Here is a 72,089-nt window from a genome sequence, read left to right as displayed (position 1 = left end):
GAAAACTAACCTATCCTTGAGGAAGTATGAAGAACAGTAAGATAAATGATGTCAAGGAAAGGGGCAGAATCATATGAAGGTATTACAGATATGATGAATGAGTTGAATGTGCTTGAAGAAAAGTGGCTCTCGGGGGTACTTATCATAGTATGGATAGAAAAACATATCCCAGATAAACACAGAACAAGCATTATAGTGTCAGTGTACAAGAACAAAGAGGACATTTGCAACCATGGGCAATACATGAGTAACAAATTCCTTACATAAAAGTGTTAGAAAGGGTGACTGACAAATAAGTAAACAGAGCAGTAGAAAGTTCAGCCTAATCAGTACAATCAACCCTATGTTTGCAGAGAGACAAATAGTGGAGAAGCAGTCAGAAATGAGGAAAGAGTCCAACTGTGCACTTTTAGACTTGGAGAAAATATATAACAAGGTCTCGAGAAAGTGATCTGAGCAACTCTGCAATGGTTCAAAGTCCCAGAAAGATTAGTAGCGTTAGTGCAGGGTTTGTACTTGTATCATTGGGTCCTTGTATGTAGTTGGTTCCAATGGGAGTGGGTGTACAAGATGGGTTCTGCACCAAACCCACTAATGCTCATACTGGTGATAGAATACATTAGTAAATGAGTTGGAAGATGCAAATATATATAAAGCTACTGTGTGCAGACAATGTGGCATTACAAGTAGACTCTGAACAGGAACTTCAGAAAATGATAGGGGACTGGAATGCAAAACTGAAGGCACTTGAGATAAAACTGAGTGCAGACAAAGTTATGTCCATCACAGCAAATTGGAGAGATCAGAAGAAGCTAAAATTTAAGACAGAAAGGAAAATAGTGGAACAAATAAAGAACTTAAAATATCCAGGAGTTAAGCTTGAGGAGAAGGGAAGTCTGAATGAGGATGTCAAAGCATTTAGTGAACAGTATTCTAACATTGCCTAAAATGTATTGATGCAGTTTATCAACATCAAAGAAAGTTAGAGTCGCATTATAAAGATTACAGGAACTGCAATAAATGCACAAAATAGTTGGTATAAATATTCAAAGATTTCATAGATAACATAAATAAACGGAGAGATAATGGCATTTTTGTCTTGTACCATAATCTGTCGTTATCTTTATAAAGATCTTAAGTGAAATTTACTACCAAACAGACAGAGGAAGGAAAGGGTCATCTAAGACACTCAAGTACTTTTTTAATGTCTAAAATAATAAAGCCAAATGTGTTTTAGTTAAATTGGGATTATGACAGAGGATTATGATCAGGTCAACAATCACAACCTAGTTATTATGTGTTCGAGACACAAATGCCCAGAAATTCACCTAGAGACTGAAACACTTAGTGGACATAGTCAGATAGGTAATGTAACTCTGAACATCACATTTACACTTAACCTTTTATCCATTTCAACTGTCCAGATTTTCACAGAATGTCCAGATTATTGCTTGATAAACCACACACATCCAGTTCTTCTAGCAACTTCCTAAGTTCATTAGAGGAACTTAGGGACACGTTACTAGTACAGACAGCAGGCAGAACAAATCTTTTATTTCTATACTGTCATTTGCTGGTGAGTACTGGCAGATTTCACTGGCTGGCTCCAGACCTAACCTGCACAACTTCAGCAGGGGGTGCTTAACATTGGTTAAGGTCTGGTCTTGCACTACTCTAGAACTTAACTGATTTATCTTTTTCTGAATACCAGAGAATAATCACTGCACTCCGTGTACTACAGTAATATTATACGCATTCCTTACATCATCTATAGTTTGCCTCACGGGAGTGAAAGTACATTAAACTTGATAAGTGAAAGTCAACATAATTTTTTAATGGCATTGCCCAAATAGTTGTAAATAGCTTGTGATCAGAGTTCACTAAGGAAATAAGCAAAATAAGGTGATAATTATGAGGGCTAGCATTATGTTTCTTAGGATTCATTATCATACTGATGAAAACATTACTTTCACTTTGTACAAATTTGGGAACCTCAGCTGGCAGCTCATCCAAGCCACAAGCCTTTCCAGGTTTTAAAACTCTGATACCAACATTAATTTCTAACAATGAGAAAGGCTTTAATAACATCATTCATTTATTACTATTGAACTTCTTTAGTAAAAACTCATGTACAAGCTTAGCAGGGTCTTTTCCTGTAGAATTCATATGGCTCTGAATTCATATATTTAAAAAATACAAATATATCAGACATTGTTTTATCATCTGAATAATCATCAATTGGGTAGGAGATGATCCAATAAGTTGATTAATTTTAGTTCTTCTTGCCAATAATTTTTAACATACTAATAGACAATGAAATGTTTATGTTAAATTTAGCCTGATACCCATCATTTATTTGAGATGTGGTTAAAGCATTTGTGTAAAGCCTATGAATTTTATTATTACTATAGTAACAGTGCTCATTAGGCATAACAAGTGAACAATAGCAAGGTATTCAAAATTCCAACCTTTTTTGAAGTCATGTGCCCAAGCATATAACCTAGTATTAAGCATGCACTTAGAAGTGTTCCATAAAGTAGTAAGACAAATATCAGAATTAGAATATGTAGACCAAAAATCTTTATAGGAATGGTTTAATCATTTATAGAAACTCAAGTAATGTAATTAAAAAAAGGCTAATCACCAATGAATCTTTGAACTGGTCAAAGTTTCAGTGTCTAATAACCAATCAAAAATGGTCTAAATAAGGCAAAAGAACAATTCTAAAATCTGAACAGGTGTGAACTTTGTCTTGCTATATTAATTTTATAATTTCTAGTACATATATAATATTTTCTAGAATCACCTTTATATTGGATATTGGATATGGTTTGGAAACTCGTATCATCCTAGATCAACCAAATCAATATTATCAACAACAGGTAAAAGCTTAAAAGATTGTGGTTTATTCCAGTCAAACAAATGGATTAGTGAGTTAAAGTCTCCATCTGATACTAAGTTTCAGTTTGCATTATCTAAAATTATATTATTATATTAAAAGTCTGTTTAAATAGAAAAAGAAACAGTGGAAAGAAGAGAACTAGAAACATGTGAATGTATGCAGTTATTTATAACTAATATTACACCACACAAAGACCCTTCTTTGGATAAAAATGTATACAAAACTGTGAGATAATGTAATGAACTATTTATTACTTTAATTAATTATTGATTAGTATATTGATACCTATCCTAGATATGGAAAAGAAGGAAAATCTCCATTATCATCCTGCCCTGACCCTAACATTTCTTCACTTACTGTCAGTACTGCTCTATATTTTCCATCATTTCTCTTCAGACCTTTTCTTCCATTTTATTCACTTATTCAAAACACTGATAGTATTTTTGACATATTTCATATTACATGCTTGTTGTACTGACTGCCTATTCATAATGTATATATATATATATATATATATATATATATATATATATATATATATATATATATATATTATGTTATTATCCCCTTTATCTGAGTAATGTGAATCATTTCTCCCTGAGACTCCAATGAAAAAGGGCAATTGTCCAGGTGGACTACCCTAGTTAATGAATAAGTGATGAAACAGTGAAACCACCTCCATTTAATTTATAATCCTCTACATTACTTAATTATGGTTCTTGTAAGAGAATAATAGCAGCTTTAACTAATTTAAAATGTTCAAATGATCCATCTCTTTAAACTGGGCTACAGAACTCACAAATATTTCAGATCAAAACATTTAGCTCATAAAGATTAGAAAAATAGAAGAAGAAATGCCTGTATATATGGGCATTGGAAATGCCTATATAAATTACTGAATGAGGGTAGGAAAAAATAGAAAACACAAACTATATATATATATATATATATATATATATATATATATATATATATATATAAACACACAAATAAAAGAAATCCTATGGTACTTGGTCAATGGCCATATAACCTCAAGGGCTACTTGAAAAAGGGAATGGGGAAAGTCAAAAGGCAACTTTCCTAGAGTCAAAAGAAATAGACCTGACCAGCTCCTTCCCAGTTTAAAAAACAGAAAAGCACCAAAAATGCATGAGGAGGACTCCAATTCAAAGTTTTTAGTGTAGTCAAAATGTAATGCATGCTATTCGTCTGACAGACTTCTTCAGAAACTAAACATAAAAACTCTATCTGTTAACATTTAAATAGTGTGAACAATCAACACCAACCAATCACCACATCACATTAATTGAGAATAATTGCATCATACTTAAATGCCAATAAAATACATAAAATGAAATAAAAACAAACGTACCTATAGAAAGTACAAAAAGAAAAACTTTCTTATATAAAACAACAAACTGTTGTTATAAGAAGCAAAGACTAATGTTTGCTGATAGTCACTTTCCTATTATTCAAGAAACACTTTATGTTCACAGCGTCATTTAGACCTGGGAAATATAGGCGGCCAGTCTAAATTGCCACTCAGCCTCCCTCTGGGCAACCAAATATCTAAAATTGCCTCCCCTTATGTCCTGCCTAACCACCTCCAACACAGAAAAAGTGAACTTTTTCCAGTTGACACAAACAGTGGAATGTTTGAACAAAGCATTGTTTTTTTTTCAGGCTGTGGTATTTTAGTTGAGTCTTTTTTTTTCAATTAGTCTATGGCTGGTGGCTGTGGTGTTTTAGTCCTTCCCAGTTTAGTATACCAATTTGCTGAAGTTTTATAAGCACATACACAATTTGAAATTTTAAATAACAAAATTTGAGAAAAAACAGGTTAACATGCTTTTTTCCCAGTACATGACTTCCATGCTGTTAGGGGAAGAGCATAGGAATCATCTCAAGAAAATAAAGCAAATTTATAGGGAGAATAAAAATTAGTCAAGCAGTACACATTTTGAACCTTTCAATTTTATTGACATATAAATAGATTTGAAAGAGAGAGAAAAAGAGATGAGAGGATAGGAGACTAAAAGAAGGGAATGTGGAAGGATTAGAAGAAAAGAGAAAATAAGGAAGCAATTAAACAATAAAATATTTGTCTTTTGGTTTCTTTGATGTTCGTAATAATTAACAACCTATAAGAAATATTGACCCTATAGCTAATTGCTTGAGACCTTCATCTACAATCAGATATTGGAAACTTACAGGTGCCATAGCTGTAGATATTTAAAGAGCCCCTGAATTGATCATCCATATCTTTACTAGAAAACTTAAATGTCATTTTTTGGTGAAGTCTTCCTCTGATTTCCCATCTTTGTCTAAAGTAGATAATTCTCCTTAGTGCTAGCCATAACCATACTCTACCAGGAATCACCACTTCAAGCATCCCACAAGGCTCTTAATCAGTGAGCTGCCCTGGACTTAACATGCATGTTATATGTTAATGACATTGTCAGTAAGCACTCTTCCTGACTTTCAAAACACTAGACAAACAGACTTTGAAAGCTACTGGAACTTCTTACTTTCCAAGACCTTAACATTAAATATACAAAACACCATAATGTCATTTAGCACAATAAACAACTTATTAACATTCAATCACTTAACATAACTAACTCATAAGGTCTCTCTTTACCTGCAAATGTATCACAAATATACTGTACTTAGTGGTAACGCTTTAGCCCACCTTCACTTCCTACATATATCAGGATTATACCACCCCAGAAGGGGCTCAAACCTACAGTTCTTTGTTTAGAAGGCCAATTCCTTATCCAACAGGCCACTGAGGACTTTTCTACCTCATATCAAGGGTCAAATCAATAAAGTCTTCAGCATTTCATGATAGCTTATGAAATATCTTTGCTTCTTACATTAAAAGATAGATGAGTTATTGCCCTAAATGTACTCCTACCTAAATGAGAATATGTCCTTTCTGTCATGTCTGCCATTCCAGTCACAAAATGAACATACTACAAAAAACTGAAAATAAAATCCTCATCTCAGCTCTCACAGTGAAAGTCACTGCATCTCCATTTCAAAATCCAATATGCTCCCAGTTCATGCCAGACTATTTCCTGCTTCGCAAATCATTCACCTTATAAGTTAATCAATAATAACCATTACTCCCCAATAGAAATCAAGCCCCTTTTCAGAAATATACCTGATTTCCTACTCAGCTCTGACATTCTTCTAGTCAAACCCACATTCACTTTGAAAAAAGTTATAAACTCATTCACCAAACTTGTAGCTGCAACCTGTAACTTAATTCCAGAAAACATCAGGGCTGAATCTAATCTTCAGAGCTTTAGGACACGTCAAACAAAGCTCACTGTGAGCCTGCTTTGATGCACCTGGCCAAGCTGCTCAAAATCAAAATGTGGGTCTGACTAGAAGAGTGTCAGAGCTGAGTAGCGTAGTGTAGTGAAGTGCAATCTCAGAGATGATATACTTAAGTAGCAGGGGGTGTGGGGGATGCAGTGGGGGCTTGCCCCCCTGCATATAGTTGAAGAGTAATATGTTTCTGTATGTACTTGTACTGGGATATAATATGTTATCCTGTGTGTTCTCAGGATTTTGAGTTTTCAGTATTTTGAGTTTTCAGGATTTTGAACTTTCAGGATTTTGGGCTTTCAGGATTCTGTAGCACTCCTATATATATATATATATATATATATGTGTGTGTGTGTGTGTGTGTGTGTGTGTGTGTGTGTGTGTGTGTGTGTGTGTGTGTGTGTGTGTGTGTGTGTGTGTGTGTGTCATCAGATGAAGCCCAGTTAAGGGAAAAACACTCATGTCTTTAATGTATTTTATTTTCAGTACAGTTGTACTGATTTCTAATGCAAGCTATAAGTGCTTTATTAGTCTGTGAAGAGTCAAATGATCTTGTCTATATTTCATGGTCCTTCTTTCCTGATTAAGGAGACAGACAGCAACTTCATTGCTCAAGTACCAGTTTTCCCTTGTGGTTGAATGTTTTTCTTTATGGGTGGGAGATGTCTTACATTTTAAGACTGGATATATATTTTGTAGTTGAGTAGAAAACATTTAAGCTGAAATATACTTTCATTATTATTTGATGTTTATATATATCACTATATATGCATATGCTAGCTTTGTTGTCTTGTACAAATTATTTGTTTTGCATTATTTGTATTCATCTTTGCTTAAGGCTTTCTAGACCTATGTCAGGCCTCAAAAGGTTTGTCCAACCAGAATACGTAACCAGAGATATAACATCACATTATTGAAATTTAACAGCTGCTTTTAGGATATCAGTACTCTGCTGTTTAATGTGTGACCATTAAGACAGTTTACAAATAGTACAGACATGTATATAATTTGCATAAAAGTGAAAGGAAGTTACTTAGAGAACTTATGGCCAACAAAGAGGTAAGAGTTATGAAGCCTGACAAGGGGGGGGGGGGGGTCATTATGTCTAAGAAGGATTATTTGGACAGGATGTTTAAATATTTGTTTGATGAGGATTTTTATGAACAAGTATCTTTAAATTTTACTAACATATCCTATAATAGAATTAGGATGTTCCTGAAAGATATGTTTGACCAAGGAGAAATTTATTTTGAATTATATGAATTTTTGCAAGTGAAATTTCCTCATATACCTACCCTGTTTGGCATCCCTAAAATGCATAAATGTTTGACTGACCCCCCCATGCAACCTATTGTGAGTGGCAGTACTTCTATTACACATCCTATGGCCACCATTATTGACCAGAAGGTTAAATCCCTAGTTCAGGCAGAAACTCACATTATTAAGGACTCGTGGGACTTTCTATATAAGTTGAGAAATGTTAGGTATAGTTCGGAATTAGCTTTTGTCACAATTGATGTGGTCAATTTGTTTAATATTATTCCTCAGGATGAAGGGCTGGAGATGTTCCATGAAATTCTATTGGAATCTAAGGCCTTTAGAAATAATGAAATCAGTGTCTTACATACTTGCATGGAAATAGTTCTGAGAAATAATTTTGTGTTTATTGATGGGCAGTTTTGTTCATCAGAAGTAGGGAGTAGCGATGGGGGAAGGTGTGCCCCTGTCTTTGCAAATATAGTACGTCTACAATGGGAGAGGCGTTTTTTGTTGAATCAAAGTAACATACCTAGGTGGTACTTTTACGCCCGCTATTTGGATGATATCTTTATAGCATGGGATTTAAATGACTTTGAGACCAAAACTTTTGTTGATTTTCTGCACTCAACTATATCCTTTTTGAAGTTTACCTACACTTATAGTAGTAGAAGTTAGTTATTTGGATGTGTTGGTCACCAAGGATAATGTTAAAAAGGTTATTCAAAGTAATATATAGAAAAAGTACCTACTCTAACAGCCTTCTACATTATGACAGTTGTCACCCAGCCCATCAGAAAAATGGTATAATAAAGGGACAGTTTATAAGGTTGGCACGTATGATTACAGAGGAAGGAACATTTGAAAAGGAAAGTACTAAATTAACCAACATGTTCCTAGCAAGAAATTACCCTGGTGATATTATTAAATGAATTTAGGGAGAAATTTCAGGAAAAAGACATAGAAATATCATTAAACCTATTATGTACGAAACTGACATTATTAACGCTAAACAAGTTGAACAAAAAAGTGAATCTTAGTCTTGCTCCTTTATTACTACATACACACAAGACTACCCAATGGTTAAACAGATTATTGTTAACAATTGGTCTTTCTTTCAGGGTTGTGAAGGGATGAAAAAAATAATGGGGGAAAGACCTAGGTTTGCAACTAGAAGGGCTAGATGTTTAAAAAACATGTTGGAAGCGGATGACAAGTGTTTAGATTTTTTGAGCCACAAGAAGTGGGGTAATTTTAAATGTGGAAGTTGTTGCCAGTGTGTTTGGTTATTAGAAACTGACACTGTTACTGTTAATAGGTTCAACATTAAAGGTTCCTTTCATTTTACTTGCAAGACAGTGGGCATAGTTTATCTAGCATTGTGTCAAAAATGCCCAAGTTTTTATGTTGGAAAAACTGTCCATCTACTCAGAGAGAGGATTTACGACCACTTAATTGACATAAAAAATAAAAAAGTTAGTAATTCCCTCTATTGTCACTTGAAGAATTTTCCTGACCACAGTTTTTTATTTTTGGGGCTTGATACAGTTTACAAGCAATATTGGGGGGGGGGGGCATTGGGCGATCTTATTGAGTATAAGGAGTTGCTTTCACAACTAAGGTTAAATGCCACAGTTCCCCCTGGCTTGAATGAGTCTATTTTGATAGCTAGTGTGCTTAGACTCAAATCATATTATGTTTAAACGTGACATATATTTTACATATAAAATACTGTTAATGTATTTTAATAGTGTTTATATAAAAAATGTTTAGTATATTAACTTAATATTGTTTTAAGAATTCATTTGTTGTTGGTATGTGGAGCAAACACAATATATGTTATTTAAATGATTTTTTTACTGAGTCTTTAAGGGTTAATTAGGATGGGTGTTTAATTAAATAATTGACTGAATCCTAAGGTATTTAAACTGTTTTTTTTTTTAGATGTAACTTGGATTCTGATGAAGTTGTGTTACAAGCTTATGAAAGCGCTCAGTCCATTTGTTACTGGTGAATAATGTGGAGTTGGTGGACTTTTCCCTCTTTTTGCTGTTTTTTCAGAGGGTTTGTTTTATTTTTTGGTTACTGATTGATGTCTACATCCTTGATTACTGGCCCAGAGTGGGGACATCACAGCTTACTTAAAAGAACCAAGCTGAAGAACTAAGCAATGTGAGGCAGCAGGTCTAATGATATAGGTTTAGGTTTATAGGTGGCTACTACATATATCATCCAGGAGACACAGTCAGTAAACAGAGGCTGAAGGACTCAAGTCCTGCTCTGTAGAAAGCACTACATTAATAGTTTATAGACTTTATAGACTGACACTCATGACCACTGAGAAAAGTATTAAGTATTAAAGGACGAGGATTTGAAGCACAGACAATTCAGGTTTATATCCAAAAGTAGTTTACATATACTACAACTTAGTTGAAACAGCTCACAATGGTAAGGATTTTCATCAAAATCAAATATTTTGCACTAGAAAATGGAAATCAAAATCTAAACTAACTATAATCAAAGTACTGAATATTGTAAAGGAGATAAAAGAACTGGAGGTGGTATCTTTAGAAATGGGAAGGAGCAAATTACATAGAAACAAATGGAATTTGTGGGAACAATGCATGCAGAATAACATTCAGTAGGAATGAGATTTAAGGGAAGCCAGGAAAAGACCAATTTATGTAATCTTGGAGTTTATAACAATTGTTAAAACATATATGTACACTGCATGAAAAGTGTTACCATGGTTTGCTTTTTCCTCTGTCAATGCATGTGTACCTATGTCAATGTCTAAAATGGAAATTTAATAAAGATGTTTCAAATAAAAAAGATGAGAGTCTGGACTATAGCTCCTTTATTCCCAAATTAAACAGTCCCAAAATCTGCTAGGTAATCGAAGGTGGGCACCTGATCAGAAAATACCTGTGATGATGTTTTAAAAAGTTTACCTGGTACTGGGCATCAACATTCATAAACCAGAAAAACAAATTATTCTTCTGGGTATGTGACTGTGTCATGGTTACCAGAAAAGTTAATTTTCAACACATAATCAGGCTATCACTGCTCCAAAAAATGATCCAGATAAGCAGATAAGAAAGACTGCTTGCCTTTCAATTGGAAAAAATAGCATTCGCCTTATAATATGATTTGCAGCTATGCACTTAAATATTCTGTTGTTTTTTAAGCAATGACCAAGCATTTGACTTTAATAGATTAGACAACAAAATCCTGAGATCTGTCCAGTTTTAGGAATGAAGGGTTACATTTTTTCTAAAGTAAAATACAAGGTAGTGTAAATTACTTGTCAGATAGTAATCTGGCTCGCACTCCTGCACTTTCATGATATTGACTTTTTTAATGAAGCAACCATAGATCAAGGCATGTTGTACAGATCATGAGATCTGACATGAGCACAGTTAACAAGATTATTACACAGTGCAAATTTGACATTTATTAACAATTGACTGACAAAGTAGCACATAGTGAGCTGTGCATTGCTATAGCTGCAGATAGGAATATATCAGCATAGCCTTCTACTTCCATCACTAAATATGGATTCATTTACACAATGCCCAGAAGCTATAAATGTGGGCACCTACTGGGCATAACAACAAAGGGAAAAATGTATCTCCATAGAGGTATGAGGTCATAGTACTATTAGAAATAACACAATCACTTAATTACAAGAAAAGATTGTTTAGCACCAGCTAGGATTGCCAACCGTTGTGCTATGTGCTACACCTTATATGAGCATATCATAGGGTAATTTACCCTAATTATCTTTCTCTCTCTCTTCTTCCCCCTCCCAATCTCATGCAACATATCCTTATGTGATTATTTACTAAACTTAAGTAACTAGGAGTGTGTGAGAATATTATGCATGAACAAGAAGAGGGGGAAATGCCAGATGTCCTATTTAAAGCAGACGTGTAACATAATGGGCCAGATTCATAAACTCCTACACTGTGTGCATGATCTGTATTCAAGAACCTCCTTACCGCATTTTTTTTTGTGCTGTCTATCCACTCAGAAAGATTATACTAAGTGTACCCATAGTCTGTACTTTGTGATAACCTTTAGAAATCCCCCTCAAAAGTTAAGGCTACAAGAAAATCAGCAGGAAAACTAAAATTAGGAGGAATAAGGTGTGAGTTATGCCTGTGCTGTCTTTTCACTCAGAATGGTGTACACTTAGTGTAGGCATTCATGGATTTGGCACAATGATGTCGCTGCATTGCTAAGTTTCTGAAACAATTACTACAGTTTTTGAGTCTCTGCCATCATTTGCAAAATATTTGATATTTTCCACAATGGCTTACAATGCTCTATTAATTCTAGACCTTTGAGTATTTCTGAATATTTCAACCTGCCTTTTCATTGATATTTACCAACAGTCCGTAATTTGACAAATATTAATCCTGAAATACAGCCCTCCTTAAATAATTAAAAAAACAATTCTGTCAAACAATATGTATACAACAATTTTCTTATGTTTAAAGTTTAGTGCTATAAATTAAAGATGTGGCTAAAGCCAATGTAACATTACATTATACACACAAATTACTGTCATCTGACCAAGCTGGAGAAATTCCAGTAGAATTTACAGTGAATGAAACACTCAAGTGAATAAAAATGGTAGTTTCTTATATTTTGAAATACAAAATGGTTGGATAGTCTGTAAGGAGATGAGGCAGAGAAGTCTAGGAAAATGAAACCATGTGTAAGAATGATCTCAGGTTAGCGCAGGTGAAATTCACAGCTAGATAGCTGAGTCTAAGAGAGATCTTTAAGATCCGTGTGTCATATAAGGCATAATACGTCAGCCCCAGGTATAAGACATTGCAATCATCTTACCTTAAAGACACCAGTGCATACAGTAATGCATCATGATTAGTAATACTCCTCCTCAAGCTTTCCAAAGTGTTCAGTACTCAGGTATTAGCAACTGGTTTGTTTGTCTTTTCGGCTTTTCCAGGTTAGGGGTCGGCACAGCGGAACTCCGGTCCGCTAATGATTGTCAGTAGATTTTTATGGTGCCGAGTTGCCAGCCCGATGCCCAACCTTCAGCGAAGGCACACCCATTCACACATGTCTTTCGGAGGCCACTCAACCACAGGGAGGACATGCAGACTCCATACAGAAGGCACTCCAGCCGAGAATTGAACAGAAGAACCTCTTGCTGTGAGGCAACAACGCTACCACTGTACCACCTACCCCAATATCACTGTTCAACTCTTTTAAACTTCTATCCATCATCCTGTGATCTACTTATAGTACCCTAAAGTGAAGGAAGAAGTACAACGGCAGGTGATCCCAAAACTTTATTGAGTTAAGCCCTTTCATTCTTCTCTAAAAGCTTCATCAGAACTACTAACATATGAAACAAGACTTCTTAAATATACATTCTAATAATTATTAAACTCAGCCAATTAAAAACAATTAAAAACCACATCTTTAAGGAAGGAGTAATTGATCATGCATCATTGAGCCCAGGCCTATTCAAAGCATATAATCTGAGCTACCATCTAAGTTCACAAATATCCAAATGTGCATCTAAAACTTTTCCTTGAAGATCTTTGTTAACTTGCTCCACCACCATAATACAAAAACTATGGAAACTAAACTTAGCTATATGTTTATATAATGCATTTGTACTCTTTTTATTTTTAATATCAAGAGTTTAGTTCTCATAGTTTTTGTTTTATGGTGGTTGAGCAAGTTAACAAAGTTCTTCAAAGAAAAGTTTTGGATGAACATTTGGATATTTGTGAACTTAGATTAGCTCAGATTAGATGCTTAGTGATGCATGTTCAATTACTCATGTCTTAAAGTTGAAACATTATGGCGTTTTTTAATTGTCTTTAATTGATTAATTGAGTTTAATAATTATTAGAATGTATATTTAAGAGGCGTTGTTTCAAATGTTAGTAGTTCTGATGAAGTTCTTAGTGAAGAACAAAATCGCTTACCTCAATAAAGTTTTTGGATCACCTGCCGTTGTACTTCTTGTTTCACCTTAGGGTACTTTTAGTGTGTTTTTAATTTTTTGGTTTGCTGTGATCTACTTATCTTTGTGTCAGCTAACTTAGACTTAGTAGCTGTTTGTCCTATCTAAATAATATAATAAGTCACATTATTCTCTTTTGAGTTCTTATCTTCCAAGTCAACTACATTGCTGATTCTAGCAATCTTTTTAATACATTACATAATGCCCACGTAATTTAGTACTATATCTGATTCATGGTTTTGGAAAATCCTCTTGGAATATGTTTCCTTTAGGTTACTATACACAGTCAACATCATACCAACCTACTTCAATTATACAGATTCACGTTTTGACAAACAATGTCATAATTATCGTATTTCATTAATTCAGCAACAAATTTATGCTAATAAACAAAAAAAAAATCTTCAGTTTATGCTAATAGGGATATCTAGGTGGGTGGCATAGTTGTACAGCAGTTGGTGTTGCTATCACTAAGTGCATGGTTCACTAGCTTTGTTTTCCACTGATGAACCTTCTGTGAGGAGTTTGCATATCCTGTCTGTGTCCTTGTTAGTTTTAGTTGGATCTTCCAGTTTTCACATCACAAAGGTATGCCAATGGCGAAATAGTAATCTTCCAAACTGCTTGTAGGTCAGTGAAGTTGTGTGTGTGTGTGTGTGTGTGTGTGTGTGTGTGTGTGTGTGTGTGTGTGTGTGTGTGTGTGTGTGTGTGTGTGTGTGTGTGTGTGTCTTGTTCTGCAATGGGATGTTTTTTGTGCCTTCTGTCCACTGAGTCCTGGGGTAAGCTTTATCTCTCCAGTGATCCTGAAATGACATAGATGGTTAATCAAACAAGGAATTAATTAATGCATCTGATATCTATTAATACAAAGAGCAATTCAAGGCCTAAGTTTTCAGTACCCTGCAGAGTTGAACAAAATTGTTACCTTATTATTATATATGGCATCTGTTTTACAGCCTTGCAGTTCTCCTCCTAACCTTACTGCTATACCTCCAGTAAGTATTTGATATAACTAACTTAAAAATCAAGTATTTCACATTCAGGTTCCAGAAGGACTTTTTTTTCTGTATATTTAATTTTAACATGAATGCATTTATTGTACTTTGCATTACCCAGTCATAAAATGCATGCACTGCCAGATTAACATTGCCAAACATATGAATAACAAAATATTGAAAGAACCAAAAAACAGGAAAAAAGAGAAAAAAATAAAACACATAGTAACAATATGTAACCATCAAGTTCAAAAATGAAAAGGAAGTCATTCCTTTACACATCACATCAAATCTGTATTCATAGTAAGTTCTTACAGATTGTATTAATTACACACATGACTATTTGTGCTTGTTAAAAAGAGAAACTTCCTTTTGTCATAAAACATGCTATTGGGTTGTGCCATATCCTGTCTTCAAACAAAATTTTGGCTAATCTCCTTAAGTAGAACTCACATCCTTGTCTAAAATGAATTATTATCTCTTTGTTATGTACAATACTAAACATCTTTTTTAAAAGCCAACCATAGGAGCCTAAAACTAAATTAGTATGTCTATTGCTGCAACTTTTCCTAATCCTGGTACCTTATTAATTTGCCCAGACTCTCACTTGTTATACAATCTTTTTCAAACCTAGGGATATAATTCTGTGTTATTCTGATAAATCAACATCTATTTTGGAAACAAAATAATTGTGTTTATTGCCCACTTTTGATATAATAGAGGGCTAAAACATTTCAGTTGACTTTGAAAGACATCAGACGTCTACTACAACTATTTTATCCCATTTGTCATTTTCATTTAGAATATAATTCTTGCAAAGAAAGTTACTATCTAAAATGTAAAATGATATACAAGCTCACATGAATCCAGGCAAACCTGCTACCTTTATTGAAAGTTTGCAATGAATGAAAACTGTTTTTTTCTGTTACTACAGATTTCATCAGACTAAATACCATAACAGGAACCTAGTCTTCAACTTGACATGAAACAGAATCAGCATCTGACTTGCTCCAAATTCAAATGGGCCAACAGTTTTAAAGTGAATTAACTAGGCTAGTGAATTTATTATACAATAGTCTTAAATTAGTGGGATAAATTCTATAATAGTCAATAAAAGATTGTAATTGCTCTTGCCAATCAAATTCACAAAAAAAAACTGCCATAATAGCTGCATTGGATTTAAATCTAGCTTCATGACTGGTCAATATCCCCTTTATCTACATATTACCAGTGATTCTGTCTCTCTAAATAATTTGATTTGTCCAACTTGTTTTCACCTTATAAGAATGAATTTTTTTGTTAAGAAGCTTAGAGAAATTTGTTTTCCAGTTACTTCGGCACAACTGACACCACCACATTAAAGTTCTAATCAAAATTCACTGTTAAACTCTACATTTCTTGATTATCATTTTGCAGGACAGAATACATTCCAGTGCAATAAGTATTCTGAATTTGTTATTGCTCTTCATGTCATCCTATTACCCAATTCCTTTACTTACAGGTCTGCCACACCCTTCCCTGTGTATTGCTGCTATAATTCAAGCATTCATTTTGAAATAACAATCTCTACCCAAAACATCAAACTTAAAAGTCATTATCAGTGATACTTTTCATAGTTCAACTTTTTCTAACACTTCCCTCAGTTAAATCTCATTTAAATTATCATATCACTTGTTTGCACTCTATTGTTAAGGAAACCCTTACAATCAGTAAAATATACTTTTGTAGCCAGACTAGCCCATCACCTGCACCTAAAAAATGTGTCATCTGTATGAAACTGTTTTTAACAAGTAGTATTTATACAGCAATTTGAAGATGTATATAAGAATTTGAAGTTGGCTTACAATTCTACTTTTGTTATTTTCAATTCTTGACTGAGTTGTCATATCATAATCAGACTGGATATAAGGCCATATAAGTCAAAATTTTTTTTTACTTCTTCACTAGCAATACATTTACAACCTCCAACATTCATTTGCACAAGTACTGTACCAAAATGATGTATATGTAAACAAGGGCTTGTAGTATATCACATGCTTCTAATGTTTTTAAACAACTTAATTATCTGGAATTTACCATAATATTATACAAGATGATTAACTTATTGTCATTCAAGTCTCAAGGAGAGTCTTGGATCAAAATGGCTGAAATGTTGACTTTCCAAGATGGCTGCACATTGATCAACAGCTTAACCTCAGCTCTCCCAGTGCAAAAAAGAAACTTAAAGACAAGGACCAGGAACTCTGTCACTTTTAGTAAATTCAGTTATGGATGCCAGCAAAGAAGTAACTATGACAATCTGAAAGAAAATCAGCTAGAAAATGAAGAGAAAACACTGACTGAGAAGAATCCTGCAGTTGTTCAGTGAAAAGAAGTTCAAGCTCCAGCTTTGGTGCAAGACATGGCTTCTAGTAATCTAAGAAAAAATAAGTTAAATGTGCTCAGAAGCAATTAAAATAAATGAAACACTGAAGGTGTATATCAGCTCAAATAACAAAAGGCTGGAAAAAAGCAAAAGAAGCTTTAAACTGATATTTAGATAAACTGATAAAACTGCAGCAATTGGATGTCGAAATAAAGAAAAGGCTCGCTGAGTATGAGACTACTCAAGAAGAAGTTTTTCAAAAAAATGGTAGAATTAGAGGACAAAAAAGTAGGAAAAAATTGGCATTTTTGGCTGTACCAGAGAAACTAGAAGTAACAGACTGTGTTAATTTTATGAAAGCACAAGTAAGCAACTAGACTGGTATTCCACAGCAGGAGCTGTCAACTGAAAGGGCACATTATGTGCATGCTCCAAACCTGATCATGAGAAAATGGCCAAGACCTGTATTACTAAAGATGCAATCCTACCAGCAGAAAAAGTTGATCCTGTGTCAAAATGTGGGTAAGGACAAAATATTAAAGTTGGAGGCAGTAAGTGTTTTTGAAAAATGATTATTTACCGTATACCAGTTATAACTGAAACAAATTTATTACAGCAAGCAGGGAATATCAAGTTGCTATATCCAGCTGTCTTCAGAATAATTTTTCTGGAGGATCAAAGTTATCTTTTGATGCAGAACAGACAAAAAAATGGGTCATCTAGTAGAAGAGGACTCTGTTTCGCATTATTCTGATAATAAAGCACATGGAGAGACTTTGCTAGTGAAACCTTTTCAAATGTCCCAAAGGAAAATACTTGGGAGACAGGAAAAAGCACAGGAGTTGACGAGAAGAATTTGGAGTACCTTGGAATTGAACCAGAGCCTTGAGTTGCAAGATGAAGGTGAATCAGCAACATGGAAATGTATTTATTTGTTTATTGACATTTGTTAACAGGTTAGTCTAGCTGAGCCAGGGGCCCATTTTCAGTGGAGACCCGAGGAGAAAAGCTCCACAAATAATACAAGTATGATACTTACAAAATATTAAAGTAGAAATATAGTACAAGTCAAAAATTAGTGAATTAATGTGATATTACGGCTATACAAGAAAAAGTGAAAATAATGGACTTTTGCTGACCTTGTTACACTTGTGGGGAGCTGAAAGGAATTTGCCTCAGTTCACATCATTACTGTTTGGAAGGACACTAAGGGGAGGAGAAGAGGAAGGAAAAGGATAACTGTTAGTAAAATAAATAAAATGTAAATTAAAACAATGAACAGTATTTCTATAAAATTGTTCATGATATAAATTGCATGTTATATAGTAAAGTATTTTAGTTATTGTTGTATGTGGAAAGGATACTAAAGTGAACAGGTGCATTTTCTTCTTTTTTCTTTCTTCCCTTTTAGTATTAAAAAGTTAGTCAGTAAAATGCAAAAAGAGAAAAAAAACTGTTTAGACAAAAGCATATTAATATATGTAAAGCCAGTATGTTTTTTCTTACATTTGAATAGCTGAATGACTGGATTAAGACCTTTGCCTTAATCTAACAACATGTTTTTAAATGGAAACAAGTAAGTAATAGAACACTGAATGTAATGAATGAAAGTAATGAAAAGTTTTCCATTACCAATAAATGTTTCAGCATGTCTTTGGAAGCCTGTAGCTGAGGGCTACATTTTCACCTACATTTCTGTGGAGACAAGCTGATTATAGGGAAATAAAAAGCCAAAGCTCTGGTTTCTTCAAAGCTAAAAGTTAAAGTTGCTTTTGCTTTTCACATCTGGGAGAGGAATAACAATAAAAAAGAACAGACACCAATTACTTTAAGTAATAGACCAGGTAGTAAATTGCATCTTAGTATAACCTGCCTGTGTTCACAGTTGTCTATTTTGGGCAACTGTTCCTATTAGGAGGGTTAAACCAATCTAAAGATGTGCATAGTTTTGTGCATTTATAATTAGGTAACAGATTATGGGGGTGTTCTGAGGGTGTGTTTGGCCTTTTTAGTTGAGTATTTGCATTAAAACCAAAATTCTTGTAAAATGTGATATAGGTTCAAATGAAGATATCAAGAAAAAAATGTAAAATGGATCAACCTGCCAAATATTAGTGGGTACATGTATAACAAAAGCTCGAAATAGACATTTAAAAAGCTGTCACGTATAATAGGTGGAAATAATATGTTCTTTTCATAATGACAACACTTTCCATATTATCTTAGAATGTGAATGGTATACAAACGAAAAGGAAAAATAGTTCATTATATTAAGAAATACATAGTACAACACTAATGCTCCACATTTAGAAAGAACTGAGCATTTGAATTTGATAAAGAATGGATTTCAGGATGGATATTCATCAAAAAATCAGGGGCAAAGGAATAGAAGAGTGCTTATATTAATTACTAGAGGAGCTTTAATAGGCTTAGAAGAAGGGGGAAATATCATAATGGTAGATTTGTGGTATTAAGGGGCTATTGGCAAGGGATGAGGCTCATGCTTGCATTTATTTATACTCAACCTAAAACTGCTATTATGAAGCTTTAGAAATTTTGTGAAAAAATAATTAGCTTTAGGCAGGGAATATTACTTATAGGTGGGGACTGAAATTTGATTTGCAACAATAAGGATGTATCTGGGGGGGGGCTAGAAAGAAAAATATAACAAAAAAGGGTAGATTTCTGAAGAAATTTATGAAAATATTTGCTATAGAAGATGTGAATTCAGTAGTAGAAACTTGGAAAGAATTTACATATTATTTCCCAAGGTACAATAACTGGGCTAGACTAGACACAAATTGTATTTTACAGAAACATGTGCATTTAATTGAAAGCTCTGACAGACATCCAATAACTATTTTAGATCATGTGCCAACATTAAATAAGATAAAAATACAAGGTAATGAAGTCAAGTGAGATACTGGCACTTCCCCAAATACCTGTTGAAAAGAGAGGTATTTAAGGAATGGGTAGTGGAAATTATTCAGGAGTTATTAGGGAAGATAGAAACAACTCCAAAAGTTATAGCTAGAGAGTGGGATAAAATGAAAGCGGAGTTTAAAAATAGGGTAGACATAAAAGAAGAAAAGATATATGGTTAAGAAGTAACATGAATTATTTGGAGGGGCTAACAATGATTAAATTATTGTAGAATAAGGGGAATCTCACAGAAAAGAAGAGTTGCAATTCCAGGCACCTAAAGAAAAAATAAGGGAGTACCTGGATGATATGCACAAGTTTAGAAAGATTGTTGTTAAGCAACTGTTTTTTGATAATAATTCCAGAGCACAAAAACTTTTAGCACAATGACTTAGGCAACTGAATGTGGTTATTGCCAAACTTAGAGGGCCTATAACAAGCACAGTAACCAGAGATCCTGTAGAGTTATTGGAGATATTTCAGAAATTCTATGAAAATTTGTATAAAGCAGAGAAATGGGTAAACCAAGAAAAAGCACAAATGGAAATATTTATGAAAGACTTAAATATGTCTAGGTTAGACTAGATGAGGCTCAAAAATTATCAGTTAATATAAAAGGAAATGAGACAACCAATCTTCAGGACAGACTCCAGGTATATATGGTAGTCCAATAGAAGTTTAGAAGCTCAGAGGTCAGAAAATGATAGAAATCTGCAAGGTTTTAATAGCATTTTAAAAGAAGGTTAAATACCAACATCCTGGAAGAAAACTCTGGTGGCTGTAATATATAAAGATGGTACAAACCTATCATATCCAGCTTTATATAGGCCCATCTGAATTTTAAATGATGATTATAAAGTGCTTATATGTATAATGGCTGAAACAATGGGAAATACAATGCCAAAATTGATAGATAAGTGTCAGTGTGGCTTTATGGTGGGGAAGCAAACATTTAACAACATTAATAGAAGAATGATGATCCACAGAGAAGCAGAATATAAGAAAATGTCACTGTTGTTGGTGGGCATTAATGCAGAGAAAACATTTAAATGATTAAGTTGGGATTTTGAGTAGGGAAATGGAAGCATTTGTATTCCCTGATACAATAAGGTTAATTAAGAGGATGTCTCTTCTCTCTAATAAATTGTGTCTGAAGAGAGGAAAAAAGGGAGGAGTGTCCTCTTTCCCATTTGTCATTTATGCTATATTTAGAACCATCGGCAAACAAAATAAGCGACTCAAAAATTCAAGGATATAATTGGTATGGTAATCAAAAAAGGTGGCTTTATTTGCAGACAGTATTATTTTGTACCCAATAAAACCAGAAAAGGACGTCTCACTGTTGTATAACATTCTGAGACAGTTCCAGCATTTTCAGGATATTAAATTAATGAAGATAAAACAAAGGCTATAGCTGCAAACTATGTAACCACACATGAATTTTTCAGCAATACCCTAGTTTATGAGCACATGATAAAATAAAGAATTTAAATGTACAGCTTAAAATGGATTCTGTTATGGGAGCTAAAGATATGTGGAAAGAGACTAAACAAAAGATAATGCAAAAACTAAGAAACTAAAAGTTCTTGCCTATGAATATGAATAGCAAGATGCAAGCAGGAAAAATTGACACTGCTAGGGCATTCCAGTTTTTGGCTACTGAGCAGGAGTAAAGAAGCTGGCCAGGTGGGAGGCTGGGTTTGTGTACCTGCAAGAGCTGTTGACTCTCAGATCTAAGGGGTGGTAGTAGCTAAATATACAACTAAGGGCAGCACAATCTGAAGGTTTAAAGAGCATTTATTGAGCTGTAGTTAGCTGCAAACATGAGAGATAGTGTGGTAGTTGCAGTCACTTAAGGAAGTGTAGAGAGGTACAGTGATGGGTAGAGTATTTAGAATGTGTCACAAATTTGGCAATTTTGTTGTAATATGTCTCAAGCTTAGCTTTTAATGAGGATTGGAGGTTAGAAGGTAGAGGGGCATAGGTGAGTAAGGGTAGTAGGTAAGTGGAAGCAAGGGTTTATTTCATGGAGGAGTTTAGGAAGTGATTATGTCTATAAAGAATCCAGAATTTTTAGTGAGTTTTGCGAATGTCATGTTGTATGTGCAGGTCAAATTTCATGTGTTCATCAGTAGTGACTCCTAGGAATTTTGTGTGGTTAACAACTTCGATTATTGCCTTACTTTGAGAATAGATAGTGAACTGGGTTTTAAGGGAGTTGTTTTCTTAGTGGTGAATAGTATGATTTGGCTTTATTTGGGTTCAGGACTAGATGATTATTGTACATCCTGGATTCAGTGGAAGAGAAGGCCATCTGAGTGGATTATTGTAGGTCAGAAATGGAGTCAGCAAAACAAATAATAGTTGAGTCATCTAAGTATTGAATAACAGATCCTTGAGACAGAGATGAATGGAAATTGTTAATGAAAATGCTAAATAAGAGAGGTCCAAGTATTCAGCCTTGGGAAACCCTGGTAGAGGTGTTAAGAACTAAGGAGATGGAGTTATGCCATTTCACAGCCTGTTGTCTATCTGTTAATTAACTTGAGAACCAGTTGAGTGTGGGGTGGGAAAAGCTGATCTTAAAGAATTGGGTTAAAAGTAAAGGGTGAGAAACAGTGTTGAATGCTTCTGATAGGTCTAGGAAGAGGGTGGAGACAATTTTGCCAGCATCACAGGCTCTATTAACTGTGTCCAAAAAAAGAAATAAGGGCAGTTGTTGTACTATGACCTGGTCTAAATCTCTGTTGTGTGGGTGATAGAATTTGGTTGTGAAGAAGAAAGTGAAGACGTTGAATATGTATGCATTTTTCTAAGATCTTCAAGATAGGAGAGAGCATTGTGATAGGTCGGAAGTTTGTGATGTCAGTAATTTCACCCCCTTTGTGAAGAGGGAGAATAAATGCTTTTCTGCAGGTTTTGGTGATATAGGATTATTGGATGGATCTATTGAGAAGCATATGTATGGGGTAGGCAATTGCATCTGCAGCAATGTTTAGATATTCCGAGGGTATGTCATAAGGAGCATTAGAGCAAGGTTTGAGCTTTAAAAGTAGTATCTTTATTGTGGTAATTGGAATGGGATTTAGAGTGACAGTGGATGCAGAGTGGGTAGTGCGCTTTTAAGTATAATGGGTGGGAGTAGAGAAGGATGAGTAAGAAGATAGTTTTGATGGAGATGTGTCATTTGGTATAGTTTGCTTAGGGAACATTAGCTGTGATATCAGCTATAGTTTTGATAAAGAAAGAATTAAAGAAAGAGGCTATTATTTCTTGAGGTGATTTGTCAGGATGTTGACATGGGTTGCTTTTTCTGCCTGGATTTAGTAGTGATGTAATGGAATTCCAGAATGTTTGGGGTTTCTGCTTGTGGTTAGACTGCAGTTTTAAATAATGTTCTTTTTATCTTTGTTGACTAGTCTTTTTACCTGGTTGCAAAGTTGTTTGAATTTTAACAGGTCTGGAGCATTTTTATTTGCTTGCCATAGCTTCCATATTTTTTTTCTCTGGCATGCATAAAACGTCTAAGCTTGGCTAGGTATGGGGCATGGTTTGTTTTGATAATCTATGCACAGAGGTGCGAGGTTGTTTTCTGTATCCATAAATGTAGTGTTGAAGCAATCAACTGCCTCATCAAGTGGGAGACATTTTAGTACATGCCAATTCATCTTTTTTAGAATACTGATGAGGGTCAGTGTATTAAATTTAGTCACGTTCCTTATTTGTTTATATTGATGTTGATTTTGACAGGAGGGGAGAGAACAGTTTATAAAGGCTGGGAGGTGATCACTGAGGGTGTTTGGGAGAGTACCAGCTGAGGATATTTTGTTAGGGCCAGTGATCAGAATCCAGCCTAAAATAGATCCATTGTCATTGCCTCTGTTCGGTCAGGTTGGGGAATTGAGCTCAGTGAAGTTGAAAAGATTAATATTTGAAGAAGAGTAGTTGGAGCTAATCTCTAGCCAGTTGAGATTTACATCACCTAGGATGATATTTTTATTAGTATCAGAAATTCAGGCTAGGATATCTTCTAACATTATATTGCTGCCAGGGGGTATGTAAAGAGCTGTGATACACAATTTTTTGCAGTTATTCATTTTTAGGAAAGATATGAGAACTTCAGCATTAGAGGACTGTGGAATAGGATTAGTATGTGGAACTATATTGTAGGTGTTAGGCAAGAGAAGAGCCCTACCACCTCCTTTTTATGTGGGGGTTTTCAGATCTTATTGTTTGAAAGCCTGGGGGAGAAATTCAGTGTCTTTAATATAAGGTTTTAGCCAGGTCTTGGCAGTGGTAATAATGTCTGGTTATTGGTGAGCGATCCATGCATGAAAGTCTGAACATTTATTAGAAATACTTTGGAGATCTAGGGTTACCATATATAATGATTTGTGGGAATTGCTGATGGTGTGAGAGGACTGGTTGTAATTGGAGCTGGATTGGGGTGTATGTCTCCAGAGAGTTATAGTTGTGTAACCAAGTATAAAATAAAGTTTGGAGAGCTTGGATATGAGTTTGGTGACTTTGAGAGAGGTTTAAAATTTTGGAATAAGTGGAAGAAATTTATTTGGAAAGTATCCTATATAGGTTGTGTTATTGGTTGGGAGCAATTGCAAGATTGAGAGATGTTGGGTAGTGGGGTTAGGAAGTTGCATGCATTGGATAGGAGAAGGTGTTGTGTAGCTGAGTGTGGTAAGAAGTATGCTGACAAAAGTGTGTAGGGATAGTATCTGTAAGTGTTTGGTACTTACAGGTGGCATTCTTTTGGTAAGGAAGGAGGTGGTTTGGTTAAGTGTATAATGATATGATGTGGTATAGAAGAGATGTTTGGTCTGGTTTAGAGTGGCAGAGGTAGAACGTATAGGAACAGTGAGTTATAGAAAGTGAATAAAGTAATTGAGATGATAATACTGTGGGAGCCAGTAGAGGAAGTTGGGAGGTTAGGTATGTGTAGTGAGAAGGTGTGGAGATTTCAGTGTTTGTTATCTGTTAAAAAGAAGTAGGGTGTGAGGTAGGACGTAGCTGCAGGATAGAATAATGAGGATAAATAAGGAGGACTAGTTAGGTGTTGTATGGTTTGTGGGTGATAGGTGTTGAATGTGTGTGGAGAAAGGTGGGATGTAGTATGATTGGTTGTAAGGGAGAGGGGAGTGGCTCAGTGGATATAAGTTTAGATGTAGTGGGGGTGGGTGGGAAATGGGGGTAGGGAAGTGGAGTGATCCTGAGTTTAGTGAAGGAGAACGGAGCAGGTTGAACCTGGCCAGAGATGACCGTGTCTATAGAAACAATCAGATACCCAGCTAAAATTACTGGAAAAAAACAATATATTATGGACAACAGAGCTGTAAGAAAGATGTCAAAGTAAGCCCTTATATCCTAATGGGAATTGCCTACTAAAGGAAAGGCTATAGATTTTGATGCTACCAAAGATAGAGTAGGAGAGATTTCAGGTAGAGGGGTTAATGACTACCCTTCTTTTATTACCCTAGCTGGAGGGTGAAAAAAGTTAAGTAAAGGCAGCTTCATTTGGTGATAGAGGGGAAGGGGACCCAGGGATACTGTCCCAATGAGGTGTGCATGCAATTTAACACTTACTGTATCACTGATATCTAATGTACTGTGTTATATACCTTTCTGTAAGATGTGAGACACGAGGGTGAGGAAATACTTTCAGCCCAGATGTATTTCCCAAACTTTAGATGTCAATATGAATATTTTTTTCCACATATAAACCTCATCAGCATAGTTTGCACTAGTGTCTGTGTTTTAGTATCTCCTTCATTTTCATCAGATGAAAAACTCTACAGTGTTTGTTTTTTAGCAGGTTTAAGGAGCCATAGTCTCCATCTCAATCACTTCAGTTGACATCTGTTGCAAAAAGTTGGAAAACTAAATTTAATTTAAGCTTTCCCAAACAATGAAACTTTACTAAATTTCACTAATAAACAGATAACACCCTAAATAAATAAATGAAGAACCAAGTTATTTTGTTAAGTGAGTTTAGGTTATACGTGTTTTTTTTATTACAGAGCCAAAAATTCACATTTTTTTTCCCTGGGCATTTACTTTACATCTTTTTTGTAGGGGGAGAGGTCCCATTTCCTGTCAGACTTGCCATCACATTTTGTTTACAATCATTGGATTAGGTTTCCATTAAGGTCTTCTCGGTCTCCAAAAGGTTGGGCCAAAATTTTATGGGGTGTTGACTTCTTCATAACATGCCATTGCATCCACCTAAACCGTCGTACTTAATCTGACTTTTGTTAATTGAAGAAAGCACCTATTACCCCACTTTTCATCATATTGCCTTAAGTTACATATCTGTTTCTTATGTAAGACAGGGTATCAGCTGCAACTGTTTCAGAAGATGACAATTCTGCTGCTTCAGGCAACTACATTTTTGTCTTCACTGTGAAATAAACTGAGGAACATCTTGTGCTTTATCAACTCTTTTACCTCCAACTTACATTCCCGGAAGACTTCCACATTTTCTCAGTGTTTCAGTTTACTCTTATTCAGAGACATATCCTGGTATTTCTGTATATTACATAATACTCATAGTGGTCTCCTGCATCCACCTCGTGGTCTAATTAAAGGTAGAATTAATCCATTACTAGGTTAGTTATGTTCTTACCTTCAACTTGTCATTTTCTTCCAAATGAAACATACAAAACTTCCCATAACTCCATCAGCTCAGCTATTCCTGAGTAGCTGTCTATGACTCAGTATTCCTCTCCATTTCTTATGAATGACCAGATGATTAAATGTGATTCCCTCCGGATATTCTTAGCACCTAAATGCACCCTTCTCTTTCCCTTTTGCATATCTAGCTAACTTTTTCATGTTGAATACTTAATTTCCTATCTTCAGACTACAATTTTAACCTGTCACTGCTAAACTCTATTAACATCTGGTCACTTCACTTTCTCCTGCTCAAAGTGTCATACATGTATTAATTTGCTTGCATCCTCTCTGCACACCTTTCAGTCTTTACAAATCATGGCAGAGGCTTAGAACTAAGAACACTTTGTTATTTTTCATAGTAGAATGTTTGCAAGTACTACAAGGTTCATAGATTCATATGAGGTTACTAGGTTAGCAGCCCTAGAGCCTTTACAAGCCTAGCTGTGTTAATCCCAAGTATCCCCATTTGTTCTTTTTGGGTAGTTCACAGAATTAATTTATTATCAGAGTGGGTCTGTGATCAGCACCAGCTACCCCTGTCTATGAGGGACATGGGTGCCACCCCAGGGGTAAATTTGAAATTTCCCATCCAATTACCTAGGGTGTGTTTGAACAGGGTCAGTGAGGAGCTCTGTTTTACATGAATAGGAAGTCTGTTTCATAGAAGCGTCAGTCTCTGGGACACATATCTATCTCTCCCGCATGTTCTGTTAATGTCACAAGCTAGGTTTAGAGCCTAGAGTGAGTAACTCTTGTGGCATTTGACTTGCAGATGTGAAGCATTTCTATTAGGGCAATGTTGGAAATTGTCCTATAGGCCAGGCACAAGTTATCTCTCAGCAGCCTGTAAGATGCAGAGGATTGTTTCCTGTGCTGACAGGTTTATATAATTATTGCTATTGAATGTCTGTATAGGCCTAGTTCAATTAATAGTAGGTATAGCTATATGAAGAACATCAGTAAATATTGGACAAGTAAGAAGGTTGGTGTTGGCATAATGGTTAAAGTATTTACCTCACAGACACATGGTACAGGGTTTGATTCTCAACATGTGAAGTATGGCTAGTCGTAAAAAAGGGTCATTAGCCTAGCAATCACCTATGAACCTTCCAGCACATGAAACAATCCTTCAACATCACATCAGCAAATAATACCTCAATTGAAACAGTTTCTAACACAAAGCTTCTTGGTGTCATAATTGATAATAACATAAAATATGATCAACACATCACTCAAGCCATCAAGAAAATTCAGCAAACATTGGGCTTCATCTACAAAAACAAACATTTTCCCTCAATCTACTCTAGGAATTCTTTAACAACATCTTATCTTCTCCCTTCACTTCTCTATTCAGCACCCATCCTGATATCTTTCTCTCCACCTTAAAACAATAAACTAGAGATTTGCTGCAGTAAAATAGCTAATCCTGCATCCAGCTTACCAAACCATTCACACCACTGCCTATCACTGAAGCACCTACACTGCCTTGAACTAATTAAGCACCTTACCTACTCCAGCTGCTTATTGCCCAAAAAATAATACACAACACCTGTAAATCACTACAAAACATCCTCAAATACTGTGTCCCTCCTAGGAATTTCCACTCACAGAACAAATATCTCCTGACCAGGCCCATAATAGTGCAGGCGACTCACTTTACTCAACCTATATTGCTAAGTACTGGAAATCCAGCCCATCCACCCAAAAACAAGGCAACATTACCACACATTTCAAACAAAACTTGAAACAACACCTAATTTCCTCATAGCTATGCTCATGCTCCCATCCTGACTAAACCCACCTTTCTGTTTCTCTTCCATTGCTAATCTCTCTCATTCAGTCACCCTGGCACTTTCACTTTTCTTAACCCTGTCTCTTTCTCTTGCAGCCCCTCCAACTAACCTATATCCTTAATCCTGTCCTACTAATAGCCCTCCTTACCCACATCGTTATCTTACCTATCTAGTATTATCTCAAACTGTCCATTATTACAACTTTTTCTTCTTATATTTTTTTGATTTATTTCCTCCTCTACAAACACGCACACACATAATGTGTATGCATACATATATATATATATATATATATATATATATATATATATATATATATACACACACACACACACACACACACACACACACACACACACACACACACACACACACACACATATATACAGTGTTCATTCTCTATTTTATTTATTGCACATTTGTATTCCTTTTACCATTTAATTGTGTTTTGCATCTGCCCGGTATTAATGTTTTGGCTAGTTTCCATGGCAATGGCTTAAAAAGACTTTTTTGGATCTGTTCATTATTTTAGTTAATAAGCATCTCAAATTTAAAAAAAAATCTGCTATTTGTAGTATTACTTAAATGCAAATCAGCAGCTTTCCAGTGCCAAAATTATGGCCTATGCCTTCTTCACTTTCCATATCTTTGGTTGCAAAATGAGTGTTTGAGCAACCACATGGTGATCACAGAAAAGTGAAAAATAAATCACAATATGAACCAATGTTCCAACAAATATTACTGCTAAGTGTGGAAGTACAAAACCTTGACTCTTTGGATTTAATGCTTTCTTCAAGAATAATAAGTAACAGAGATCCACCGTGTGGTTTTATTAAAAAAAATATTGAATCATAGTTCTGAAAATACAGTATGCATAAAGAACAGAAGAGAAGAAAGTCCTTTCAGGAACTAAAATAAATTAATTCAGCGTAATAATCTAAATCAAAACCAATTAAGCAAGCTAATAAAGAAAAAGGACTAAACCAAGAAATAATATATAATCAAATAAAATAATACTAATATTAACTAAAATTAAATTACCCATTCAATATTTTACAAAGCATTAGAAACTAAGTATAATATCATTTGAAATTAAAAAAAATCTTTGCATTTTAAAATGCATTGCTTTCATAGAGTCCTAACCTAGAAATCTTTCATAGTTCGAACTTTAATAAATAAAAATTATCTGCAATAAATAGTTAAGAATGTAATAACATTTTTAATATTTCTATCAGAGTACATACCAAACTATATGTAACATACTGCTGCAAGAAATGTAACATTAAATCACCTGATAATTAATATCACGTCGCCTAGGATTCAGGCTTGATGAAGTGCCTCAGTAGGTGAAGTGCATACTAGGAATAGTTGGAAAGGTTGTGCTAAAGTATAGTTTTATCTATACAGAATGCAGCGCTGACTAATTTAAATGATTATTTATACTAGAAAAAATGTCTGTCATTGCTCCAGAAAAAAATAACAAGCTGTCATTTCCTGCTTTTAATCCCTTGTCCAACAACTGCACACATTTTGATTTTATATATATATATATATATATATATATATATATATATATATATATATATATATACAGATGCCACAGTGGTACGGCGGTAGCGTTGTTACCTCACAGCAAGAGGCTGTCCCGTTCAATTCTCGGCTGGAGTTGGGAGTGCCTTCTGTGTGGAGTCTGCATGTCCTCCCCGTGGTTGGGTAGCGTTCGAAAGACATGCGTGCGTAAATGGGCGTGCCTTTGTTAAAGGTTGACCATCGAACTGGCACCTCGGCGTTTCATAAAAATCTACTGCCAATCATTAACGGACCGGAGTTCCGCTGTGGCGACCCCTTACCGGGAAAAGACAAACAACAACATATATATATATATATATATATATATATATATATATATATATATATATACACACACACATATAGCTTTACATAGTTTATGTCTGACATTCTCTCTTTATCATACTATAGAACATTAGACTAATCTAATGAAATGAAATTACACTGGATGGTATTTTGTGCCTAAAATGACATGGCTATGTCAAAACTAAACCTACATTCTACCTCTGGTACTAAAGGTTTGGATGTACACTTCATATTTTCTGCTAAAGTCTTTGAAATGGTAAAACAACTTCTATATTAGATCGGATGCCATAAGCTTACCTGTAAAACAGAAGTTAACACCGAGTGGATCCAGTCTTACATATCGATTCCTCTACAGATGATCAAGGTAAAATTCCTCGAGCTTCAATTGCCAAAAGCAAAGACACTGAGGAACACAATGTTGATAGCTGTTCCTCATAGGAAATCATTTCCACTGGGATTTCTAATTGTGTACCAGCAGTGATTCCTTCCTTTAGGTAATTTCACCCTTCTTCAAGTTAGTACAACCATAAAGTTGGTGCATTGTGATTTATTTCTCACTTTTCTGAGGTCACCATGAGGTTGATCAAATCAAATACTTCTCTTTGTGCTTTTCCATCAGTTTGCAGTAAGCCCCGCCTCTTATAGACAAATTGCCACTACTGCAGGAGATAATGAAATTAGCATATTAACATGCTTTTCAGCTGCTATATACTGTACATTATGGTATGAGCAATGTATACAACTTCAGATGCTGATTCATTCATTTTTCTGATCCTACTTTATTCAATGGTTGGAGCAGGATCCTGTCTCATCATTCAGTGGGCATAAAACAGAGATTTGGTGACTTGTTGTCATTTTGGAACAATTTATTTACAAATTTTATGTATGCAAGTACATTTGTTTCATCTCTGTGATTCTTTGAACTACAGTTTTCGAGACTGATAGAGTATAGACACTAGCTGTGTGCTCACATGGCTTCAGAAAGGCTTACAGCACAAATGCAATAATTCCTTTACTCATCGTATTTGTGAGGCCATGAACGGTGGGGTGCTGCAGTTCCCCGATTCGGACAGTCATGAAAAGCTGTTTTGTGACCTGTATTTGTATGGCCAGGACCACACAGTTCTATGGTGGTTCTCTCTTCATCTATGCAGATAATCCTATTTGTCACCACTGGGCAAAGCAGCTCTGAGTTCTAAACAATCAGGATAGGATATCACATTATTCTAGCTATGTCTGTTTTTTTTATCATATTTATCAGCTCCCTGCTGTTACAGCTATGGAGCATTAATATTGTTTTCTATGGTGCTGCCATGGTTAACTATTTATCTCGACGTTCCTAAGATGGCATACGGAAAAGGTTACAAAGTCCACAACTTTGACTGCACTGGAAACAGGTTCATCTTAGAGTTAGATTCAGAAAAACAAAGTAATTGCTCATCTTGGATAAAAATAAGTTTGTCATGACAATAACTGATAACAATGTGCAACCCTATAAATATCACTGGATTTACCCCCACTGACTTTTGTCTCACATATACAAAAACTTACACAAAATATCACAGAGTGAGTGATGTTCTATCAAGTGAAGAAAAGAAGGCTCTTGGAAAAGGGGTCTCCTTCATAGACTTGTGGAAAAGGGGGTTCTCCTTCCTAGACTTGTGGAAAAGGGGGTGCTCCTTCCTAGACTTGTGGAAAAGGGGGTGCTCCTTCCTAGACTTGAACATGCTCTTCCCATTATAGTTGCTGATTTCAAATGTAGTTTGAAAAGGCTGCAGATTTACAATCTGTGGATAAAGAAGAATGTATCACTAAACCACTCTTTCAAAAGCAGAGTGGCTCATCCATATGCCTGAGAGATCTGCTTTGCATGGGCATTTCGACCCACAAACTTCTTAATATAGATGGCTGTAAACTTCGTGTGTCATATTCCTATGCTCAAGCTGAACACCAGGACTCTCAGATCAGCTCAAGGAAGAAAAGTTCTTTGTTATACCACATCATTCTCTTTTTTGTTCCTCCAAGGCTTTCTAGCATAAGAAATTCATTAAGGAAGCTACACACCAAATAGCCATTCACCAAGCAGTTAAAGTACCTCAGTAATGACGTTAATGCAAATGCTGTGAGCCAATAATCTCATCTAGTACAGTTGGAAAACCTGGTAACGCACATCCTCAATGGGACTCACAACTGCCTCATTTACAAAGACAAATGCATCATCCTCTTGTATAGAGGAGGCAGGTCTCATGGAATCTGTGCAACATCTACAGATTCACAGTTGAGCCAATTCCAGTTAAATCAAAATCCAGTGAACTCAGAATATATCCCATAAAAGCATTCATTATATAAGCCAAAAGCCAGGTCATTGGTGTATTTAATTTATTTTTGAACTAAACAAAGAAAACTTTCACAATATATTATCTGTCCCTTGGATTTCGATACACATAACCCTGCTTTATATTTTTAATGCTATAATATATAATATTTGGTTCTCCGTGAATTTTATTTTAGGTCAAGACTGTAAAAAGGATCTTAGTTGTTAGGTTCAATCACCTGTGAAATAAATGAGTCTAATTTTCTCTCCTGTTAAATAAATAAATAAATAAATAAATATGCATGGAATGGCCATTGTTTTTCCTAATAAGTTCAGGGTACTAGCAAATGCATGCGTGTACTGACTTACGTATTTAACAGCATTACATTAGTAAATTAATACAGAGTGAAGTCATATGGATTCATAGATTCATTGGTACTTTAGGCTATTGATATTTGAGGATCTTAAGAAGCCTAGCCTTACAATCCTATGGTGATGTTTAGTGCTTAGATTTGCGTGAATAAATAAAGCAGAGGCATGTACAACATGGAAATGTTGGGTCATTTACTCCCTGTCCATGAAAGATATGAGTGCTAAATCAAGGGTGAATTTGCAGTTTCCCTTCCATTCACCAAAACTAGATTAGAATCATCACTTATTTTATTTGTGGACATGCTAGGAGAGCTGCCACCTTTGTACAATGAACAAAAGACCCCATCAACTAATGAAACGGCACAGGATATGTAATTGCCTGGTGATTTGCTCAGAGTTAAAAGAGTAGGCAAACGGGTGTGGAAGGAATTAAACCCTGCACCCTGGGACACTGTTTCATGATTGTTCAAAGTGCATTCTGGGTTAATGCGTGGCCCAGATAATCCTGTGATATATATGGAAGAACTATGGTCTTTCCTACATATTGGCATATTATCACTGCGATGTAGGCTGAGCCTTTGCAAAAAAAGGTAGTGGAACTGTGGCCATATCATTTTTGTATACTACTAAATGTGGGTCTAGTCAGAATGTGTTTAGTTGGAGGTGATGCCTTGTAGATGTATGTAGTGTGTTAACATTTGCAGAGGTACTGCTGAGTTAACCAACTCTCATGTGTCCTGTACCTCTGTGATAGAGATGATGCAGAGCAAGAGGGCTTTCAATGCTTTTCAAACAGAACAGATGCTGTCCACGTCACAGTATGACACCACTGTCTTGGTGGCACAGGGAACGATGAGGATTCTAGAACCACGGTTACATGTTAAGTCCAATAGCAAACTCCTGAAAGCCACTAGACATTTTCCTGCAATAGACAAGCCACCAGAGCAGCAGGACAGAAATAGTAGTATTCTTTGTGCTAGATGGTAGGTGGGTGGTTTGTCTGGCACAGGTTGTGGATTTCAGTCAGAAGAACCAGGAGCTTGCTTCAATATTCAGTGATATCAACTTTGGGGCATGGAGATCAGAACTTGAGAACAGACCATCAAAGAAGGTTACACTTCTCTCATTTTACTGCTGCTTTGCTAACTCTTGCTAGAGTTGTGAGTCCACATCATGGTGCACACATAGCAAGTGACAGTGTCCTCTCCCTGTCCTGTATGTTGTACTGCTGTTTTGCCATATATCCTTTCCAAGCTAAACTATTGGTCCCACCCAGAGTTGGAACACAAGAATAATAAGCAAGGGTGTACACCCCATGCATGGGGAAGTGAAGTGGCTAGTTTGGTTCATCATCACTTGAAGACACCTACCATGGCTCTTGATATATTATCATATGTAATTGCATAACTGTTTTATTTAATATGCATGTTGTGTGGCTGTATTTAATTTGCTTCATAATGTGTATTAAGTTATTCCACTGGTGGCAGTTTTAGGAAATGAGATATTTGACTTTGGCATCACTTTGTGTTGTACTTCCTGCTGGTCACAGTACTGCTGGCACTGTGTATTACCAATGTATTACATATGCTTTATCTTATGAAGTAGATCTGTGATGCACATATGTTAGATGTGTACATCAAATACACAGTGTAAGATGATGCCAGAAAAAATCCTGACCACAACAGCAGTGAAATATTGGAGTCGGTCACCTAAGGTTGCCACCTGTCCTGTTATCAGAGGGACAGTCACGGGCTGAGCCCCGTCATCCCATTGCCCAGTGTGCAAAGTCAAGTCCCATTTTTCGATCGCACTGAATTACCATGGAAAAGCTGCAATTACTTCAGGCTTTTCCACGACAATTCAGTTACATCACCAACCTGGACCTGCAGGCAGAGCTATTCCCTGTTAAGTCTGGGTGTTTTAAATTGTGCAGCAATTAGCTGCAATTCATGAAGAGGGAGGGAATTGGGGCAGGAAGAGCCCTATGAAGATTGCAGTTGTAGAGCGGTTTGTTTTTAGTGCTTCTACAGCCACTAAAGAAAAAGACCAAGCTTTGTTTCTTTTTGTTTTTTTTTTTTTTACTTCCTAACAACCAGCCTGCTGTCCATTCATCCAGCCAGCCATTCATTCATCCATCCAGCTATTCAGCCAGTCATCCAGCCAGCAATCCAGCCATCCATTCATTCATTCATCTAGCCAGCCAGCAATCCATAAAGCCATTAATCCATCCAACTAGCTACTCCCAGCAAGCAGCTAGCCACTCCAGCAGCTAGCCAGCCAGACAGCTAGCCACTCCAGTAGTGAGCCAGCCAGCCATCTAGCCACTCCATCAACCAGCCAGCTAGCCACCCCAACAGCCAGCCAGCCACCTAGCCATTCCAGCAGCTAGCAAGCTGTTGTACCCATAACAGCATCTTCTTCACCACTCCTGCCTTGACATCATGGCATCATGGTAGAGGGTCTGGCCAGTGTCGTATTGGCCACACCTCCACGTCAGACTTTGGCCCACTTAAAGGTGGCAACCCTACAGTCACCCAGCTATCCAGACATAATGCCTTGAAATACATCTTCTGGTCTTAACATAACAAGGCAAGTGAGCAAACCTCTGGGACTGATGCTTCACAATCTCCAGTCATCACCAGCTACCAAAAAACCTTCAAACAATGGTCATATAGAGCAAAGGCAATAGAAAGAATACTCTGATTATGCCAAACCAGTTGAGATTCGAACAAAAACTCAAGCAGACAGTGTTTGCTAAAAAGAAAAAAATACAACAAACAGAAGTACTGCAAACGCGAATAGCTATAAAAGCAGAGAACGTGCAAGGTGCTAAATTGAGCTGAAAATCCCAGATAAATTATCATCAGGGATAACCTAGTCTAAAGCAGCCACAGACTAGCAAGGTTTTACCAATAAGTACCAGCAATATTTTAGTTACAAGTAGCCACCAGTACTAGACTCAAAAACTCAGTCCCACATCAAAACAAATTAAAATTATCACTGTAGCCAAATCAGCAGCAAAACTATCAGCCAGTAAGAATAAATAAAACAGTACTGGAACGCATACCATTCATGGTAGCCAACTAACCACACCTCTCAACTGTCCAGATTTTTGCACAATGTCCATATTTTTGCTGCATATTTTTGGTCTGTTTCTCATAATATTGTGGTTTTCTGGCAAATGACTTGCAAATCATTGAGGACCGAAATCAGAAAATAATGGCAGACATTTGAGTTTCAGACTTCATATCCTTTAGAAAATTCATGCTAATGCAAAACATCTTATTCTATCAATTTTATAAGCTTGTAAGAGCAATATTTAAAAAGTGTCTCTATTTTTGGGCCTTTGCTCCATCATTATTTGTGGCTTTGTCCAGAGTTCTTGATCTAAGAGGTTGAGAGGTATGCAACCAACACTATCTTAAAGGTCTCAATGGCCATTAGATAGCCAAGATATGACAGCTAATACACAATGTAAAGCCATGAGCATATCCAAGATTTTTGGAACTGTACATCAGCTTTGAGAATGTAGCCCTCTAACCCCAAGTGTAACCCTGCTACCAACTCATCAAGGAAAGTAGATGTTTTGGGAATCTGTACATTTACAAAACAGCAAGAAATCTCCTGAAATGACAGCCTTAAGCCAAAATACCACCATGAAAAATAAAAGTTAAAATTGCTCGCTCCCAACTTCTATCCACCCTACTCTATGCATCCCCCAGTCTAACTAATCTCAATAAAACTGACCTTAACAAAATGGAGGCCTGCTACAACAGAATTGCTTGCTTTGCTGCAAATTGCCCATATAGATCCCATCATTGTACTGCCCTGCACCAGCTCCACTGGCTTGAACTGCCCAACATACTAACCTACAATGAGCTCTGCCTCTGTCACTTCATGTACTACTTCCCCAGCAATTGTCTTGCCCTCAAACACCTAGTACAATAGCACTCAGCCACAAGACCTCTTCGATCATCAAACAAACTGTTACTAGAAGTCACCAACAGCAATAACAGCTTTGGAGGCTCACTATATAGTAATACAGTGGCTAGAAAATGGAACATCCTCCCCATTAGCATACAAATCACATCCTCTAAAGCCTTCTTTAAAAACCTTATCAGGCAACATCTGAAGCAAAGCTGGCTGTGCTATGACTGCTCCCCAGACTAGAGCAATCAGACAAGGAACATATACTATGCCCATCTTACTTACTAAATTCTCACTCTCACTCACATACACTGACCCCATCAAGTTAAATATTTACTACTTTTAAGCCAAGACATTAACTAGTACTAGCACTGTTCTATTCACAAATGGTTACCATGAAACTCTGTAATGATTTACTGTACTGATGAAGAGTTATTTTCCTCTATTGAGCTGCCTTCATACTACTGCAAAACTAGTCTTACCTACTCACGTATTTACTGTATTGTGTTCAAACCATAACTGGACACCATGAAATTTATTAATGATTCTTGTTCTATCAAATTGTAGTTTTTACATTCAAGTTTTGTAAATGTTTTCACTTTAAAAATTAATTAGGGAGATTCAATTAGTGCAATTTGATTGTAGAGCGTTATATAAACAGGTTGTTTTGTGGTATGACATTTTTATCTGAAGAAGTCAGTTATTCATACTGACGAAAACATTGTGATTTTACAATATTGACGTTTATATTAAACTATTTCAGTGGTTGCGGTCTCTCCCTTATCTGGTTTTTGGATTTGTGAGTTATTAATGATACTTATTACTAATGAATGTTTTTTATTCCCCTGTATTATGCTGTCTTCATACCACTGTAAACATATGTCTGTTGTAAATATGTATGTATTGTGATGCTGTACAAGTACTCTACCCAAATGTATATGTAATTGTCTTTCTGTGTGGAGCTTTTCTCCCGGGGCATCTGCTGAAAAAGGGCTTTTGGCCCAGTCAGACACTCCAGTCAACAAATGTAAACTAAAAATAAATAAAAAATGCAACAAAATATAAAACCATAAACCATTGCAAATATGCCAGTAAGTAACCATTACATGCCTGTAAGAGAGATGAGGAAAAGTAGGATGAGCGAGACTGAGGAAGATGAAAACCATTAAGAAAATAGGAATCATGTAAAGAAAAACAGAAAGTGTACACTGCTGGGTCATTTGGCCAGGAGAGCACCCAGGTTAAAATTTATGTGATGCCACACTGGCATTTCCTCTGCAAATAAAGGGCTACACATAAGTCTCGGAGAGCTGAGCTAATTTTCAGAAGCTACAGCAGAATGTTGTTTTAAATCACCAGTTCTGATTACTTTGTCAAACAAACACTAAAACTCCTAAATGTTGTACAAATATAAAAACTTCCAAAAAACATGATTATGGAATCATGGCCACTGAAACAACACACTTCTATAATCCTGATTACTTCATTATTTTATTTTTTAAATAATCTCAGGGTCAAATGTTACAGTGCTATGCAAATACGAAAAGATCTGTGCGTTGTTACTGCTTGCTGGAGGTGTCTGTAGTATCACTGCACCAGACAAACTGATTCTTCATCTTTTTTGTGCCAACTTCTGCACATCTACTTAAATATCCCAGCCTTAACTACAGTATATGTGTTCCTTTGCAAAACATCTTGAACTGCATGTTCAAAGCACCAGAGTACTGAGAAGTGGAATGTCTTTATCAGTTATATTTAACTAGAACAGTACCTGGGGTCCGTAAAAGGCTTGATGCAAGACATAAATCAGATTTTCTCAAAACAAGCTTATAGACATTTACCTTCCCAAACTACAGGTTTAAATAACTGTATTCAGTGTGGGTACTCTAATGTTCTTACAAGCCAAAAACATATTGTTTAGAAGGTGGGGGTGCCCTACTACCTAACAACTACATATCCTTTCTTCTATCCCAGTGATACTTGAAATTCAGATAGGGTTTCCGTGCCCCGAGCGCATTTTCAAGTGCACCATGCTTCATCCATTCTCAAGTAGTATAAGATTTATTTGACCCTATACATAAGTTTTAGTTTACAGCTGCATTTATTTTCTGGCTTGCTGATTCTAGCTCATGTCTTCACTGAAATGTGACTGGTGTACTGTACCCCCTTATCTTCCACCCACTCACCAAATCCCCTGACCCCTTCCCCCCAAACCTTTATGGCCTCCAGAACAGGGTAGTGCTCATGCAATCCACCTTGGGACCCCTAAATCTTTGGGACCATTGACGGTAACAGCAGTGCTTATTCTTAAGACTGTTTTCTGCTTATTAGAATTTCGACATTCAGAATCTTTCTTTTTAGAAAAGCAACTATGCCATGCTTCATGCAAACAGTTAAACCTTTCTCTGCTCAGACTCCTAAATTTTGACTCCCTTGCTCAACATGCTTTGTTTATGCTTTTAAACTTGATATAAGCTGTGTCCTTCACAGCTGCAGAACCCCACAGCAGAACAGAGAGGCATTTAATCAACAGCCTAAGATCCTAACAAGGACATACACGTTAGTAAAGGGTTCTGAAATGGATTTTATTTTTAGTCATTCTGAAATCACTTTCACACTATGCCAAAGAGTTGAGCAAATGAAATTACTAGAACAAAATGTGAAATTGTACATCATTATAAACTTCATCTCTACAGCATATGTGTTACATTTCTGAACAATAAATACCTTCTATGTTAGCACTGTTTTGTTTTTCTTGTGCTCCACTAACTGTCTTTAGTAACAAACGACTGGTTACACCAAAGAGATGCTTAACAAATAACAAGGAGGCTATCAAAGGGACAATACAGAGCAGTAAATGTGTAAATATGGGTTGGGCTGTTGCTACAAGCCAAAAGAAGAAAAGTTAAAAGCAATGAGTTAAAGAGTTAAAAGCAATGTGTGGAAAGTACAAAAAATATAAAGCAGTTCAAATGGTAACGTAGCTGACTGTGTACTTAAATAAGGATTTACAGCTGCAAAGTTTTTTGCCAGTGCTTTAGAAATGCAGATCTTTTTTAAAAGAAAAAAAAAGTGCAGAACACAAAGGAAAAAAAAAGCAGAATGGAAAGAAACAGACTGAACGAAAGCACTGAGAAGCAAAAGCAGTTTCACAAGGATATTGCACAACCCAGTATCGGCTGTAGCAGCAGCTCTGTGACTGCTGTTACCTCCCACTGCTTCTCTCTGCATTACACACATTCCAGCGAAACCTCTGAGCACTGCTGGGAAAAAGGGGAACTGAAACAGACAGCACAGATTTTTTTTTTCTACATTGCTTCAGTGTTTTTTTTTTTTGTTAACCCTTTCCAGGGTAACAACATACTGAGGCTGTTCTAAAAAGTAATGATTTGTATGCAGAGACTTGTACTGTGATATTTGTAAGAAGTAACTGCTTGCATATTAAAAAAAAATAGTGGTATTAAAAATATGTTGTACCAGAGAAAAATATTAACATATTTAATGTGTATGAGAATTTTCTTTAATAAATTAAACTAAATGAAGCATTTTCTTTTGTACTTCATAGTAAAATGAATTGACCAAAACTACCCTTACCTAACCAGACATATAAATGATATAAATTATGTGAGGTAAATTAATACAATGCAAAAATGATCTAATTCATGGTAAGAACGAAACTCTTAATACTGCTGCTGCCTGTGAAGGCAACTAATTTATTCAGTTATATAATGTGATTCTTTTCTTACTGCACTGTCTTTAGTTGCTTATTTGAACATTTTTGTTTTTATATTTTGGTTGTTTACTGCATATACTACAGATCTGCGGTGGTGGTGCTGCGGTAGCGTTGTCGCCTCACAGTAAGACGTTGTCCGGTTCGATTCTCAGCTAGAGCGTCTTCTGTGTGGAGACATGCATGAATGGGCGCATACCTTCGTTGAAGGTTGTGCATCAGGGCCAGCAACCCGGCACGTAAAAATCTTCTGCCAATCATTAGCGGACTGGAGTTCCGCTGTGGCGACCCCTAACCGGGAAAAGCCGAAAGACACAACAACAACAACTGCATATACTACAAACTTACAAACTCATTTGCAAAGATTACTTATAAAAGAACTTAAGACAGGGCATTGTAAGTTGAAAATATCTGTTATACAAAACAGTACATTTCTAATGCTGCATTTACTATTTACAGTGAATAAATTAATTGATCTGTGCAGGAGAAATACATAAGTAGGTAGAAAAATAGCACAGGACTTTGTGACAGGGAAAGGTGAGGTGTAAGACAGATAAGCAGAGAATAAGGAATAGCAGGAAGATACAGGCTAGTATATACTGAGGTACATAACACCAGCTTCTGCGGTAATGGGAAGAATAATAAACATTAATGAAGCATGTATTTGTCAGTGCTGAATACTGACATGACCTGGAGGTCGACTACAGCAGTAGTAGTTAAGATATAAAAAAGTGTGTCAGTGATATGTATGAGATAATGAAGAACTGGAAATGAAAACTGTACCTGCAATGATTATTCATTCAATGGTGATCTGTTACATAGTCTGTACAACATGAGGTGTGTGTGTGTGTGTGTGTGTGTGTGTGTGTGTGTGTGTGTGTGTGTGTGTGTGTGTGCACGCGCGCACATATGTTGTATGTTTGTGTGTGTGTGTGTGTGTGTGTGTGTGTGTGCGCGCGTGCATATGTTGTATGTGTGTGTGCGCACGCGCGTTCGTGCATATGTTGTATGTTTGTGAGTGTGTGTGTGTGTGCGCGCGCATATGTTGTATGTTTGTGTGTGTGTGTGTGTGTGTGTGTGTGTGTGTGTGTGTGCACGCGCGCATATGTTGTATGTTTGTGTGTGTGTGTGTGTGTGTGTGTGTGTGCACGCGCGCACATATGTTGTATGTTTGTGTGTGTGTGTGCGCACGCACACGCGTGCGTGCATATGTTGTGTGTGTGTGTGTGTGTGTGTGTGTGCGCATGCGTGCATATGTTGTATGTGTGTGTGTGTGTGTGTGTGTGTGTGTGTGTGTGTGTGTGTTTGTGTGTGTGTGTGTGTGTGTGTGTGTGTGTGTGTGTGTGTGTGTGTTCATGTGTGTGCGCATGTGTTTGGGGAAAGGGGGCATCACTTGGCAGAATACTAAAGGGAACATTTCCCAGCATCTGTAAATGATGAGCGCACTGTGTCAGAGATACAGTGAAGAAAAGCAGAAATATCAAGTTGATTTCCTGTGAAAGGAAGCAGAGGTCTGCAGTTTAGTGCAATGTGTTAAGACTATGAGCTGTTATAGCTTCATCTTGTAGTTTAGTGTTTGATTCCCCATGCCTCCATTTGCCAGCCGTGTATCTCTCAGCAAGTTACTTAAACCAAAGAGTCCTCCCAAGTAGCTCCTGAAAAGAGGTTGCCCAGTGGGTTTACCTAGTTAACAAATGAATAAAAGCAGTACTACTAAAGAAAGAAATACTGAGTTGTGCGTGTTTTCTGCAATTATAATTTGAATTTCCCCCATTATTGTTTCTGGTTGACTCAGCATGACATAAAATATTAAACATTTTATGTGGGGCATGAAAAATGCTAAATTTCCTCCTGACATGCAAATAAAAATGTTTCCTAGCTACACAAATGACAGACATAATTGATTATGCTGCACTGTGACACAATGGTCATACTGTCAGTTTGAGGGAAATTCATTCTAAATTTAAGAAAGTTGTTTGTTTCCACTCCCAAACTATGTCAGTGCAGTTTATGGAGGGTCATAAGAAGAGAGACAGATCATAAGAACATAGGAACAATACTCGGCAAGCGGCTGCAAGGACTCTTAAAATGCCTAGCCTGAGACAGCTTTAAACAGACACCCTTAAAAGTCTGTCCACCTTTTTCAAACACTTAAGAACTTTTACCTTCCAAATCAGTCAGGGCTGTACATGATAACCCTGGTTTAAGTTTGTGTCCAACCATACAATAATTAGGATTAGCCGTAAAGACAATTAAAGTAGGACTTTGTTTGACCTGTAGTGGTAACTTATTCCATACGCTAAAAAACATTGAGTTAGGAAACTCTCTCTCCAGTGAGTCTTGTTCATTTAGTGGAGTAGATTTAGGTTTCTATTGCGGATGTTTGTGGATCCAATGGTTTTGCAAAGAAATAATGAGATCAAACAGGACTGGGTCTTTCATGATTCACAAAGCGAGACACTTATCATGTTAGAGCAGCCTGCATGCTACCGAGAACGAGTTATGCTAATCTACCAGGACAGTTGAAAGATTTAAGGACCTTCTTATTCTTTGCTAGGTATCTCTGAGGCCTTTCCAGCTGATTCAAATGACTGGATTTATACATACCAAAATGGGCATTCTATAGGTCTGATAAGGGTCTGATAAGGGATGATTCCAGTGGTAGGATGACTACTTTGGATTTCGAAAATATTCCCTTGGAAACTAACCAGCCAAATAGAAGAAATTCCTGACTTGATGATCAAATGAGAGAGAGAGGGAGAGTAGTCCATTAGTACCTACAGTATCATAGCTAGGGCGGGGTGACAGGGGCAAGTGCCTGAGGAACAAAGTAGTCCATTAGTACCTACAGTATCATAGCTAGGGCGGGGTGACAGGGGCAAGTGCCTGAGGAACAAAGTAGTCCATTAGTACCTACAGTATCATAGCTAGGGTGGGGTGACAGGGGCAAGTGCCTGAGGAACAAAGTAGTCCATTAGTACCTACAGTATCATAGCTAGGGCGGGATGACAGGAGCAAGTGCCTGAGGAACAAAGTGCTGGAGGCATGACCATGCTCTTTAATGGAATATGGCATTTTAAAAGCTGGTATTACATTTGCTGTCAAACCTGATCACTGTAGTATTCTGTGTGTGATCTAAACTGTAGCTACATCAGGCTGCGTCATGTATTTGGCCACCTGATTAGTGTGCCATTTAAAGTAATGTAGTAATGTCCTTTTTGTTCCATCTTCAATGGAAGAGCTAGAGGTGTCATAGATCTAACTGCAATAAGCAAAGTGTTTTTTCACTTAAAGTGCAGAGGAGGTGGGGCACTGGGTCATAGTACTAGTCCAGAGCGTTGGTTGAACCACGTATACTTCTGAGTACCTAGGTGTCTTATGACTATATCTATGTAAACAGGAGTACTATTTAAACATATGAAGTGGGAGCAGCTTTTTTGCCAAATGCTACGACTCTTCATTTTTTTGTGTTTAACTTGAAACCATTTTTAGTGCGGGAGGTATGTGCATATTCCAGCCTTGCTAGAGCACTGGATTAAAGTGCTTAGCCTTGCAGTCATCAGCAAACTTGATTAAGCCCATTTCTGAAATATTGGATTGGATGCCTGAAAAGTAAATGCCAAACTGGAGAGGGCCCAGCACCAATCTATGTGGTATCCCACTAGTTTAAATTTTTTATTCAGAGATGGTATCAGCAATTTCCACAACTTGGGATCTGTTGAACTGCCTATTTGGAATCCAACAGAAAAACGAGGTTGCATTAACTTTGTCTATTTCTTGTAATGATACCACTATGAGAGATCATCTGAAAAGCCTTGGCCAGATCAGGATAAACTACATGCATTCAGTGATCACTATCCACAGCCTCTGAAACCTTTGTGAAAAGGCTTATTAGCTTCAGGAGACAGGATCTGCCATTCACCAAACCAGACTGACTGACATACTGATCACTCAAGTTGCCTGTATCTGCAGAAATGAGTTCTGTTAGGATTCGTTTGATGGCTTTGCATCTAACGCTGGAAAGGTTGTGCTCTGAAGTAACCATATGTTTGACAACTGCATTATCACTTGATGGTGGGTGCATGCCTTTGGTACCATGCAGACCTACAGTAATGTCCCTGGTGATGCAGCTGTGAAGTAATTTGATAACTATACTCCTGCCAGGGAGTTGCATGTTGAGCTCCGGCTACATTTTAATGTGCATGAATAGCACTGATGAACACACATCACGTGTATTGTGCGTGCAAAACTTACAAACAGTAGTATTAAGTGACCTATGACATTTGCAAGTAAGAGAGCAAAAAAAGCATATTTTTGTCAGGCAGCCTTTTAACTGATTTTTATAATGTGCATTGCAATCATTATATCTTATACCCCTGACCTGGTCTAGAAGGACAAGGAAGAAAACATACAAACTTTACACAGACAGTAACTGGGAACGCTGGTAGAGTCCTGAACAAGTAAGACAGAGGTCTAACCGCTGAACTATACTGCCATGTATGTGGGAAGGAAAAATCAATCCAAGAGATATGCTACTCCTTGATAGTTCTGTGTATAAGTAGAGCTAGGGTGGGCTGAAGGAGGCAGATGCCCAGGGTGCAAGGTGTTAGATGGCAGGATTGCCAGATGCAGGTCACTCTGTAGTGCAGTACAGCCATGCATTTCCATAACAGTATTATTTCTGAATGCCGGTGCAGAAATTCATTCTGATACTGCTTTGCTTTTGCTCTCAGGATTGAACTCCCTGTTTCAGTGCTTCACGTGTGGTATAAGTTGTAAAAGTAGACCTTCCTTTCAGTATTTTATTTTTCTGAGCACCTAGTGCTCCTTAGAAGAGAACACCAAATTGGAGAAGGGGCCTTTTTTGTATTTTTAACTCGACTTTGATTTGAAAGGTGCAGATCAGGAAAGAATGGAGCTGGCTCTTATTACTTCTTTGATAAGGAGTGCTGGGAATGGACTATTTTGATCCTCATCTTGCAGTTGAGGGGCACTAGATGATGGAGCAGCACTTGATGCTTGATGATTTACTTATGGCTCTAGTTTCATGCACCATTCTAGTACAATTTTAGGCTGTGGGACTGCAGATGCAGGGGATCAGGCAGTCTCCTGTTAGCAGAGTCACTTCCTGATGTTAAAATAGATAAGAGAACCATTCAAGCATCAGTAATATTTATGAGAGCATATCAAAACAACTTGTTCTCAGTTGTGCTTGGGATAAAAAATGTAATGTGTTTTTGCTACATTAAACAAAGAATCATAAATTGGATAGTTTTTAATAGTTTCACTCTAGAACTTTAAAAAAGCATATGATATTAATTCATTCGTTCAGATAACAGATACAATGTCATGTGGTCCCAGAAAGTTATTTTGAGAATGCAGAATTGAGAATTTTCCCATGGGAAAAATCACTTTCACCTAGATCTGCAAAATAACAGCTGTCAATTGTGAAATACAGATGCAACACAATAAAATTGCTATCTTCCAAGTACTGAATCCAGTAACTGAAAATGAACAGATTACTGAGCAACCTATGTGATATCATTGGATGCTAGAAGGAGTTTACAAAAGAGTTAAATCCTAGTAATGAACAGTATTATTCATTTGAACCTTTGAATGAATAAGAACCCTTGATACTGAACAGTGAAGTTCATAGTGCCACTCGATACACTCCAAACTGAAAGAAAACTACTACTGATAACCTTCCTGCTGAGCCGATTAAAGCCAGAGGGGACATCACAGTGAATTTCCTAATCAACCTCTGCAATAAGATTCTCCGGGTCTATATTAGATAAATAAAAGTTTATCTAAAAGAATACTGCAATCACTGAAAATCCCGGAACTCAAACTGCCCACACCCCCTACTAAATATATATTCCAACCTCAAAATCACACTACAGTGAGGAAAGGGCAAATATTCCAATCTTCACTGTACTACAATCTCATAAAAAACATATCAAGATCCTGGATTTTCATGATTGCAGCGTTCGTTTAGATAAACTTTGGTTTATCTAATATAGACCCGATTCTCCATACCGGACAACAGCCAAAGGATTTGTTTTACTGAGTGTTTGTACTGATTCTGAAAATCTTGGGAACAAGAAAGGCACTGGTCAGTGGACGAAATCACTGTTCAGTCATGCCATCAAAATACTCTTGCTAATCTTTCTCAAGAGGATTACATCATCAGCAGAACAAGAGCTATAGCCAAAGAATAGATGGGGATCAAGAAGTGAGCTGGTTCTAGAGACCAAGGCTTTAACTTTCAAATGATCCTAGAGAAAGCAAGAAAATTCAGTCAGCCTCTCTGTATGGCATTTGTTGGTTACAAGAAAGCCTTTGACTCTGAATCTCTACGTGTTGTGGAATCTATTAAACCATATGGGTATTAGCAAATGTTTAATATCAGTTACCTGATACCTATATTTGCACCTACAAACATCTGTTAGAGGTGGGAGTGTTCTTACAGAAAAAAATGTGTATAGAAAGAATGTTTAAATTCACCTACATGTTTCTTAACAAAACAGTGATGCAAAATTCTGTGGATGAATTTGATATGATTGATTTTCAAATAAATGGTAGGAATATTAATAATTTACGATATGCAGACAATACTCTCCTTACTGCAGCAGCACTGGGTGATTTACAACAGCTAGCAGATAAATTAGATGAGTCTCAAGAGACTATTATCTTGAAATAATACTGAGAAAACAAAAAACATTGCAGTAACATGACAAAATGAAGCCTTCAATACACGCTGTCATGAAAGCATGTTTAACAAGTGAGTTATTCTAAATATTTAGGTGTTATCAGAAACCAAGACATTCACTACAGCAAAATATTCGAGCTAGTTTAGGTGTGCTAGATCAAACATCTGATCACTATTTCAGCTGTGGAAAGATCTCAGTCAAAAAAAAAGATACCAAGCAGAGGTTGTTTGAAACATTCGTCTGGCCAATTGCAATGGATATGCAGCATGAAGACATTAGAAAGAACCCTTTGAGATGAAGGGCTGTCACAACATTTTGAGGGTTTGGTGGACAGAACATTGGTCGAATGAATTGATCTTGACAGAGTTTCAGACAAAACACCAGTCTGTTAATGTGATTGCATGACAGAAGCTAAGATATTTTGGTTACATCATAAGCAAAGGAAAATTGTTGGCATTGATTTTCCAAGGCAAAGTAACTAGAAAAAAATCAAGACAGAAAAATAGACAAAGACTGATGGAAGACATTAAAAACTGGACCAGGATGTCACTGGAAGATTGCAGCGTACCTGTATAAGACAGAAAAAGTTGAAGTGACATTGTCTCATGCACGTCGATGATCTCCAACCCTCAGAACTGAAGAACGAAGAAGTCAAGTCATGTGACATCGTCTCATGCACTTCGATGATCTCCAACCCACAGAACTGAAGAACAAAGAAGTCAAGTCATGTGGCAACTTTCATTTTTTACAGAGGCTCAAAACTGACAGATTTCAGGACTTTTGACCACTTTTTTCACAATTTCCATATTATCAAAGATTCACAGACATTCCAATGTCACTGAGTCTTAAGACATTTATGCGTTGCCTGTACCCTCCCTCAGATTGCACCTCCTTTTGTCAGGTGGCTGTGAAAGTCAAGCTCCTTTGTAAATTTGTGTATACCTATCTGGCCATATAGGTTGCATTTAAAGGAAGACAGTGAGTTGCCCTGCTTAACATGCAGATGTTTATTCCAGAGGCTTGAAAGGTACTGGGTTATAAACCTGCCCCCCCCCCCCACCATGTTGTATTTATTTGTTGGTAAAGATCTGGGTCCTTGGTTCTAGTACTGGTAAAATAATTTGGTTTCTGGAGATAGAAGATGCTCAGGGCAATTAGATCTGTAATGGCATGGTATGTGAACTAGAGTTCTCCCTTCCAAAGTCTGTAATAGACTGATGTTAGGCCCATGACCATTTTGGATAGAAACCTTTGGAGTCTTCCTAATGGTTTGATATGTCTAGTGAGATACATCCCGAAAGGCTCATTGTTCTCAGTAATTGGTCTGATCACTGCTATATATAAGGGAGAAATTATTTCTTTAGACCTTTCCCAATCACCTGTACTAAATAAATGGATTTTCTAACAGCCACTGCCACATACTGGTCAAAAGAGAGGAAAATATCAACCCAAGTCCCCAGGTCCCGACTAGATTTTTGTTTTTAGTGGTGTGTTGTCTATACAGTGTGGTGAATCAGAGGTTGCCTACAAAAAGGGATTACACTACACTTTTTAGCATTTAGTATGAGATGAATTTCCGTACACTAATTGTTTGCTAGAAAGAGTTCATTATGGGAGGACTGGGTATCAGAGGGTGACTTTAAAACAACCTCCAGTTTGCAGTTGTCTGCAAACTTTTTTAGCCAGATGTCTTGCCTTTCTTCTTGGAGATCTAAGAAGTAAAGGCCAAAACTGGAGAGATCCCAGTGCCAAGCTTTGAAGAGCACCACAGATCATTTTCATCCTTTCAGATGAGGTGCCTGTGCCTAGAGTTCTGTGTGGGTTCTGCCTTTCAGTCAGTTTGCTATCCATCTTAACACATATGGGTCAATTTTTAAAGCACTTAGCTCCTGTATAATGCCAGCATGAGGAATGCTGTTAAAGGCCTTTGCTAGGTCAAGATGTGATATGTGTACCAAATTGCCGCCATCTACAAACTGTGTAACCCTTTTGAATAAGTTTACCAGATGTCATAAATAGGATCTACGGTTTACTATTGAAATGTCGAACGGCACTACATCGACTGTACTATAGTCGAACATGGAAGTTCGAAAATAGTAATAAATGTTAATCACTTCAATGGAGTATTTAAATGTGTTTATTGTGTTTTATGTTGTCTGATGAAGTCTTTTTGTGACACAAACGCATAAGTGTGTGTGATTAGCTCGCCGGGCCGCTGCTGCTTCTGGTTTGCTGTGATTGCTCTGATCTCTGCTATCTCTCACTTAATGAGTCTTTTCAATAGTGTGGATATAACTTCTGAATACTAACGTTGAACTGTTATTTTGATGCCTAGGCCATTCGGGACACCTTGTTTTTGGTTTTGGTTCGAAAATAGTAATGTCGACAACAAAAAAACAATCTAGGACTGCGTTTTAACATGGGTCGAGGTAGGGGAGATGTTTGTAGTTCTGAATAATACTGAACACCTACCTCGACCCATGTTAAAACCATTCCTAGATTGATTTTTTTGACGTCGACATTACTATTTTTGAACTTCCGTGTTCGACTATAGTACAGTCGATGTAGTGCCGTTCGACATTTCAATAGTAAACCAGGATCTACCCTTCAAAATGCCAAACTTTTGGGGGTCAAGTCAAATAAGATTTTTTATATCATAGTTTTTGTGGTCAACTGTAATACAGTCTATGCCTTTGCAACTAAGGCTTCTAACACTGATAGGTCTGTAACTACCTGTGCCATTTCTAAGTCCACCCTTATGGAGGGCCAGCACTATTACAGTGTGTCACTCATCAGGGATGATATCAGTAGCTAAATTAATTAAACAGTTTGAGGAGTAGGTTTGCAATGACATGTTTAACACAATTAATTAAGCAACAAGTATAGTGGAGGATATATTTTTGTTTTTGGCTAGCGCTTTCAGTAAATGATCTTTAGAGATTATTGGAGGAGTTAGAAATTCGTTATCAATATTTTGTATAGAAATCTTGGGGGTGATGTTGGCACTGAAATAGTTTATAAGGATTATTAGTTTAGTTTATAAGGATTTCCTCATAATACTTGGTTCTGGTAGGGGCTGATAACTCTACATGTTTTTCTAAACTGGAATAGAATTCCTTAGTGAAGCTTGCTGCTGTATCAAGATCAGAGGTGGTGCAGTTATAAGTAAATGTTGATACTTCATCATACAATATGTTGAGGCTGGCACAATTATAGTCTCTAAATTCAATAGGATTTGTTGTAGAAGCTTTGGGGAATTTGAAAGAGAAATGCCACTTTTATCATCAGACTTCACTAGGTAAGTAGATACCAAAAGAGTAGTAAAAGAGGCAGCCGTATTTGTAAGATTAAGATTAAGAATGCTGTGTCCCCTAGTAAGGTTATTAACCAACTGCTCAAGAGAGTGCTTGCTTATTAAGTCTAGGAATTGTTGGCTATATCCATCATTGAAGATATAGGTGTCCAGTTTATTGAAGGGTAGCTAAAATTGCCCTGTGCTTTCAAGTACTGTACATATAAAGTTCTACTAGAAAAGTAATGTCAGAACAGCTGCAGAGTTATCCTTTGAGACAGACTTGCACAGGGTATTGTAATACTATGTGAGGTCATAAACAAGAAATTGTGATGTATAAACTGAAGGTCTGGTCCCACAGTGTTAGTAACTATGATGAGCATTTTCTTGTCAAATTAAGAGAAGGCTTACTTGTGACTTTCACTATTATCAATAATTCTGAATCAGAGCCCACATCCTAGCTTCCTCCAAACCATCCTTCCTGCTTTATCTTGTACCCATGATCTTATATCTTAATTGGGTACATGAATAAAATAGTCCGTATCTCTCAGCTATCCATTGTTTTGCAAAATGTCCCTGATTTTGTTTCATATTTTACCATCCACCCTCTTCCTTTTATTTATTTATTTACTTAGTTTACATTCATTGTCTGGGTTGATGGTCTGGTCCATGACCCTTCTCACCCATGACTAGCCTAAGGTGGATGTGTACAATTCAAATAAAAAAAGACACAGATAGTGCAATATTGTCTTATGACAGAATTGAGGCAATACAGAATAAAAGACAATCGATTTTGTAGGTAATATCCTTAAAAGATGTTATGAGATATATTTTATGCATAACACAGGAATAGCTTTCAGATGCACAGTCATTATTTACATATTTATATAGTTACATATATACATGGGCATGTTACACCTTTTCACCATTCCTTGTGAAAACAATAAAATGCATGATTTTTTTGTTAAATGCTGTGGCATCCAGCTTCCAGGAAACAGTTATTTTCATTCAGCTAATAATTTTGACCAAATATATCCTGACAGACATTTAAGACTTTCGATAACTCATCACTGAGCACAATTTCTTGCACCTCAGGTAATGTGGATAAATCCTTTAATTGAGGCTTGTGAATATTATGAAATTGTTGAGCATTTAGAAGAACTAAAAATCCTTTTGCTCAGAAGCAGCAGTGGTCATGTTATGCTGGGACCAGTTACAAAACTACCGATGTTATTTTATGGAGTGACTGCACTCCCCAAAATTTTTTAAGTATTTTCTCGTATGGTAACAACTAATGGATGCTAGGCACCGAGATCTTGTCATATGAAGCCCTGGCCATGAAAACATGTTGCTAGATGACTTCTGAAGTTTTTTCCTTTACTTTGAAATTATTGTTGATGCCAGATGTATTTGAAGAAGTAATAGGCCTATGGTGGGACATACAGTACACTTTTATTACACATCATCATCCCAGTCTTTTCTGGGGACTCTGGTTCATTACCCACAATGACCAATTTAAATTCATCCAATTTAGCAGTGGCATAACTGCAGCATACAGTCTTACTTTTTCACTCCTATGGTATTATCAAAAGAAATAAATTAACCAAAATTAATATATATATATATATATATATATATATATATATATATATATATATATATATATATAGTAGCACTTTCTTGAAGAATTGTAATTTAATATTTTAAATATAAATAACTATAAAATACTTTATATATACTCATATCACAGAAGATATTTTATGGAAAATATTCACAGTCTGTCATGCATTTGCTAAAATAAATACATTTTCTTAAAATAACATTGCTTTTGCACTACCTGTATAAGACTGCCAAAATAATGAAAAAAAGAAAAAAAACATTTTATATTATGTGAAAGATAAAAAAATTAAGTAATTCAAGTAAGGCATGTTCATAGATCTCTGAAGCCTTCTTGGCATAAAATTGAACAAGCTAAGTATTCTTTGTCATTGGAATCATCACCTGTTGATTGCAGTTTTAAGACTAGTATTCAAGTCAATATTACTTACCTCGCCATCACCATTAACATGCCAGGGTTTTATTAATGACCAGTGCTTTTCAACCGAGTGCTTTCCTTTAGTCATAGTGATCACTGGTCATTTTATCTCACTTATCTAAGCTGAATGGAAGAATTATGTTCATCTCACTTATCTATAAGCCTTCAAGCTGAATAAAAAAATTATGCTCATCCTGTTGATGACTTCTCATAGTTTATAATTTATGAGAAGACCTTCTACTTGTATCAATATAGTTTCTTATTCTGTGTCTTTTCCTTAGTAACCCTTCTGCCTGTTGCTTCAGTTCTGTTCCTGGAGCTGACTGTGCAAAGTGTTTTTTTTTTTTTAAAATAGTGCATGAGTTGTATCACCACCATTATAGTTACTCTGCATGTTGCCAGATCTCAATATACTGTTTAGTTATTGTTTCTGGGGAATGCATTTGAACATCATATTTCTTATAAATTTGCTACCATTTCGAACAAAATTTTCAACTACTCCCCCCTTCTTGTAGCTGAAATGAAATTACTTTTCTGTGTGCAGTTCCTTGGCATTCACAAAAGACTATTGACAACTGTTAAGATAGATTATTGCTACTTCTTGCTGTCTGTGTTTTCTCCAAAAGTAGTAAATACTTTATTAATAGCTGGATTTCCTCTGTGTGAGCAATGTAGAATGTGCTGGTTCTACAGCTGGAGTCTTCACTATCCATTGATAAAATCTAACAGCTACTATACATAATAATCAATGTTTCTCTTAAATATTCTGGAATCAGTAATTGAACTGTCTTTTATAGCCTTTATATGTTTTGGCTTGATATTCAGTATTTGCTACCTATTCATTCATACGTTTTCCCATTTTGTGCCTTACATTCTTATGTTGCACTCATATGTCTCACCTTTCCCCATTTTCTCCTTATTTCTTCTTTTGCATAAATTAAGTGACTAACTGGTTTATTGGTCCTTGTCAATCCAAATGTATTTCATGGGCTATAACATAGCAGACTGGGTTTTCTTTCCTTCAGCACTTAAAAATTGTTTTATTGCTTTACCTTTGACATCTATTTCAAAACAGACTTAGCAGGAACTAGTCATTTGGGGCTCCACTGAAAACAGGATCTGTGGAACCTAGTCGGACTTTCCCGGTCAACAAATGTTAAATAAAAATATATATATATATATATATATATATATATATATATATACATAGAGAGAGAGAGAGAGAGAGAGAGTCTTCTTTTGGCTTTCACAGTTCTGGCATTGGCTTTGGGTTTTTGTACATCTTACATGTTAATACAGTCACTCATGATTCCATGTCTATCATCATCTTTACTTTATTGTTTAATATGCTTTCTGCTGCTTCTGACTTTTCTGCATTGTTGTGTCCATCCATTCTATGGCTTTAGCATTGCTTTCTGTCATATTTTGCCTTTATTCTACTACTCACTGTCTTTCTCTGTCAATAAACTTTGTTTTTTATGCAATGTTGCTTCTCTCTTCTGCATTCCTTGGTAACATTATTCTTTCTCTCACACTTTGCACATACTTTTCCTAATTTTGGAAACTATCCCTTTTATAAGGATATTCTCATCCATGATACTTGCACTTTAGCATTTATACAGCCTTCTTTCACCTTAATCTTTCAGGTCACTTTATTTTTCTTTAGTGACTACCTTTCTATTTGGTAAACTTATTTGTTATTATATCCCCCAATAGCCTTTGCTTTTATTTTTTAAAATATGAATGGATCTGGCATAATCCAGCTGCTTGCCAAGAGTAATTTATGACTCATCCGCTGCTTTCCACATTACTCTGCATTTGCTACCTGATCCTCTTATCTGTGTCTGTATTTCTCTATTAGCAGTCAATCGACAATGCCAAACTATCGTTATATGCCTAGTATCGTTTATCTGTATGTATGTTTGAATTTAATAAGTCATAGTAACTAATTTTTGAATGGATATTTAGAGACTGCCTATCACAACTCGGAAGTTATCAGACCTAACATGGCTGATGTCATATACTTGTTCTCCTGGCATGTGTAATAAAAACGGTTAATCTTTCATTTGTTGTTGTCCTTAACGCAATTACTTATTTCTGGAATGTGGCTATCTGCATCTGGCAAACTGAGACTTTTTTTTTTTTGATGGCATACTCTTTTTCAAATGTGGGCAAGATAGGAGCACACACCTTTGTTTTGTTTTCATTTTCTATATGTTTTAAGGGTTTTTTTATTTGCTTATTGTTACTGTATTATATATATATACTCTTTGTGTGTGGTCTTCTTAGTTTTAACTTGTATATGAATTTTGTGAAAAAAAAAACACATAGTTTTAAACCTTCCTCTTAACTGCAGTCTTTTGTTTCAATTTCTCACCTTATGTACATGAAAATGTACTTGGGACAACATAAACAATTAAGTGAAGTTTATGTGATAGTTTCACTTATTTTTAAAAAAATAAATTGCTTTAACTTATCACCAATTTTGTGCTGCCATGTTTGTGGGTCTGGAGGCGAAACAAATCACTTTACTGCACTATGTGTGGTTTAGCATAGAATTCTCCAAACAGATGCAGCAAATATAATGGAGTCTATAGTGTATACATGTATACACACACACACACACACACACACACACACACACACACACACACACACACATATGTATATAGTGCATATATGATGGACTCATCACAGTTTGGTTTTCTTAAAGGAAGGTCATGCCTATTAAATCTAGTGGACTTTTTTGAGATGGTCACTAAAGCACTGGATGAAGGCCAGACTGTGCATAGAGCTTACCTTGACCTGACCAAGGCTTTTGATACAATATCCAACTCAGGCACTATAGACAAGTTAACTAATTTAGGTATAAACCCTTTTATCATCCACTGGATAGCCAACTGGCTCACTGATAGGACCCAGGAAGTCAAAATAGGTGAGGCCACTTCCACCAAGAAGTCAGTCACTAGCAGAGTTCCCCAGGGCTCAGGAGTGGGCCCACTCATGTTTGGCATATATTTCTCTGAAATGGAAGCAAATACTGAAGGTTTATGACTGACTAAGTCTGCAGATCTGATTGCAAGCTGGGGGTTATCACTGACTCCACTGCAGACACTAGCATTCTTCAAGATGGCCTATCTCTGACTAACAAATGATGCCAGAGCCATTATCTTAAATTCAATGCTAAGAAATGCATAATTGTACCCTTTGGGAAATCATCCATACTGGCTAATTACCATGTTGATAATACACCCTAAGAGTCGACCCAGTGGTCAGGGATCTGGGTACGCACTTAGACAATAGCCTTACCTTCAACCACCATGTGGCCACAGAGGTGAAGAAATCCTTTTATGTTGCACAACTTATAAGTATGGGCATGGCATCTAGGTTGAAAGAGGTCATTATCCCACTGTACTCTGCCTTTATCAGACCAATCATAGAGTACAATGCTCCCTTCGGTATGCAAATGACCAGGCATACTCAGCAACTAGAGCAACTTGAGAGGCTCCTTACAAAAAGAATACAAGGTGTAACAAGCCTGCCTTATGCAGAGAGCCTTAAAGTCCTTTCCCTTTACTCAGTCCCCTATAGGTTGCCAAGGGGTGATCTATGTCTGGCTTATAAGGTATCTGCAAAGACCACACATATGAATCACCTGCATATTCATAAGTCAAACAGTACCAGAAATACAAAATCTAAGGACCTAAATTTTGTCTGTGACTTAAATAGAACATGCTGGAAAGACAGATATGTGTCCCAGAGACTGTCTCTCCTATGGAACAGGCTTTTCATCCATATGAATATGAGCTCATCTATTACCCAGTTTAAGCACAACCTAGACCAGTGGATGGGGAATAGGAAATTTACACTGGGCCTGGCACCCATGTCCTTTATGGACAAAGGCAGCTAATAAATGCCTGTCCCTCAATGTCCTACTTGTATACAGGACATCAGTAGTCTTTTGAGAAAACCTGGCTAGGCTTAGAAAGGCCCCTCTGGGTCGTTAGCCTAGCAGCAATCTGTGATTGGGAGTATTACATAGAAGGTCCGTGCTTCTTTTAAACATATAAATAAAAACAACAGTACTAGGCAGATTTAACTCATTAGAGTAAACTTAAATTGGTGAGCAATACTGTAGCACTTGGAAACATTTTTACATTGGGGTTGGCATAATGGTTAAGGTCTTCACATCATAAACAGAAAGTACAGGGTTTGATTCTGACTTCAGATTATTGGCTAGGCTTAAATTGGCCCTACAAGGCAGTTAGCCTAGTATTCATCACATATCAGATGTTAGAAAAACATTGAAAATGACAGTTAATTGTTTAAGAATTTTTTTCTTTCGAACAGTAAGCTTCTCACAGAAAAATTACAAAACAACTTACAGGCCAGTAGAGAGCAACTACATATTCTTTTTTATACAAAATTCATGATCATCACTTCCTGAACGCTTTACTTTAATCATTCTTAACCAGTGGCAGCTCACGCTTATTCTGTGGACCACTCATTAGCCACAAATTCATTTACATGAGGAAACTAGCCTCCATGAGCCATAATGACTCTTCACTTATTCTGCAGCTGGAAATGGGTGTCTCTATCGGATCTCATCTTAGGAAAGACAGTGTCATGAATATAGATTCCTGGATAACTTTTTAAGCTCTATATTATACTCTGAAAATAGACTTGGTCAGATCTTTTATGGGAAGTGATAGGTCAGCTGTGTGTGTGAAGCATTACATTATTATATTACACCCTGCATTTTGATAGTATCTGTTTGGTCCCTTTTTCTTTTCCCATGATCCCACTAGCTTTTTATCTTTCGATATGCCTGTCTTATCCAAGGTTTCAATGCACTCACACTGATGTCATTATACCACCCACTGTCTTGTGCCTCATTCTAAACATGGCCACCAATATCATCATTTCACTGATATTTGTGGCCTAGCCTTTTACCTTCACCTACTTTGGTATAGAGCCTAATCTGCTTCTCCTTCTTATAGCCTCATTTTTTCAGCAAAAAAAGTCTAGATCTTACTTACCCACTGCTAACATGTCGTATCCAGGTCCTGAGCATCTATCTTCCTCTACCATGCACTACTAATTCTCTTTCTTTTAGGACACTGGGGGAAGGCCTTCCCTACCTACTCTTCGACATACCTGTTTCAAGCTGTTTCTCTGCAAATACCTACCAGCCCTACACCCTTCAATGTCTACCTCACAATCCCTATTACCACTACTCGGTCCATAAGGACTTCTTAACATCAGTTTTTAATTCCGCTTTTCTTTACTAGTAAGCATTCAACTTCACAAATAATTTCATATATATCATGCAAATGTCTTAACTATCTTGTCTGCATAGGCTATTTGTGAATCATTTATTATCTCTTATCACTCTATCCATGATACCAACCACAGATTAGGTAGATTAAAACACAGAGGTTCATAGGTATATACTAGGCTAACAATCACCAGGGCCATTAGAAGCCTAGCTGGTCAATCCATCCCAATTGTGTTCCTATATATCATTGGCATTTATTAGGAGGGAGTACATTAGTTAGGTAGTTTCTACAGGTTATGTGGGGGGTATGTTAGTCTGGGCATTACTGTCTTACTCTGTATATCAGAGACATGGGGACCAGTCCCTGAGTATACTTCTGATTTTCTATCCATTGGTCAAGGTTATGCTTAAATAGGGTTATGGAATGGAGTCTGCTTCTCATGTATGGAGAGCCTGTTCCAGAGCATGGGGATCCCCAGAGACACATATCTGTCTTGCCAACATGTTTTAGTTATGGCACAAGGAAAATTTAAATCCTTGGAGTTAGTGGTTCTGATGCTGACATGCTGTCCATTTTGTAGATGTGCAAAAGGTCCATCAGAGATGGATCTGAGGATGCCTTGTATGCCAGGCATAGATTAGCTCTCGGTAAGAGAGGAGACAGAGTTTAGAGACAGAACTTTAAGGCAATCTGTACAGGACAATGTGTTTATACTCTGGATTCTCCTGGTAAGGAACCTTTGTGGGCATTCCAACTATTGTATATGTCTGGTCAGGTACATGCTTAAGAGGGCATTATACTCAATGATGGGTCTGACAAGGCATGAATAAAGAGGCACAATGACTTCATTGGACCTGGATGCCACACCCTTACTTATAAGTTGCTGAGATAGAATGATTTTCTTACTACCTTGGCCACATGTTGGTCAAAGGCCAGGTTTCTGTCTATGCATATTCCCTGGTCCCTGACTTTCGGGTCAGCTCTTAGGGGTGTCTTATCAATGGAGTAATTAACTTGGGTGACAGTTTTCCCAAAAGGCACTAGAATGCATTTCTAGGCATTAAGTTTTAGTCCTTGACTTTGGCACCAATCATTTGTCTGTGTTAGATCCTCCTTGTAAGATGCTTGGGTCTGTCTGTGTTAGATCCTCCTTGTAAGATGCTTGGGTCACAGGGGGAAGCTATGATATATTACAATTTGCTGTCATCTGCAAACTTGGTCAGCATATCTATAGCATATTCATAACATATTCATATTGTCTGTATATTATCAATCACAATTAACTAGCGCAGAGTTCTACCACCTCTTTCTAAATATTGTAAAAGGTTAAACTTGATTTGATGCAAAGTAAGTAAATATGATGTCCATATTTCATTAAAATTCTCAAAAGCATATGCATAATATGTATAACATGACAAATGCTCCTAAAATTTGGAAGCAAGCCTATATTACACTCTTTCAAAAACAGGAATTTCAATTAAAATATCAAATTTCAGATCGTTATGTTATGATCCATTTCAAAGATTCTAGAAAAATGTATGCATGATTAATTTATTAAATACCTCATGAAAATAACCTTCTGTGCCCCATTTGGCATGACTTCCACCTCGGATACAGCACTGAAACAGTACTACTCATTTTTCAGTCAGGAAAGAAACCAATGAACCTTAATAACACCACTTTTTGGGACTTAAATCAAAAAATCTTTCAGACCTCATTCACTATAAACAGCTCTGAAACCAAGTTAAAAAGCTCATCTGTAAAGACAAACAGCAGTACTTCTATAACTAGCAAACAAATATGAAAAATAACCCCCAAATGTTCTGTTCTTCCATAAATAACCTCTTAAACCCTGTCATCATACCCAGTCCTTGCCCACACCCTGACATGTCTCCTGAGCAAATAGCCAACATCTTTAATGCCTATTTTATAGATACTATTACTAAAATCACTGCTACCTTCTCTTTACCTCTCCCACACAACTCTGTTCCCTCTACTGTATATTTTCATTTCCACCTAAAGGATTCCTCTCCTCAGAACTTTCATAACACCTCACAAACCTTGGAACATGCTACTCTTCGAGCTAATACCCTACCACCTAACTGCTCACAACAGTCCTCCCACCCTGAGTTCAACCTCTCTCTCCCATCCCCACCTCTTTCATCAACAAATTACTTCTGAAATTAAAACCCTGTTCAAACTCAGCTGACAAAATCCCTGCCAAGTTTCTTAAAATCACTTCTGATACTGTGGCCTACCCCATTAGCATTTTGATTAACTGATCAATCTTAGAATCATATGTCCCTTGTCTGTGGAAAAAAGAGACCATTCTTCCTCTACATAAAGGTGGCCTTTCAACTGATATCTCTAACTTCTAACCCATCGCTATACTCTCCCCATCTCTAAAATCCTTGAAAAATGTGTGCAAAAACAACTTTTACACTCTCTCCTAAAAAGAAAATCCTCTCCTCAACTCAGCATGGTTTCCGCCCAGGTCACAGCACATCCATTGCACTAATTTCCTTCCTAGACACAGGCAACAAAGCCAGAGATTCAGGACATATTGTGATTGCCCTTTACTTAAATCTGTCAAAAGCATTTGACACCATCCGTCACTCTATACTCCTTTCACAGCTCTCAGATATAGACCTATCTCCCCAGTCTCTTAATTGGTTCAAAAGCTATCTCTCCAAAAGACAGCATGCTGTTAAATGGCACAGTTCCATTTCTCTGTACCTTCTTAACCCCATAGGAGTCCCCCAAGGTTCAATCTTAGGCCCTGTTCTATTTAATATTTTTGTTAATCTCCACCTGTCTGTCGCGCAGGGCTCCATAGTCTAATACACAGAGGACTCCACAATAGTCTGCTTGGCACCCAATACAAAAATACTACAACAATATAACCAAGCAAATTTTTCCTCTGTAGAAACATGGCTTCACAATAATCACCTTTCTCTTAACCCAAAAAAAAAACTAAACTTATGATTTTTACACCCAAGAGACAATACCATACAAACAAAGTTGACCTCGACATATACTCTCTCAACTCGACAAAAATTGAGCTAGTAGCCCACAGAAAACTGTTAGGAGTAATAATCAATGAAAACCTCAAATATGATTTGCATATTCAAAACAATATAAGTAAGACTCATAAGAAGGTAGGGCTGCTGTATAGACAAAGTAAGTTTTTCTCCCTACCATCTAAACAACCTCTAGCACAATCGTACCTTTTACCATCTGTAACCTACGGCGCATCTTTGCTAACCAACCTGCAGTCTTCCTTGCGATCTAGATTAGAAATATGCTATAATAAGACTGCTAAATTCACTACAAACACCCACCATTAACTCACCACTGTATTGCTGTAAAAAAGTTACAATGGCTCGAACTCCCCCACTACCTGTTACTCCTCCAACTCACATTCACTCATAAACTTATTTATAAACCACAATACTGCCCTGCACTTAACTCACTACTCACCATCTATAACCCCACTAGGCCTCGGCATTCTGAACAACAGAAGCTTCTTCAAGTCCATAAACCTAAAATTCCTGCAGGACAGTTATTGTACTCATGGATCATGGCCAAATATGGATTATTCTGCCTACATCCATCCACTTACAACATAACCCCTGCAACTTTAAAACTGCTCGTCAAAACCATCTTCTCTCCAACTGGATATGTAACTGCTCAATTTCCTCCTCTGCCATTACTTAATATGCCTACTGAACCTAATCTGTCCATCTTCTGCCCCTGCTAATGTATTTCATTCACTTGCCTAAACCTATTGAAAACTTACTACTTATTAGCACTTCTCGCCTCTGCATAATCTCCTAAGCACCTTTTCCTTCTCTTTGTTAATATAAAGGTCTATCAGCTGTATCTATTTTCTATTATTTTATACAATCCTATGATTATTTTATTGTATAATTGTCATACATTTTATTTTTGTAATTCTTGAAAACTGTTATTTTTCGAATTCTTGAAAAATGTTAGTTTGAAAATTGTTTATCTTTGTTATATGTACAACCTGGGGCTTTTCTCCCCAGGCCTCCACCAAAAATGGGCTTTCACTAGCCCAGTGGACTTTCCCAGTAACCAAATGCCAATAAATAAATAAATAAAATTCTCCAAAGCATTTGATACAGTGTCATATCAACTACTCCAAAAACGTTAACAACTCTTGATGTAAGCAGAAATATTATACACTATTTACAAAATGGATCATGATCCATAAAAAGGCAATGCACACATATTCCTATTTCAAGCACATATAGGTAGATATATAACAAAGATCCACTCTGGGCCTACTTCTCTTTAATATATTAAGTAATGATATGTAAACAAATTATACCCATTTCTTTGTTAGTACAAAATATACATGATTCCATTATCATTTACTCATCCAAAACACATATTCAACTTGAAAACACTACACAACATGCCCTTCACTAGATGGAGAAGTATGTAAAAGCCTCCTGGCTAATACCAAATTCCAAAAAAGCTTAAACATGTACTGTTTACTCCTGCTTCTCTTCAATACCATTTTGTCAAATGCAAAATCACCTCAGTAAAAGACACCACCATTGAACAGATATCCAGAACCAAACTACTTGGTGTCATCATTGGCCAACATATAAAGTTTGATTATGACATTGTCTGTGCTATATCTAAAGCAAGTAGGAATATTTGTGATATGTATATAGATCTATATGCATAAATTAAACATAATTTGAAACAAATTCCTCAAATGTTATGTCGTTAGTTAACCCTCACAGAGGAAAATATCTAACATGTTTATACTCATGTATGCTGTTGACAAACACTTGTCACACGGATATCTGTGACAGAGACTCTTTAAACAGCTCAGGGAAATAACCATGTTCTCTGCCAAATTGTCATACACTACACACCAAATAGTTTTTGTTCTGCTTTGGCCAGATAAGTACAATCTTTCTTTTTATGAATAAAAAAAGCTGGTCATTGTTTACAACTATATTAGAAGAATAAGAATTGATTATATGTAAATTTAACGCACAAATTTAATATGTTTTTTTGTTTGAATGTAACATAATAACAATCAGCCTATTGATTAAGCATTTATTCTGAAGAAACTTAAAAGCATTATTTCTCAGCACTGCCCTTTCCTTATGTGTAATAATATATGGGCCTTTATATACCACAGTTTGCATTGATGAACTCCTGAATAATACCCGTTTTCTTTGAAGGATGATCTATAAAACTATGCCTTGGAAAAAGTTGAAAAACATTAACATCAGGTTTTTTAAATTAAAATTCAGATCATGTTCAGAGTAGACTTATTATAGGAAATTTCAGATGAAAATCACTTTTTGTAAATATTTTTGCAGCAAACAATTAAGAAATAATACTCCTTGTTTCAGCTATAAAATATGTAAATGTCATTATAATATGTGTCCAGCATAAGACTTATTTAAGAAAACAATTAATTTAAACACATTTTGAAAACATAGGATCAACAGTTTTGGTTTTATGATAACTCCAAGAAGCATTTCTAATTTACTGTATCTAGCCAAGGACCTCTTGTTGATACTTTTTGCTTTTTATACAATAAAATATATTACTTTGTTGATATGAGTAGCAATGCTTGCAGATACAAGCACTTTAGGTTTGGCAGTAATTTTGCAGCCAGCTAGTAGCGGGAAAACATGCAGAGGGTATTTTGTCTCTGCATACCTACTTAAAGAACAAATAGCTCATCTGATTTCAGCCAAAATGAAAGAATAAATATAATTGCTTTGCCACTTTGTAATGTTAGTAGCTTGATAAATAAAACAAATTTCTAGTCTTCTTCTACTTTCGGCTTTTCCCAGTTAGGGGTCGCCACAGTGGATCACCTGTCCGCTCATGATTGGCAGTGGAGTTTTACAGTGCCGAGTTGCCAGCCCGGTACCCAACCTTCCACAGAAGGCAAACAAAACAAATTTCTAGTACTTGATAAATAAAACAAATTTCACATAAAACATGAATATGTTTTTTTTGTCCCAGTCCTATATTAAAAAAATCACTTATTCATGTTGCATACTACTGCAAAACAGTGTCCAGTGAGATAAAAATAATAACTTAACATTTTTATTTTATTTTTATTTTAGTTGCAGTTTGTTAATCAGACAATGAAAAGAATACAGTAGAGACGTATATAAATTACACAGTAAAACAAGAAGAATATATAAATAATAGCTCAAAATCTGAGAAATGAACCACAATGGTGCAGGCAGAGATACTTCCATTTCTGAACAGTTAAAACAAATATATATAAAATTAGTTGTAACAATAGCTGTCATGTGACTTAGTAATGACATCATATGACATTGTATTAGATAGATTGTTAAAATAGTTGTCATCTGAAATAAGTAAAGTAATTGGTGTATCACACAGCATCTCGAACATATTAACATACACATTCTTGTCAAAGGTGCTTTTTCAGCTTTAACTTGAATTACTTCTGTGTGTTTAGAGTTCTAATTTCATGTGAGAATTGTTTCCATGTGGCAGGACTAAGTCTAAAGAGTGCCATTTTTTTCCTATGTTGTCTTAAAGCAGGGTCTTCTTAGACTGATACTGTTATTTTGACAGGAGCCTGTCTGTAGATCAAAGGCAGTTTCGGTGACTGCCATTTCAGCAAAAAGGTTTTGCCGAAAGCATTTTCACTGACATTGGAGAAAAAGAAGTTATGTACCATAATGTTCCATGTTAGTTGTCCTAGATCTCGCCTTCCTTCTTGCTGTTTGGGTTCAGACCTGATCCTCAGCTCTGACTCGGCCTACTTCTATAGCTCGAGAGCTATTTACTGGCTCGAGGCTAACTCTTATCCCAGAATGCCCAGCGTAGCTACCCAGACCTCGTTTGTGATAGCACACACTAGACATATAAAGTAACACGTAACCTAAAACTGATTTACCAAAATAACAGATTAGAGTAAACTGTCATAAAATTACCTGACATGTGAACCAAGAAAAAGGAAATCAGCCAGTGAAACCATAGTGAACTCCTCTCAATCCTCCAGGAAGGGGGAAGGAGGGGGGACACAAGAAGGAAGGCGAGATGAAGGACAACTAAGATGGAATGTTATGGTAGGTACATAACTTCTTTATGTTAAGTTGTCCCATCTCACCTTCATTCTTGCTGTTTGGGACAGCGTCCCTAGCACCTAAAGACCCCGGGTGGCTCATTGGAACAGACTCTTCAGAACAGTGGAACCAATGGAAGCCCTGCTCCGGGAGACCACATCCACTTTGTAATGAGAGATAAAGGTATGAGGGTTTGCCCAAGTGGCAGCTGCACAAATTGAGTCTATGGGCAATTTAGACTGAAAGGCTACAGAAGTGGCTAATGCTCTAGTAGAATGACCCTTCGGTTTTGCTGGTAGATGTTTATGTCTTAACTGATAAATAAAGGCAATGGTGTCAGATAACCATTTGGATAAGGTCACCTTAGAAACTGGAAGGCCTTGCTTATTGTGAGCATAGGAGAGAAATAATTGGTCTGACTTTCTTAGCTCTTTGGTCCTATGGAGGTAAAAATGTAATTGTCTGTGCACATCCAGTTGGTGAAGACTGTATTCTGCCTTGTTGCTATAATTGGGAAAGAAGACGGGGAGATCATTGGATTGATTTAAATTGTTTTCTGAACAGACTTTTGGTATGAAGGATGAAATTTTAAGGGACATGAAGCTGCTGGATCAAAGGGAGGCAGAATCAAAGAAGTCAAAACTAAATTGAGATCCCAAGGAGGAGGTGGCTCCCTCACTGGGGGTCTAAGAAGAGATGTTCCTCTCATGAAGGCTTTGTAGAGCTTATGAGACATTATGCTAGAATTAGGGAGGGTGGCCTAATGGTTAAGGTGTTTGCCTTACAAACACAAGGTGCAGGGTTTGAGTCTCACAAGGGATAATTGGCTAGGCTTAAAATGGCTAGCAAGGGCAGTTAGCTTAGTACTAATCTATGAACCTAAGAATTCCAATATGAAAATTAGATATGGCAGCCAGTTGTACTCTGATGGTAGCAGCAGCCACACCCGACTGAAAAAGCTCTGCTAGAAATTCTAGAATTTGATGGACTGGGGCTGAAAAGGGGTCTAAGTTTCTAGATTCTGCCCATTAAGAAAATCTTTTCCATTTGCTAGCATAAGTCTTTCTCGTAGTTGACTTATGGGAGGAAACAATAATATCGCGAACTGCTTGGAAGCCTGGCTAAGGTAGGAAGTGGAGAAACCAAGCTGTGAGCTTGAGAGTCTGAAGGGATTGGTGTAATCCACCTGACTTATAAATCAACAGATCTGGCACTGGCTCCAGAACCCAAGGCTGGTCTAGAAGGTGAAGGTGCAGGAAAGGAAACCATATCTGTCGAGGCCAATAGGGGGCAATGGGGATCATTCTGCAACCCAACGATTTTGCTTTCTGTATGAGTCTTGGAATTAGGGGAAAAGGGGGAAATGTATAAAGGAGTCCCTGAGGCCAATCGTGGACTAGAGTGTCCCTGGGAGTTTGACCTGGAGGGGGAAGCAAGGGGAAATAGCTGCTGCATTTGTTGTTGAGGGGGGTGGCAAATAGATCGCAGCAAGGCTGGCCCCATTTGTGGAAGATAAGATCCACAACTTCCTGATTCAGAGACCACTCGTGAGGCATGAGGATAGTCCTGCTGAGCCTGTCCGCTATTATGTTGGATTTCCCAGGGATGTGCATTGCTGTTAGAAAATGTTGGGAAGAAATTGCCCATTGCCATAGCCCGAGGGCTTCTCGACACAAGGGGTAGGACCTGGTCCAACCCTGCTTGTGGATGTACCACACAACTGACATGTTGTCTGTTTGGATTGCAATAGTCCCGGAAGGAAGAGAGTCTTGAAGAGCTTGCAACGCTAGGAGCACCACTCTCATCTCTAGGACATTGATATGCAGATGGTACTCGTGAGGTTGCCACTTGCCCTGGACTGTCCTGCCTAGATAATGCCCCCCCCCCACCCTATCAGGAAGGCATCAGTGGTCACTGTGGCTACCAGAGGGGGTTGAATGAAAGGTCTTCCCTGAGTCACCAGTGGGGAGACCATCCACCAAGAGAGGTGTCTTTTGCATGTTTCTGTAATCAGGATCAAGTGAGACATGGGTAGTTCCTGGAAGGACCACTGTGTGAAGAGAAGCCACTGAAGGACTCTCATGTGGTAACGGGCTAATAGTACAAGAAGAATGGCAGCTGCCATGGGGCCTAGAACTTGTAGGACATGTCTGACTTGGATCTTTCTGCTCTGCATTAGAAATTACACTTGTTGGCGACTAGAGAAAACTCTTTCCTGAGGTAACCTTGCAAACATCTGTTTTGTGTTTAATTCTGCTCCTATATATGTAACAGACTGACAGGGCAACAAGGCAGATTTTTCGAAATTTACTGTAATGCCTAGTTGGGTGCAGGTTGATATTGTATAATCCCATGCCTCTAAGAGTTGATGCCTGGTGGTAGCAGTTAAGAGCCAGTCATCTAGATAGGGAAACACCTGGAATCCTTGATGTCTCAGGTGAGCCGTGACTACTGCCATACATTTGGTAAACACCCTGGGGCCTGTGGTGAGAACAAAGTGCAGAGCTCTGAACTGATAATGACTGGCTCCTACCCGGAAGCGAAGAAATCTCCTGGAGCGTCTGTCCATTTTGATATGGTAGTATGCATCCTGAAGATCTATGGAGCATATCCAGTTGTCCTGACCCAGAAAGGGGAGAATGGACTGCAGTGTTACTTTTCTTTTTGTACAGATTTGTTCAATTAGCTGAGATCCAGTATTGGTCTCCAGTCCCCTGTCTTTTTTGGTACTAAAAAGAATCTTGAGTAAGTTCCAGATCCTAGTTGGTCTGCAGGGACTTCCTAAATGGCTCTTTTTTCTAGCAATTTTGAAACTTGAATAACTGCTTGATCCCTTAGATTGGGTGGGACATCTGGGATGGACTTTTTTGACTTTAGAGAGGGTTGATGAAAGGGGATTTTATAACCTCCGGATATGATAGATAGTACCCATTTGTCTCTTGTTATATTTTGCCAGGCTTTTGGGTACAGGCAAAGTCTTCCCCCGACTGCCTCCAGAGATGAGCAGTCGGGCAACCCATCAGGGATGCTGGAAGGGTTTGGCAGAGAACGTTTCTCTGTCACCCTGATTTTGCAGTCCCCCTCTGCAACAAGGGCATTGTCTGCCATTGTTGTTGTTTCCCCCACTGCCCCTGGGGGAAACATCACCACGTGTGTCAGGCAAGGGTCCCTGGGACTTCCGAAACCACATCTTTCCACCCTTCTGACCTTTGGGATATGGTCTGTTAGGAGTGGAAAAACGGACTCCCATGGCAGAGAGAGTCTTGCCTTCCTGCTTGCACCTGGTAAGCGTGTCTTTCACCTGAGGCCCAAAAAGCGAGGAGCCATCAAAGGGAGTCTTTGTGAAGGATGCTCAAAAGGGTTCTGCAAATTGACACAGCCGCAGCCAAGCATGTCTCCTGAGAGCCACTCCTGTACCTGTGGCTCTACTCGCTCCATCGGCTGCATAGGAAATCAGCCTCATGGAGGAGTTGACTATAGAATTAAGAGTCGCAAGCTGGGAAGCTATTTTGGCTAATGCTCCCTCAGCTGTAGGATCTTGTAGGGTATCTCCAAGCTCTTTTAGGAGATCCCTTTGAAGTCATGTAAAATGAGAGAGATAATTCAGGGACCTCATTGAAAAGGTTGCTGAGGAAAACATATGCTTCCCATATCTGTCCGTCATCCTAGACTCTTTGTTTGGTGGATGGACAGACGGAGATGTTTCTGCTAACTCTTTCTTGGTGGCTGCTGCAACCACCATGGCATCAAATGGCACACCTTTAGAGAGAAATTGTTTGTCCTGGGGGGCTGTTATAAATTTATTTGGTCTCCTCGGAGTAGGTTCCACAGAATCTGGAGCTGACCAAGCCTTTCGAGCCACTACAGACATGAGTGGATTGAAAGGTGGAGACACCCAGGAGGTGGAGGGTTGGGAACCAAATGCCTCCAGGTATACAGACTCATCCTTGGTAGGGGCTAGGGAAGACCAGCCACCCCTCTGCCTAAGCATTTCAAGGATGTCCAAAAAGGAAACATCTTCTGAGTGGGACCTGGGGGACCCTTCCGATTCATCCAGGTCCGTATCTGAGGTGACAGACTCAGGGGAGTCTAGGTGCTTCCTCTTGCACTTCTTCTTCTGGGGAGGCTCCTCTGAGTGATTAGGGGAGGCCTCAGAAGAAGAGGGGTCACCCAATGGGGTGTCCTGGGGCATAGATTTCCTACACTTCTGGGCCGGAGGAGGAGCAGAGGTTGGCACAGGCCCCACAAGAGGAGCTGATGGGGCTGTTAGTAGGGCTGTTCAAGGCACAGCACACTTCGCATGACCTCAAAGGCATCCTGATCCTGAGGCAAAGAAAGCTCTGGCTCTGAAGAGATGGGAGTCCTTCTCTGCACTGAGGGCAACGGCTCCAAGGCCAATGTGGGAGCCAAGCTCACCTGCGCCGAAGCTCCGAGAGGGAGAGCGGAGTCGGATGAGGGACCAATGCCATTTCCCCCCTCGGAGATGACGAGAGAGCTTTGGTGCTCAGATCCCTTGATGGACGGAACAATTGAGGTGATCGGAGCCGATGTCGGAACCGAAGAGGAGGTGATCAGCTCGGCCGGTTCTACTATCAGCACGTCCATGGTCTCCAGCTCCGAACTAAGTGTAGTCAGAGGAGGAATGGAGATGGAGGCGGATAGAGCCGCAACCTGCTGAGGTGGACTGGAAAGTAATTTCACAAGGGTCTGTGATTTAAGCAACCTGCTGACTACTGTCTCCATGTCCTGATCCGATAACCTAGAGGATCAAGAGGAGTGGGATGAAGAGCGATGACTGCGTTCACTTCCTAATAAGGGTGACTGTGGCACCGAGTGGATCGGCTCCAATGAAGGAGACCTTGCTCGCTTGTAGCTCCAAGATGGCTCTGAGGTAGCAGTTGGAGCCGAGGGAGGAGTTGACTTGTCGATGCTAGTCGGCACCGACAAACTTGGTTGTTCAAGCCCAGGAGTCGGTTCTGAGGATGGAGCCGACGGCTTGACAGACTTAGAGGATTTCACTGGCTGAGAACCTTTAGCCGGGGAATCCTGTGGTTTCAATAATCTTTGAAGAATTAATTTGTTTTTGCACTCCTGCAGGACCCTTGGACTAAATGCATGACAGATAGAGCAGGAGTCCTGCAGGTGCACAGCCCCTAAACAATACAGACAGCTAGTGTGCCCATCTGTCAGAGACATTTTCTGACAGCATGAATCACATTTTTTGAAGCCAGAAACTATGGCCTTTTTAGACATCTTACACTACTAAACTAAGAAATAAACAGTCTTTTTTTTTTTTTTACAGTTTATTAGAGCCTCTAATTTAAATGGCTGTCATAAGGGGGGGAGAACTCTCTAATTTAAATGAGTTCAGGGGAAACAGAAGGCCTGCGAGTTATGGAGCGATGGCCAACAAAACTACAACACACAAAAAAGGTGATAAGGGATGAAGTACTATATCTAGACAAAAACTTTATAAATGTTTAAGAATAAACAACAATTGTAATAATAGCAAAAAAAGTATACCAAGCCTTAGCCAGTAACGAAGTAACCTTGCAGCTGAAGCGGCAAATGAGATCTGGGTAGCTGATGCTGGGCATTCTGAGATAAGGGTTAACCTCGAGCCAGTAAATAGCTCTCAAGCTATAGAAGTAGGCCGAGGTGGAGCCGAGGATCGGCTACAAACCCAAACAGCAAGAACGAAGGCCAGATGGGACAACTTAACATTTCCCCTTTCTCCATTGCTTTTCAACCTCAGAGTAGGTATTTTTTAACTTTGGGGTTGTGGGGGTGTCCCCCCACATGAGGTAGAGTGCAGGGGAGCTTGCTCCCTGCAAAAAAAAATAATAAAAACGATTTAGTACGAGTTTTACTGAAACATTTTCAGTGTTTTTGATTTCATGAGAGAAAGTGTCAATATAGCAGCATATTCCCATTTTGACTACCTTTAAGGCTTTGTGCAGATTGTTTGATTCAAAGAATGTTTTTAATGGTGGACAGTGTCCTAGATTAATCGCTATAAAAATGCATATGCTCAGGGACGTTACTACCATCATTTGTTACAGCCATTTGTACGCTTGCTTTCAAAGAACAAAATGCATTTTATTGAATTCACATTTTTTTTATTTGACCCTACAATATGAATAATTTCTAGATGTGATTTAATTGATGTTAGTCTTCATATCTTGGTAATAAATTGCTTGTCTTTCATGTTAATATGAGCTTTATAAACATGGATATTCTTTTGGACTGTTCATGTTTATATTCTATGCAGTGGGCAAATGTGAGTTTATATTTATGCATTTGTTAAAAACAATGAAACTTGATAAAATAGAAGATAACTAAAGCTGGATTGTGCTACAGAAGGAAAGAAAAAATGAGAGTGCAACATTTCATAAAGTTTCACAGAGTAAGACTGTAGTAATTATTTTGCTTGATTATAAAGGCATTTGGTAGACATTTTCCTGTACGTGAACATCAGAATGGTGTTTCCAGGAAAATGAAGTACATTGTGCCTAATATCTATGCATCAGGTATAATTTGTTCATTGCCAAATCTTTCGGACAGTTGGCACCCTAGCTTGAAAATGACCTTTTGACTATTGATTAACATTTTGGTAATTAACTCTGGGTTTAAATGTAGATAATAGGACCCATTCTACAGTAATGAGTCCCCAGACACTGTATTCTCACCTGGTACCCTGAGGTAGTAAGATATGCCAAGTGGCAGGAGTAATTTTTAGGCTTCAGAGCCACTATCTTTTTTTCAGAACCACCAGGAAATAAAAACAAAATTCCTCCTCTAAGTTGTGGTGGATATAGCTTCCACTGTATGCAGCCTACAGTAGCTAACTTGTATGAAAAGCCACGGGACAGGAGTGCATTTCAGGCTTTTTTTCACAAAGCATGCCTTATTTACAAGTCAGATGAATATGTGGTCAATAAGCCTTCTGTCAGAGCACAGTGAATCTCAGCAAGCATGAAATGTGATTGCATTTTGCCCCATAATGCAATGCAGTGTGTCAAGAAACTATACATGTAGTCTCCTCAACATGCATGGGAAGACTTTGTTGGTAATTGAAATTACACCATTTTGATATATTTGAGATGAAAGTGGATGCAGTTTTGTTCTATGAACTGTACAGAATGACTGTGCATTACAGCACTGTTTGATTTTACTTTA

The sequence above is a fragment of the Protopterus annectens genome, chromosome 16.part0 (assembly GCF_019279795.1).
Source record: "Protopterus annectens isolate FY-2018-M chromosome 16.part0, PAN1.0, whole genome shotgun sequence".
Lineage (NCBI taxonomy): Eukaryota > Metazoa > Chordata > Ceratodontiformes > Protopteridae > Protopterus > Protopterus annectens.
Note: the sequence above shows the minus strand (reverse complement) of the source record.